Here is a 56518-nt window from a genome sequence, read left to right as displayed (position 1 = left end):
TATATATTTATATATGTGGTCCCTATATATATATATATGTACTTAATTATTAGAAGAATAGGAAGAAGAGTAGGGAGGTTAGACCTAATGTCATAAAATGTGGCATGGAAGTTTTAATGGAACCTTGCTGGCATTCTCCATGGACAGCCATAGAAGACAGCTTCAATTAATACACAAGAGTTACTCTTATTCCTAACTTATACATAAAGTTATAATTGTATACACTTATACATATATATATATATATATAACATGTGTACAAAGGCAATAACATTTATAAATTGTAGCTACTATATAGCTAGAGCCACACCCCTCACTTAATTACAAATTTAATGATTTTGATCTGCTTTGTCATGTGTAAAAAGCAAAACAATTATTGTCCACCCACTACTACTAACTAGTAAAAAAAGAAAAGAATAGCAAAAAATAAAACTGCTTTATATTCTTTTAACAAACAAGACATAATAACCTTTGCTCCTTATCTATAATTCCATCTCTATAACAATTGCATTTGCCTTTTGGGTTTGGGTTGGCCCCAATTCTTATTCACGAGTGTTACTCTTTGACACTTTAAGGTATCCAACGCTATATGAGGTGGTAAACTATGATTAGTTAGCGATACCCCATAATATTTATTAAATTCAAATGTGTGAGATCTGATATTGGATTGTATTAATAACGGTATGTCACTTTCTTATAATAATTGACACTAGTGATGCCTCTAGCAATTCTTACCGAGAAATGGTAATATTACTTGCACTATTTTTTTTAACTATTTGGTAAAATATATTAGACAATGGTAATTCTCTATAAATATATTTCTCGATTTTGTGGAGTTTGAGATTTTTTCGTTTTAACTTCACACTGTTGATGTATAAGGTAAGACTCGGATCTAGCTTTTTCTAGATTGATATATGGTATGGGAACTCAACGATACCCTGTTTACTATCGACAATATCTGAAATTTCTATTTGTCGAAGAAGATAAAATTGAGATTATCATCACATGATTTCTTATTTTCTAGCAAAAATAAAAATAAATAACTAGTAGAATTAGTTAAGTCACTATCAAGTGTTCTATTTTCTTCTACTTCTTGATATATAGTTATCTATGAATATTATATATAACCAATCTTTTTGTTATTTGGACTTACTTTGGAACACTCTTCTTTCAAAGTGGTCCTCTCCCTTAAAGCAATCCATGCTTAACACTCTCTACAACACATTTGGAGCCAAATTAGTACTGACTTTAAGGCTAGGGATGATGAGAATATAACTTAGTGGTATAGGATTGGATGAGTGAATAAGTTAGCTAAAATTAATGTTTTGATTCATACATAATATTTGAAAATTGGAAACTTTCACACATTAATAATCAAGGGCATCAACCTCTAATGCTAAAATTATTAGGAGAAAGTGGGTTGATGAATTTAAAGCCTAAAGACAAGTTGCTTGAAATACAAGGGAAATGGTAAAATAAAAATAGACTTTTATAATAGTAACTAAATGATGATTGGTTGGTGGGTTCTTTACCTTTACCTTTGGCCAATTCTTTCTCTTTGTTCTCTCTTTTATCATTGTGCTTTTTTAGGGCACCACGGGTACCCAACACCACAAGAAAATGGCATACCGTTATTTGTGCAATCTAATATCGGATCTCACTTATTTGAATTTAATAAGTATTATGGGATATCGCTAACCAAACTCACGTGGTATTGGACAGCTTAATGTGCGAAATAACAACTCTTTAGGTTAAGTATGAGACATGTCACCACACCACATGCTCTTTGACTTGAATCCCTATAGCACATAGCAATAGCCAATAAGGGAAGATAAGGCAAAGCAAAACACTACTTTATTGAATTATTCCAATATACCCACTTTCACAAACTCCATTTTTCATGAATCACAGAACAAAACATATATATATATATATGTTGTATATTTATACATTGCCATAATTGCAAAGGTGGAAAGCAAAGCTGGCCATGAGCTAAAGCACAAACAAAGTAACCTATAGGCAAAAGCAGCACATTTTCCATCAAATTTCATCAAAGGAGGGTCCCTCGTTACCGACAGTTCAATCAATCCAATTCTTTTGCTTAAATTAAATATATATATATATATATAGATATAGATATATAGATATTATAGTCCAAAAATAAAAGAATAAGAATACTTATAAATTTGTTGTTTTTAAACAAAAGAATGCAAATGGGTGACTCATGTGATATAATGTACCACTGTATCTATACTCAAATAAGAAAAGAAAATGCTATATTACAAGTAAGAACCTTCCCAACCCACCCCAAAGAATCTCTCTTTCCCTTGTACATGGTTCAATCTAACAACAAAGAACCAAAACAAAAACTACCCACAAAATGAAAAAATAAAATAAAATAAAAGAAAGGGTATCATATCATATCATATAATCTCATCTCATCTCATCCATTATTATCAATATAATCATTGTTACTATTGACGAGTCTTCTGTAATCTTGGTCCAATCATTTTTAGCTCAAACTTCTTGACAAAACCAGCAATGTCTCTCATGGTTGTGTCCAGTTTATAAGGGTTGTTTTCAAAGGTGATATCAGTCCAGTTGCCGAGGTTTCTACAGGGCTCTCGGCGCTGTGCTATGGTGCCGTGGTAATGGAAGTACATGATCCGGCCCTCGGTCTTGTGTGTGGACTTTCCGGCCATGTTCTGTGACATGTGAACCCCTGTTGCATACAAGCTACGCGGTTGCACCGCATACTTTCGGTCCCTCCTTATTCCTCTTTTCACATCTTTATACACAAGCTTCTCGAAACCCCATTTCCTGCAACACATTACAACTAATCAAACACTTTCACATGATACCATAATAAGACCAAACAAGTCAAAATGGGATATTTATTTATTTATTATTAGCTAGCATCTTGCTGATGAAGATTGGGATTTCTATGTGTTGTTATCGAACCTAATAGTCAAACCAACAGTGAATCAGGGCAACATTATCAATGATCACTTATAAAATAATTACAAGTCACTGTTGTTTTGGTCAAAATCAATCAAGTTTTCCACATCTTTCTCAATTTAAAGGGAAAAAAAAATGACTAGTTACCGTTAGTAACAATCTAATCCTATGCCATCTACATAATGAATGATGCAACGGTTAATGTCTATATTTACATCATTTCATTTTCCTCTCATTTTTTTTTTTTTTTACATATTTTCAAATATGTTTTCATTGTGGATCTAATCTAAATCACTACTCTTTAGCAATACCTAAAAAACAGCTCAACATTGTTGAATTTGGTCCATTTATTCTGATAACACATCCATGATTGAAGGTAAAGGTTAAAAACTATCAAGAAGAAGAAGTTAATACCAAAGTCCTAATCATGAACAAGGAAACGGTCACTTTAAAGGAAAAAGGTTCAAACCCACCCCCACTTCCAGCTGCCATTGGTAGACAATGAAGGAAAGAAGAATCTAATCATCTAAATTTAAGCATATGCATGTGTCCTAATACCTCCAAAAACACACACCAACCACTTGTGTCTAAACACATTTTCAACCTATCGAAATTTCCAACCACATGAAGAAGAAGAATAAGAATGTGACAAACATACCCAACTGGTTTAAACACAACAACAAGTTACTACAATTAAACATACACAGTTGGTGCTGCAAACAATCCCAAGTTAAAAAATATGCTAAAGTAAGATTAAAAATTGAAACTTTTTCATAGCCAAAAGAATGGTGAAACAGTTGTTCCATACCTGTAAGTTCTTCCAGCATCAGCAGAGAGGCATAGCTTACTGCTCATGGGCATCTGTTCAATGGTGAATTGGTTGTAATCAGAGAGAGAAGCCAGAACAGATTTAATGGTGTTCTTGGGTGGAATATATATATACTCATCCACATCAAAGAAGAACATCCACTTAGCCATGAACTTATACCGATGCAAACAATCATTCACCACCATGAACTGGTTATGGTAGTAACCATCAAACCTCTCCTGGTCTCTAATATCCTGCAACGTCACATAGCCAAGCTCAATCCATGGCTTCAACACCTCCATCACCTCCTCATGGACCCCACCCGCATCGTGTATCACAAAATGAGATCTGGGTCCGAACAGTCTCACATGGTAAGCCAACCACTCCCTAACTCTCTGGGGACTCAAGCTTCCGTACAACGAAGACCCACAATAGAAATAGTCGTACTTGGGCTGAGAACTGAAGATGGCAGTGTCCAAGCTCCCGGGAGCTTCGGTCAGAGTCTCAATCCTGTCAGTGAGGTTGAACTTCCGGTCTCCGGTGCCGGAGGAAGATGCGTAGAGAACCAACTTTCCGCCGGAATTATCTACATTCACATTCTCGGCGAAAGTACAGTTAACAACGACGACTGTGTAGACTCGGCCGTAACCCCAATCTGGGAGGATCTTGTATCCGACGGTGGAGATGACGTTGGAAGAGTTCTGATGAGGGAGCCATTGGCACTCGTAGGTTGGGCTTCCGTAGACGTGAAGTGGCTTGGAAGCTAGACCAACAATGGCGAAGGTGTTGAGTCCTCCTCTGTAAGTTCCCATGGTGATGAAGTTGTAAGCAGCGGCACCGTAAGGATTGAACGCCCTTTTGAGAACCCCATTTGAGAGGAGCTGATCTTGCTCGGTCGCAGGCGGTGGTGGAGGTGGGGGAGTCGGCGGAGGAGGAGAAGAAGGAGACGGGGTTGGAGTAGGCGAGGAAGAAACGACGTCGTTAAGTAGCAGACTAGAAGAAGTAGAAGTAGAAGAAGAAGAAACGACACCGTTTTGATCCTCCAAAGAAGTAGAGGTGGTGGCGACTCTGGAGATGCAGACACGGAGATCGGAAGTGGAGATGGTGAAACGAGAAGGAAGAAACTGGAGGAGAGTGGCAACGGTACAGAGAATGAGGAGAGCAGTGAGAATGAGCTTGAGCTCAGCGGCGTAACTCCATACCACCTTGACTAACACCTTCTTGTTCTCTCTACTATCTCTCTCTCTATCTTTGGCCATTGCTGATCAGTAAATGGAGTTTGTCCTGTAACGACGTGTTGTCTTGTCTTTCACTTCTCCTTCTTCTTCTTCGTCCGAATGGAAAAAGCTTCTGTCTTTTTTCTTTCTCGGAAGAGAGAGAGAAAGTTGCAGAGAAACCTCTCTCTCTCTCGCTCTCTTTCTTTCTCTCTTTTATGTCGTTTTTTCTCTCGTTGGGGTCCACTCCTTTTTCTATCTTCACCTTTTTTTTTTGGTTGATTTATTTATTTTCAATAAAATCCCATGTGAATGTATGATTACTATTCTTTTGGGTAAATAATAATAATAGTAAAAAAAAGTAATTTGTGAAAATATAATTTTTTATTTATTTACTTATTTATATTGTTAAATGTTTTTTATTCAACCATGGTTAAAAAAATTGGAGTATTTTATGGTATGGGCTAGTGTTCTTTTGTATTTTTTACCCGTAAATAATTTTTGCTGTTATTTTTTTATGATGATGTATATTATAGTTATTTAGAGTATTCTGTAAATTTTCAGAAAATTTCGAATAATTTACAGCGCCGAAAACTAGGCTTAAACATGTTATTTTCTACGGACATACAAAAATTAGTCAAACGTGTAACATTCTATTTTTAAACTTGTAAATTATTCGGAATTTTCTGAAAATTTGCATGATGCTCTAAATAATTATAATATACACGGTCATAAAAAAATCGCACCGAAAACTGTTTACAAGTTGAGAACACAAAAAACCTTACCAGTAAATTTTTTTTTTGAAACCCCTACCAAAGAAATTTCCAAAAAAAATTAATGTAAAAAGTAATTATAAAAAAATATTAGGTCAAAAATAACAAATAAAAAAAGGTTTTGGGGAAGTTTTCTCTTTTAAGAATTATGTATAAGAAATTAAATACAACAAGTGATTGTAAAATAAATTATTTTGGCAAATACAATAAATAAAAATTGAATCTTTATGAAAGTTCTCTTTTATTTTTTCTTAGTAATTTCCTTGACAATTTTCACTTTTTTTTTTCTTTCTTTTGGGTGTAAATTTAAGCATAATAAAAGGGTTATTTTAATATTTGTGAAATTATTTAATGTCAAAACTCAATAAAGCCAAATAATTGGAATGAAAAAAAGAAAAAGGTGAAGAGAAATAGCACAAAAAAAAAAAAACAAGAGACATTAGGTGGTATTATTATTATTGAAGCAAAAGTTGGATGGAACATCCTAATAATTAATAAAGACACTTTCATTTCATACTACTAATTAATAACGCATTTTTATTAGACTTTAAATAAATATAAAGTATAGAATATTAATAAAAAAAAAGTGATTTTTTTAACAATTATGTTTTTTTTTTATATATATAGTATTCTTTACTTTAAGCTCCAATAAAAGTGGTGCTTTCACAATTTTCAAAGAAAAAGATTCACATTCATTTATTGATGTTGTTATCTTATGACAAAAGCCACCTCTAAACAGGTGTCTTATGTTACTAATTTGATTATTTTTTTCCACTTAATTATTACTAATTACTCATTTTCACTATTATTTTAGATATATATATATATATTTGTCCCTTTTTCCTATGCAATAAATAAATTCATTATTCCAATTTATTTATCTTCACACCTTAATTAATCACTTCCCCATTTAATGCTTGTGTTTTTTTTTATTATTTATTTAAATGAAGCAAGAGACATTGTCGGAAAATTAAATTATTAATGACATAGAATAGTAAGATAAAATATGATAAAATTACCATGTTTGAATTAAATACTATTAGTTTGTTGTTTTCAATTTATTGTATTATTAAAATAAATAATAATAATAGTATAATAAGCTCAAGTCTCAATGGGACATTTGTTTTTGACATTTTTCATTTTCAATGCATATAATATAATTATTTTTAACATTATCTAGTAACAATTTTCATATGGGATTGTACAAAAGTATAGTAAAAAGTTATTTTTTTATTTTTATTTCTTTGCTATTTAATAATAACATAGAAGCTATTGTAATTAAATTATTAATGACATATTATAGTAAGATAAAATTACCATGTTTGTATTAAATACTATTAGTTTGTTGTTTTCAATTTATTGTAATTATTAAAATAAATAATAATAATATAATAAGCTCAAGTCTCAATGGGAAATTTGTTTTTGACATTTTTCATTTTCAATGCATATGATATAATTATTTTTAACATGATCTAGTAATAATTTTCATATGGGATTGTACAAAAGAATAATAAACAAGTTTTTTTATTATTTTTAATTTCTTTGCTATTTAACAAGAGAAATTTGTAAAAATGACATCTTTTTTTTAAGTAATTTTGCACTCTGGTCTACTTTTGATAATTTTTTACAAAATGACTTCTGTCTAAAATTCGACTAATTATCTAAATTTTTTGACCAATCGTCTAAAATTTTTGACTGTTTGTTTTAAATTTTCGACCACCTGTCTAAATTTTCGATTAGCTGTTAAAACTATAAGAGACTATTTTGCAAAGAATTATTAAAACTAAGCTAGAATGCAAAAATAACTTTAAAAAATAGATTATTTTGCCAAATAACCAATTTAATAATAACATAGAAGCTATTGTATTTTAAGAAATTGTATTCCACTAAATAAGATTCAATAATTTTCACATAAAAGATTTTGTTTTATATGCAAAAACATCAAACATCAACTACCATGAATATGTCCCTACTATCTCTTATTAATATTGTTATTATTAAAAAAACAATAATCTAAGATTCTTTTTTTAAAAAAACCAAACTTAAAATTAGATGCATGGGATGGGTACAAATAATAAATTTTAAATGTCAGATGAAGGTTTAAATATTTTTCTTAAATTTGTTTTTGAGTGAATAAAGTGTTGGAAGTAAGTGAGGAACCTTGTCCAATTGGACACAACTTCTAGAAAAATGTACATAAAATAAATTAACTATAAAAAAATGAAATAAAATATATGGGGTAAATAGTAAAAAATAAATTAAAAATAAATAAAACCAAGATAAGATAAAGGGTAGGGTATGTAAGTTATGATATGAGTTGTTAAAAGAAAACAAAGGAGGCATGGCCACGTGGAGGTGGACAAAAAATAATGAAAATTAATATCTATTTATTTTTTTATAAAATAAAAATAAAATTTTTATATATTTTTTTATAAGTGTTTTTTCGTATTACTTATTTAAATTCTGTATTTTGTAAAATTATTTAAATATATCTATAAATACTATTTTAATCAAAATATTTATGAACTAAAATTATAAATAATTTACTAAATTAAGAACTCATAATAAAAATGTAATAATTATGTTTGACAACTTCATTATTATATTTAATTGTCTGTTCAATAAAATCAGAGATTCAAAAAATAATTTATCAAAATATAGAGTCTAAACAAGTGCGATAAAATACATGAACGAGTTTGATTGATATTGTATCTAAATCTCATTTAATTATTTTTAAAACTTGAAAACAGTAAAACCTACAAAAATAATTGATTGGTAAGATAGTTTTGAAAATAAATTTTAAATCTTTATTGTAATTTTCAGAAACACATTTTTTAAAAATGTATTTTTTCAATCGCAAACTATTCATCCCCAGTAGAAACCTTGTCAAATTATTATTATCTTATTTTATATTTATGTTATTTTTTAAAAAATAAAATAATTAAATTTGTTGTAACGTGTGCTGTCCTAAACGACTGCCCGTTGCCGTCGCAGGGCTGAGCTGGAATATCACCGATTTTACTATTCTACCCTTCCTAATAGTTTTTCCTAATCACTTTTTTACGCAACACGTACTCTCCAGCTGCCACGTGGGTTCCTAATTCTCCACCACGTTTGCTGTCGGTGAGATTATTATTATTATTATTATTATTTTAATCTGGAATTTCATGCTTCACATAACATTATAAATATTTTATTTTTAATAATAATAATATATATATATATAAAAAAAAAGAATGATAGAGATTTGGGAGAGAAGTAGGGCCCACTTAGACAAACGCGTCAGCCCAAAATCCATGGACGACGGCTTTGAAAGGGGACCGCGTTGGGCCCATTCTTTGACCTGTGTATCGGCCCATCTGGACTTTCATATTTTTAGTAATGTATATTTACCTTTTTACCCTTTCTTGTCTCTCTACCTATATATATATATATATATATAATTACTCGTTTGTGATTAGGAAGGAACTTTCCAATTAGTTCCTACACCTAAAATCTAATTTTTGAATGTTCTTTCACTCAATAATATGTTTCCCATTTTTTTATATAAGATGAATGCACATGTATCTTTGAAACTTGTTAATCTTTTGACTTTCACATGGTTAATTTGGTCATTTATAGTTTCACACAATGAAACTCAACGTAACTTAATTGTGTTCGAATTCTTAAATTTTTAATATTTTATGATACTATCAATATATTATTTTTGGTCACATCTCTTTCTTATATTGTTCACGATCCATGAATTCATTTAGTATAGTATTTGAAAATATTATAGGTACTTATGAATATGATTTCGTTTTTGATCGTTTTGACATTTTTAATAAAGAGAAATGCTAAATATATTGTAAAAATATATATTATTTTAATAAATATTATTATTATTATTATTTATTTATGTATTTTGTGTTTTGACTAATTTATTATTCGACAATTTCTTATTTCCAAAGGAATCGTATAAGGAAAGAGGTGTAATTCATATTCTCTTTATTTATTCAAGTCTCTTTCATGTTAGTTTTTGACATTTCTAAATTTTGAAATCATTAATATAAATAGAGAGAGAGAGATTTCGTTTTCGTTTTCTTTTTGACATTTTAAAATTCACATTCAAAATTTTCGGTGGGTTAGTGTTACATCGGAAAGTTCTAATGGGAAAAAACGACGTTTATAACATTTTGTTGAATTAATGAAAGCTTATATACATATATATTTCAACAGCAATGCATCAATTTTCTATTTCGGCATCTGAATAAATATATTTCAAATTTTTTTTATATAACGGTGTACATTGTAAATATTTAGAATATCTTGCAAATTTTCAAAAAAATTTGAATAGTTTACGAAGCCGAAAACAGAGTTTAAACAGTCAAATTTTACACGCGTACACAAAAAATACAGGCACGCATGCAACAAATACTTTAGACCCTGTTTCAGTACCATAGTTTTTTCAGAATTTTTGAAAATTTGTAAGATGTTCTAGATGGCTATAATATACACCATCATATAAAAAAATTTAAGATTATAACTATTTAAGTGCCGAAATAAAAAAATGATGCACCGATGTTGCAAAAAAAAAAAAAAAAACGAATGCGTTGTAGTCGCTCCCTAAATATATATATATATATTGTAATTTTATTTAAAGTTAATTAAATCAAGTTTAAAAATGATAGATTTGCCTCACAATATTATAAACATTTGTATACGTACTTATATATAATATATGCTTAATAGTATATTATATTTTATATAGATTTAATAGACATCTCAAATATATATCATTTTGTAAAATTTTGACAATAATACAATTTCTATTAAACTATTCTCTACCATGGCAGCCCCTTCACACGACCACCACCTCCACGGCCAGAAAGCTCCTCTCTCTCTCTCAAGTCGTCTCTAATTCTCTCATTTTCTCTACTCATACTCATCTGAATACAATGATAAAAAAGAAACTCACAACCATTAAAACACACATGATTATTTTTGTGTTTTACATGAAATATTTAAGGCTTTAAATATTCTAAACGTGTAGATTTCGAAAAAATAAACTAATATCTAAGTAAAAAGTTATGCGTAATCAAAATTTTCATCAAATTTTAGTACAGAACATAAAAAATATACCATTTATAGTGTTTAAAAAAAAATCAAATTTTTATAATTACATTAAAAAAAAAAAAGCATCACATTTGGATATAAAATTTTAGTAGAAGCATCCCAATTGCATGAAAAAGTAGTACTATATAATTGATTGATCAACAAAGCATTGTTTTTGTTGTCCATCAAATTATATAACATGCCAATCAATGTTATATTGTTACATATATTTTCAGAGAGTGAGCAATAATAAAGAGTTGTTAAGAATATAAATTGATAATATACATATAATGATATATATATATAATATAAAATTGCAGTTAGAGACATGTGTATTAAATTGTTATGAAACCAAAATTATTGGAAAATACATGGTGGACTAATAAGGGAGCAAAACAAAAGAAAATAATTGCAAAGGGTCCAATGGATTGGAGACGTGGATGGCTAAGAAAATAGCTATGTGTTTTGTTTGATTGATTGATTGAAATGTCCCATTATTATTATTATTATGCAAATTTAATTGTTTTCTATAATTGTACTATATTTTTTTTCATATATAACAATTTATATGTATATATGAGAGAAGAGACACCATAACCATTCATTCATTTTCAATAAACTCAAACTTTGGACACATGGGTCCCTAATAACAACTTATTCAAATTACCCAAACTTTAATTACCATTTTACTCTTTTTCCAACTTTAAACCTTTCTCATTTACAATTACCAAGAGTGATAGATGAAAGTAGGTGCATAACTTCTCTTTTTGTTTGGAAATAGAGATGAATTATCAATCAAATTAAGATTTTATGGACACCGTGTCCGATAGAATCAAAATTGTACAGATCTCACAACGAAAATTATTACGAGATTGTAAACTAGGTTGTTTATACAAATGAAGCAAACAATTCTTTGTCTTAGATTATTGAGTTTATATAATTTTTGATTCTATGTTTTTTCTAATTACTTATTTGAATCCTGTGAAAAAAATTATTTTTGGACCCTATATTTTGTAAAGTAGTTCAAATAGGCTCCTAAACTCAATTTCGATAAAGAAAAAATTGAATATAACAACACAGTTTTTAAGCAGAACGATTTTATTTTTGTTTTGAATTGTTAGTTTGGTGAATTATTTGTGATTTTAGTTGAGAAAACTTTGACCAAAATCAGGTTTAGGGTTCTATTTGAACCATTTTACAAAACATAGGGTCCAAAAGATAATTTGTCAAAATACAAAGTCCAAACAGGTAATAAGACAAAACACATGGTCCAAAAAAGTATAAACCCTATATTATTTTACTTTAACTTAAATTGTTTGCAAACAATCTAAGTTGCCAATACTATAAGGCAATCTAAGTGAAATAATTATTTGATTGCCTATAAGTAAGTGAACTTAGATAGGTAAAGTTGAGTTGAGTCACCCAATCAAGTAACTCAACTTTGGTTTATACATTAGTAAGTTACCAAATTACCTAGTGGATTACGAAATTTGTAACCAAAAACATTGAATGAAGTACTTTAGTAAATTGGAATGAAAATCTGCCGACATACATCTCACTTTCTTTTAAATTTAGATTTTTTTTGTTATAGTATCAAAAGTCTTCTCTTTTTTTTTTGTATCAATCTTAACATGATAGATATAGTTTAGGAAATTTATCATTGAGATATGAACAAAATTGAAAATATCAAAACATTCTTTATTTCCTTTCTGTTGAAAAGATAACTTATCCAAAGAGCTAGGTAATTATTTACTTCTTTAAGAGCTCTTAAATAAAGTACATTAAAAAATTCATACAAACTTCCTCAAAAGTGACTTGGTAGACTTTTGAAGAATTTTGAAAGCTATGTAAATATGTCCTATGTCTACAATTATATAGATATTTTTAGTATGTTATTTTCATCCCACAAGTATCTAGATCTTTTTTTTTTCTTTCTAAGTGACAATTATTACTAATGGTAAGTTTACTTATACATAATCAGAATGATTAACAATCAAATTCACATTCAATCTGATTAATTGATCAAAATTAGAATAAGTTGTTTACTTCACTGTCAATAATCTAAATCAAAATCAGATTCAACAATATTTCCATTTATAAATTTTTTTAATAGGAAACTAACTTTTCAAAAAATAATTTTTTTTTACAAAATCACTACAGAAGTCACAAGAACAACCCAAAAATTACAATCCTAAACGACCTTTAGAGTCGCTCATGTAGTCTTAAATTTACACTTAGCGACCCTCGTAGTGGCATAGTATAAAATAAATGTGGCCATTTTACAAATTTCACCGTGTTTTATTGTTAGTTTAATAAATTCCAATCGATGAAATAAGATTGTAATAAAATTAATTTTACTTGAAATAAAAATAAATATTTGTGGCGAAAATACCAAAATTATTAACTTTATAGTACTTAAGTACCCAGGTTATTTTTTTGTTGGCAAAAGTACCTTCTGTCTATATTTAGTTACAGTTATTTATTTTGCCGCTAAGTCCACCACGTGATATGAAATTTTTTTATAACCTTGGTACTTTTGCCGCAAATATCTCATAACTTGAGTATTTTTGCCGCATATATCTATTAAATTATATACTTTCACTACAAATATTTATTTAATTTGGTATTTTCACTAACATGTCACAAATACAGTTAATTGTTGAAACTGACGGTTGCAACAAAACATGGACGAAAAGTACTTCCGCCCGGCAAAAAAATAATTTAGATACTTAAGTGCTACAAATGATGTAATAATGTATGTACTTTTGAGGCAAATAATAATTTGCTAGTTACTTGATAATTTGTAAAAATGACACAATACAGAATAGAAAATTGTGGCTGTGTGGGTGAGCGAGTACAGTTCTACTATTACTCACCACTCTAACTTCACCATCACCGTCGACGGCTTCGAGTGCGACGGCGCCCCTCGCCATCGACGGCTTATTAGCCCATCACCTCCGCCTCAGGAACTTCTTCTCACACAACCATAAGGCATTGCACTATTACTCTCGACTCTCACTTACCGATTTAGTCTTTGAAAACTGAAAAGTTTGAATCTTTAATTTCTGGGTATCTTTGGTGATGTTTCACTCTGAATGATATTTATATATACATACATACATGTGTGTGTGTGTCACTGTGTTATCTTGGATAGCAAAGTTAATCTTTGCGCTGTTTGCTTGGTGTGAATATTTTGGATTGCAAAGTTGATCTTTTTGTTGAGCTTGTGAGTTTGGCATCATCACTTAAAAACTTGTTTTCAGTAAAACTTCTGAGAGAGATCATCATTTATATTGTATCTTTCATTAATTTGAGTCTTGCTAAGTAGCCTACCATGTGTTTGTTATAATGTTGTAAAGATAAGATAGTTTTCCCTATGAAGACTGGCTTTCGCTAGATGTCCCAGCTAGCTTGAGTTAGTTGTTGATTTTCGGGTGCAATAAGAATGATAATTTGATGGTTTGTGCTTTATTTTTATGACAGTTTTGGTCAGTGCCCACCTTATGATTGTAAAGATGCTCTAATGAGAGTTTTGCTAGGCTGACTCTCCATTTGCTTGTTTCCATTTTTTTTTACTGAATTTGTAGTGAGTATTCTTGAGTTTGGAGTTTCGATTACATGTACATTTTATTACTTCACATATCAGATGGCTCAGATAGGTACTTGGCAACTTCAAAAGCTGATAGTTAGTTATTGTGACTGGGGAGGCAGTATCAGGGGCATCAGGTATTTTTGCCTTTAAATCATTATGAATTGAGTTGTTTATTAAGATTTACTATAAAATTTTCATATCTTTAAATTTTATAATAGGGTAAATTTCATATGATATTTATTATTTATGAGATGAAAAAGAGAGTTTATGAAGGTGGAAATGAGAGGCTCAACCAATCTTGTTTTGGGAAATATTATTATTAGAATAAGTCGGTTTATGAAAGAAACATTTTGTTGTGGATTCAGAATTCTTGATTAGAATCGTTAGTGATAAAAATTTAAATTACATTATGCCACTTGAAGCTAGCTCAAGTTGTTGACTGGTGGCTGAATGGTACGGGTTCAAGTTTCTTTTAAATGTTTGTTTAAGGAAATTACATTACCATTGCTGTCTTCTTGGACTTATTAATCACTGGACTAGAATTTGAGCATTTTGGGTACTTGCGGCATGTTGTTGTAGTGTGAGGACAACACTCTCTTGAATGTAGAGGGACTGTGAGCAGAGAGAGTGAGTGTATATAGACGACAGTAGATATAGAAAGCCAGTGGATATAGACGACAAAGAGAGGTGGCAACAGAAATATGTGACGGTGGAAGAGAGAGTGAGGCTAAGATATGATAGAGAGAGAAAGAGAGAGATGATATGCGGCAGAGAGCTGCTTTGAAAATTATATGCTATTTGAACTTAGCAGTTCTCTTAAGGAATTTTTTGAGGTAAAAGACCCAATATTTTTTTTATTAAATTTTTTTGTATATATATTTTAATTAAAAAAAAGACAATGGAGGAGGGGAAAGAAAAGAATTTCAAAACTTGATCACTACCAATATTCTATCTTCGTTCATGGCATACTGTCAATCTTCATTCATGGTGTTATGACAAACTTCACAACTTCATTTTCATCCCCTTTTGTAGATGCTTCAAACTCTTTGGTTCAAACTTCTTAACCCCTCGGAGTGTTGGAGTTGGACTCAATCGCTTCAACAGCTCAAACAAACCTCGTTTGCTTCGCCCTTTGCTCGCCTTATCCACAAAGGCAATGTTATACTAATTACTATATGTATTTTCTTATTTGGGTTTGAAATCATTCCCAGAAAGAGTTATATTCTTCTTTTTGGACACAACAACATCCATGATTTGTTTCAAAGCTCTTAGTTTGATTTTGCTTCTCACTTTCCAGAGTCAATGGTAGAAGAGGCTTGTCACAAGTTTATGGAATATCCTTTCTTATTCATCGACCCTTTTGCCTGTTTGACCTGATGTGCAACTTATTATAAATTTCCAGGGTTATTGTGTAAAATCCAGTGGTTTGGATTCAGATTTAGTTGGGGGTGTTCATGAGGAGAGGAGTGCAACCCTTTGTGCAAAAGGTACATTGCACCAAGGTGGACTAGTTTCTTCAGATGAAAAGGATGTAGACAATAATTCTTTGGACGGTAGATTGATGCTCATTGATGGCACGTCTATCATTTATAGAGCTTACTACAAGCTTTTAGGTAAACAGTATAGTTTTCTCTTCTCGACGTTATTTGTTTTGGTTACACTCCAAATCTTTCTCTGTGTTTTGAAATAGGTTCAATGTTATGCTAGATTAGATGAATTGCCTTTCTTATTGGCTTTATTTGTATACTATGCTGGCCTGGATAGATTGGAGAAATGTACTTTGTCTTTTACAGTTCTTGAGTATGTGACCCACTAACATGCTATCTACCTTTCCTTAAAATAGCGAAGTTGCACCATGGGCTCCTATCACATGCTGATGGTAATGGAGACTGGGTGCTGACTGTATTTACAGCACTTTCTCTTGTAAGTGATATTAAGAATTGTTGGCTTATGATAGTTTCTCCTTTCTTTTGTGAGTCTAAAAATTGTTAAATTATTTTACATTTTCGGGTGCACATGTGTATGCTTGCGAGAGTTGTGTTTCTTTTTGGATGATAATTTTCACTTATATGCACTATACAAATGGCAGATTAGGTCTAAGTAAATTCATCCCTTTTGAATTTTGCAGATTATTGATGTTTTGGAATTTGTCCCTTCCCATATTGCGGTATGTTTATTTTTCATCGCAATTTTACTTACCCATCCATTGAATCATATTATCTCTAATTTGCATTCCATGTTCTTGCTCCCATTATTTGCTGGATGGGCTTGTTTTCCTTTTGTTTGTGTTCTGAAACTCACCCCTCAATTGAATAGAGATCATTTGTAGATTGTAGAATTTCCACCTAAAATAGTTGTTTATCTCACTAGGACCTTGAGTATATGCCATGCATTTATCATGGGAGAATAAAGGGCCAATAGGCTCATTGAAACTTGACATCTGGGACTATAACAGTTATTAAACATCATTGAAAGTTGTAGAAATTTAGGAAGAACAGCATCAATATGTTGTATTGCTGGGTCATTCTGGCTTCTTGTTTAAATAAAACTTTGTGAGCAGCCTCTGTCACTTTTACTAGGTTCTGTCTGCATCTATACATTTCCTTCTTCTAATTGAAAATCCTTTTACCTTTTAGTTGGATAATGTTTCTCATGTTTCTTTTCTTCTTTCTTTACCCTTTTATGCAGGTGGTGTTTGACCATGATGGTGAGATATTAAATTGGGACATCTTCTACTTTCCACTTGTTTTTCTTTATTGTTGCCATGGTTTTTAGTTGTTATAATTTAAAGTTCCGCTACATATTTTTCCTTTGTCATTCTAAACTTCCTTATGTTTTGCAAAGCTGTTGATTTGACTATATTCTCTTTAGTAAGTTGCCTAAGGGCAATTCCTAAATATAATTGGGAAATTAAGTAGACCTGTGCGTTTAGTTATCTAGTTATGGCTGGATTTTTGAGTTTAGATTTTGAACGACAAAACTTAGTGGTCGCTTTGGGTAGCTAGAGTTCTCCCAGAGAATTTTATTATTGTTCAATTATTCTTTGATTTTAAAATTTTATCATAACACTATATCTATCTCAAAATTAAATTGTCAACAGATAATAATTGTCATTTAAGAATCATAATTGTCAACAGATACCAACACTTATGTTTATTTTAGGTTTCATTGTGAATCATAATGATCAAGAGTTGTGCATCTCTCTCTCTCTCTCTCTCTCTCTCTCTCTCTCTCTCTCTCTTATTGTTTTCTCGTCCAATAGGACACGAAGACGTATCACCAAATTGAGTAACTATGTGTCGGCATCTCATGGTAAAGAAGTTGAAACACTGTTGTATGCTACTACTGTTGATACTCCCTTGTTTCTCATGCAATAGGACATGAAGATGTATCCCCTAGTTGAGTCACATTTGGCTTGCATCTCATAGGAAAGATGTTGAGCTGTTATCGAATAACCCTCCTTCTCCCATTTTCACTAAATAATTTACGAGTTTTCACGTTTTTTCAAGAAAATTTGTTTTTGTGTACCACTGTTTCCTGTCAATTTTTGATAAGATAGATCTTCTCTTTTCAGGATTTCCATTTGGTCAAACATATAATTCATCCAAAGAAAGTTTTATGGCAAAAGGTATGTTTTTAGTCATAGTTTTAGTTTTGTTGCACATATCGATGTTGAGAAAGTTAGGCCAATTTTTTATAAAAATCTAAAAAATCATAGTTTGCAGGTGGGAAGTTATGGATGCATAGTGTTTTATAGGGTATGGTAGGGCTTTCTGACAAAATATGTCACAGTGATTCGTGAATATCTTTTGAAAGTGCAAGGAACTCTAGTTTTAAGCACTCAGGTAGAGCAAGCTATAAACACATTCCATGCTCTTCTCTATATAGCTGGCTTGCTCTACCCGATGAGGGATGGAATAGTGCTTATTTTTTGCTTTATGTTTTATGAAAGATAGCCACCATAAAAAAAAAAACCATCATTGCATTCTCTTCAATTTTCCGAAATCAGATGGTTCTTTAATTCATCTGCTCTTTTGGCAATTGGCACATGTACATTTCCACTTAGGAATAGAGCTGAGATCAACGCATAGATGAACACTTCTTACTAGTTTCTCCCTTGCTGTGCAAGAAGATGGTTTTTGAGCATCTTGGGAGATTTGAATGAGTTGAATCCAGGCTCTGGTTGACTAGTCAGAAGTGTGCCATCAAACTTGGTGCTATTTTTGTTTTTTGTTTTTAAAGGAACTTCATCCAAATCCATAAAATTTGTAATTTTTGAGTTCTAATGTGCTTTGCATTCTCCAAAGGGAAAAGTTCTTGTGAAACATTTTTCTTTTATAAATTTAGATTCTTTGGATAGACTTGAAGATTAATTTTTACACAGATGATTGTTGCTCTTGGCACTTTTTTGTGCATTGAATTTTTTGCCATTAAATTATATGCTGTGCTGGCAGTTTTTAAAACTTATGGCTTCTTATATGCAAATTATTTATTTTTAGGTAGGAATTTTCGTCATACGCTTTATCCCTCGTACAAGAGCAATCGGCCTCCAACTCCTGATACTATAGTTCAGGGACTTCAATACTTAAAAGCATCCATCAAGGCCATGTCCATTAAGGTTATTGAGGTAATAGCTGTGCATCAGAGATCTAGATGGCTTTCCTTGGCAGTTGATTACTCACTAATCTTATAACACAGGTGCCTGGTGTAGAAGCTGATGATGTGATTGGAACTTTGGCTCTTAGAAGTGTTGATGCTGGATACAAGGTAGGTATTTTTCTGAAAATTTAAATGCGAAAGGAAGGAGAATTTCCAAAAAATGAATATAATGATGTAGTTTCTTTGTATGAACTTTCAACACTTCATTTATTTTTTGTGCTTGAAATCTAAATAGTTTGATGTGTTTTCTTTAAAATTTAATTTTAAAATATGATTGCATTTTGAATAACTGCATATTCTTCTCAGAAATTAAGGTGATCAACGAGGTGCCATGGAAAAACATTTCTTGAAATTAATTAGGCTGTACGTTCTTGTTGTTTTTCCTTGTGCTTAGTGTCTCTTGATTGCCTTGTGTTTTTGTCAGGTACGAGTTGTGTCCCCAGATAAAGACTTCTTCCAGATCTTGTCTCCTTCATTGCGCCTTCTTCGAATTGCTCCACGTGGTGGTGAGTAAGTATCAAAAGTGACACAGCTCAAGTAGAAAGATTTAAATTTCTTTCTCTTTTATTAATGTCTTTTGCCATCCAGGGAATTTTGAAATTGACCCAAGTGTTTTTCACCCTTTCCAGAATGGTTTCATTTGGAGTAGAGGATTTTGCTAAAAGATATGGAGCCCTAGAACCTTCTCAGTTCGTTGACATTCTCGCACTTGTGGGTGACAGATCAGATAATATTCCAGGTGATAAGTACTTCTGATTGTGAGAAAGTTGAAAAGAAATCTTCATAGATCTTTTTATTTACATTTTTTTTTAAATTTCTTACCAGTTGTCCTTAAGAACTAATAGAATGGACTCCATCTGCCTGTCAGAATTGAAATCCTAATGCACTCAATATGTTATGCATTTTAGATAGGAAAATACATATTTGAAAGTATATGCTTGAATTATAAGCCCAAGCCCATGCCATAGAAATGCCTGTAACTGGATGTGGAGAGCTTAGTTTCAAAAAAAAAAAAAGTACTTATGATAGTTCAATGCAGGAGTTGAAGGAATTGGAGAAGTTAATGCGGTGCAACTAATCTCTAGATTCGGTATGCATATCATATGACTCTTACTATCTGCTGAAAATGGGTTTCTTTCTTATATTCCAAAGTGATTTTTGTTCAGTCTTTCCACTCGTTTTTTATTATGATATATAAGGTATCGAGCACGTAATTGCTATCAATATTTATTTGGCAGGCAATATAGAGACTTTGCTGCAACGAGTTGATGAGATTAAGGAGGATCGTATTAGAAAGGCAAGCAAGCACTATCAGTTATATGACTGGTTTGATATTGTAACTTATAAGATCCATTTATTGTAACGTTCATGTTCTTTCTCTATATTTCTTCTTTACTTTAAGAGACAATGCATGCTAACTGCCAAACAAATTTTGGTGAGTTTGTTATATATAGTATTGATACTAGAAATATATCGTGCCATTTGTTTTAACTTTTAGGTTTGTAAAGATTGCAAGTCAAGTATAAACTAACTCATGATCGATTCCATATTTCTTGTAGACCTTGATAACAAATGCTGATCAAGCTCTTTTAAGCAAGAACTTGGTAATTATATTAACATAGCTAACCCTTTGCCCTTTTGAGTTTTGTTTAGTTGCTTTCCCTTTGTTTCTTCAAGGTTTGGTTTCCTCTTGAAATGAATATTGTTCTGTTCTGGGATATAATTATTTGAGTGCATGACAATTATCACAGGTGCTTTTGCGTTCGGATCTTCCATTCTACATGGTACCATTTGTCACTGAAGATCTCATATTTAAGCATCCAGAGGTTTGTACTATCCTAGTTCTATCGTCATTTTATAGGGACATATTGATCAATGATCCTAACTGAATTGAGCTAGATATGATGGTATCAGCCACATTTGATTCTTTGAAAGGTTGGCTGTGTCATTGCTAATATTGATGGATGCAGGATAATGGGGAGAGGTTCAGTAGCCTCTTAACTGCAATGGGTGCCTATGCAGAAGGATTTTCAGTTGATCCAGTCATCAGGAGAGCATATTACTTGTGGAAGAAGCTTCAACACTAACAAAGCCAAAACTTGCTATGAAGAATAGGAACCAGAGATACTCTTCTGTACAAAAGCCATTGAGATGAGAATGTCCTTGAAAATGAGTATACAACATGCAATCTTTACCTTGTTTTATTAATTTTACCTCCTGAAATATGTAACTCTCTACAAGACTCTTTCAATTACCTGAAAAGAAAAGTTGGTGAAAAGTTGGGGCTACTACACAAACTGGTAGTTCTTGAGGTTACTATTGACTAACATGGAATGAATGAAAATCAGAAGATAAAAGTTGGACAAGTAATATACTGACAATGTTCCTTTCCTTCTTGTCAAATGACAATTTCTACCTCTTAAAATAAAGGGGATTCTTTAGTGCACCCCCCATTTTGGTTGTACTGGTCCACCTTTTATGTTTTTGGTATCTGGATGATTTTCGGTGTAATTTTTTCAATAACTTTGTATATTGTTGTTATTTAGAACATAAATTACTCATAATTTATAGTGCATAAAACAAAGTTTAAATATGTTACTTTTCACTCGCACAATAAAATTAGTCACGTGTGCAATAAACTAATAGTTGTAGAAAATTCTGGGTTTGTCATTGTGTTTTTTGTGTAATTTTTTTAGATGTGTTTATATTGATGAGAAGATTGTAACCAAATTCATTTTACTTATAATAAATAAACAAATAATAATTTGGAGTAACTGATTTGGTAGGATAGAAATTTCATAGTTTATTAATAATTTGCACATTATTGATAATTTGTGAAAATGACACAATAATTGACTAGAATAGAAATTTGTGGTTTGAGTGAGTGACTACTACTATTACTCACCGCTCTAACTGACTTCACTCGCCTTCTCAACTCACTACTACTCAGTCGCGATGCTGCCCTTCGCTATTGACTCTCCATCGACGGCGACCCCTCCTCCGCCTGAGTATCTTATTCTCCCTTGTGTTCGTTGCTTTCGAAATCAAGAGTGATGGGGATGACTCTTTTAATATTGGTGATGGTGGTGGCAGGATGGATGTTTGAGGCAACCATTAATATAGAGGTGAAAAAAATGACGAAAGAGAAGAGAAGAAGAAGAACCTAGGCTCTGATACCATAAAAGATATTGATCCCTGAATCAGAGGAATTTGTCAAAATGACCACGTAACAAATTGAAATTTGCAAAATAACATTTCATTTTATTTTTATTGTAAATTTATTTAATTTATTAAAAATTAATGAAGTGACACTCATTTAATTTTAAAAAATCACATTAACAACAAACCCTAAAATCCCTAAAGTCACGATATCCTTCTCTTCTCTTCTCCTCACCCTTTGCTTTCTTCCATTGCTAAGACCAAAAAGACCAGCCCTCCACTCCAAAAGTCCCTAAAGTCACGTACCTTTCTCTTTTCCTCTCCATTTGCTTTCTTCCATTGCTAAGACCAAAAAGACCAGCCCTCCACAAGACTTTCTCCCTAAAGTCCCGATACCCTTCTCTTCTCCTCTCCCTTTGCTTTCTTCCATTGCTAAGACCAAAAAGAATAGCCCTCCACTCCATTTCTTTCTTCCTCTGCTAAGACCAAAAAGACCAGCCACAGTCAATACCTTTCTCTTTTCCTTCTTCTTCTTCTTGTCTTCTTCATCAACGACCAATCCCCTATCTGAAGTAAGACTAAAAAAACTCTTATCTTCTTTTCATTCTCCATTAATATTTTTGGGATTTTGTTCTTCATTATCTTATTTGCAATAATTATTCTTCCATAATTGTAATGGAATCAACCAATGATGTATTAACTACAGTTCCCACACCATCAAATGAATGTGAACAAGTAAGTATTATGATTTTTTATTTTTTTCTACATGAAAATTATTGTTTGAATGTTATCTTTATCATATAGAAATGAACGAAAAAATAGATAAAATGCAACAATCAATTTTACACTTTGCATTTCGAAATTTTCATTATTCAATACTTGAAAATTAAAAAAAATGAAGTTGATTCATAGTAACAATTTGCAAAAAATATGAAAATATAGACTATACAGTGCGACTATGTGCGACCCTATGCGACCCACATGGTCGCACATGATTGCGAAATATACTGTACGACCGTGTGCGACCATGTGGGTCGCAAATGGTCGCACAAGGTCTTTTAGTTAAATTTTTGCATAAAGTCGCTTAGTTAATAAATTTGGGTTGTTTAGTTAAATTTGTAATTCATGTTATAGTTTTTATATTTATATTCTTATTATTTATATTAATTTATATATTTTTATTCATTTGGAAAATTATTATTATAGATGCCCAGAACTGTATTAGCGACAGAGCTTCCTTGTATACCCCATGTCATTACTACTAATACAGTTGCAAAATCTAAAGTTACCATCAAATCTCCGCTGAGTGTAATAGACCAAATAAAAGATTGGCTTTCAAATTCTAACAAGGTTGTTTTTAAACATTACACCCAGTTGGGTCGTTTGTTGGACCTCGACACTCGAAGCTCTTTCCCTGGCACCTTAGCAAACCAGATAGTTTTGAGGATGGTAGATTGCCAAAAGAGGCATGAGTTATGGTTTTTGATTAATGGAAAACCTATGAGGTTTTCTCTCCAAGAGTTTGCAATAGTATCTGGATTGTACACTAGTGGCGGACCAACACCTGAAGAAATGAAGGTTGTTTCTTCTGAGAAAAATTTAAAGAAAAAGTACTTCAATGACAAGATGTCTATTAAAATAGAGGACATAGCTAGTACTCTAGATACCATATCGAAAGAATGTAGGACTAAGGACAGAGTGAAGTTGTGCTTTATCTATTTTCTCAGCGCATTTCTAATAATGCCAAATCCTGGTTCGATAGTAGATCTTAAATGGCTACAACTAGTGGACAAGCTAGATATATTTGACAAATATTGTTGGGGGAAGCTGACATATGAGAAACTAATAGAGCAAATCACGAAAAAAGATATGAAGAATAATCCCACTGAGAAGGAGATTCCAAGTCCATTGTAATGCCAAATCCTGGTTCGATAGTAGATCTTAAATGGCTACAACTAGTGGACAAGCTAGATATATTCGACTAGGACATTTTTTCGAATTATGTCCCGATTGTCCACATGCTCCATAATTGTAGCCATATGTCAGCTTGTCCACTAGTTGTACCCATTTAAGATCTACTATCGAACCAGAATTTGGCATTATTAGAAATGCGCTGAGCAAATAGATAAAGCACAACTTCACTCTGTCCTTAGTCCTACATTCTTTCGATATGCTATCTAGAGCACTAGCTATGTCCTCTATTTTAATAGACATCTTGTCATTGAAGTGCTTTTTCTTTAAATTTTTCTCAGAAGAAACAACCTTCATTTCTTCAGGTGTTGGTCCGCCACTAGTGTACAATCCAGATACTATTGCAAACTCTTGGAGAGAAAACCTCATAGGTTTGCCATTAATCAAAAACCATAACTCATGTCTCTTTTGACAATCTACCATCCTCAAAACTATCTGGTTTGCTAAGGTGCCAGGGAAAGAGCCTCGAGTGTCGAGGTCCAACAAACGACCCAACTGGGTGTAATGTTTAAAAATAACCTTGTTAGAATTTGAAAGCCAATCTTTTATTTGGTCTATTACACTCAGCGGAGATTTGATGGTAACTTTAGATTTTGCAATTGTATTAGTAGTAATGACATGGGGTATACAAGGAAGCTCTGTCGCTAATACAGTTCTGGGCATCTACAATAATAATTTGTCAAATGAATAAAAATATATAAATTAATATAAATAATAAGAATATAAATAAAAAAACTATAACATGAATTACAAATTTAACTAAACAACCCAAATTTATTAACTAAGCGACTTTATGCAAAAATTTAACTAAAAGACATTGTGCGACCATGCGCGACCATTTGTGACCCACATGGTCGCATAGGGTCGCACACGGTCATACAATATATTTCATATATTTCGCAAATCATAGGGTCGTACATAGTCGCAATGTATAGTCTATATTTTCATATTTTTTGCAAATTGTTACTATGAATCAACTTCATTTTTTTAATTTTCAAGTATTGAATAATGAAAATTTCGAAATGCAAAGTGTAAAATTGATTGTTGCATTTTATCTATTTTTTTCGTTCATTTTTATATGATAAAGATAACATTCAAACACTAATTTTCATGTAGAAAAAAAATAAAAAATCATAATACTTACTTGTTCACATTCGTTTGATGGTGTGGGAACTGTAGTTAATACATCATTGGTTGATTCCATACAATTATGGAAGAATAATTATTGCAAATAAGAGAATGAAGAACAAAATCCCAAAAATATTAATGGAGAATGAAAAGAAGATAAGAGTTTTTTTAGTCTTACTACAAATAGGGGAAGGGGGGGATTGGTCGTTGATGAAGAAGACAAGAAGAAGAAGAAGGAAAAGAGAAAGGTATTGACTGTGGCTAAGAAAGAAATGGAGTGGAGGGCTAGTCTTTTTGGTCTTAGCAATGGAAGAAAGCAAATGGAGAGGAGAAGAGAAGGGTATCGTGACTTTAGGGAGAAAGACTTGTGGAGGGCTGGTCTTTTTGGTCTTAGCAATGGAAGAAAGTAAATGGAGAGGAAAAGAGAAGGGTACGTGACTTTAGGGACTTTTGGAGTGGAGGGCTGGTCTTTTTGGTCTTAGCAATGGAAGAAAGCAGATGGTGAGGAGAAGAGAAGAGAAGAATATCGTGACTTTAGAGATTTTAGGGTTTGTTGTTAATGTAATTTTTTTAAATTAAATGAGTACCACTTCATTAATTTTTAATAAATTTAAAATAAAAATAAAATGAAATGTTATTTTGCAAATTTGTGATTTTGACAAATTCCTCAGTATTAAACAAGACTATTGTGTGAGTGTGTATTAACCATAGAATCTTTTTGTGCTTCTTCTTTTCCTTGCTTGAACCGAGCAAGGTGCTTCAGATACTCTTCAAGCTCTTTCTCCAACTTTTCTATGAACTGACTTGTATGTTCAAGGGACTGTAAAAACTTGTACTCTTCCAAGGCCTGCAATTGTACAGCAGAATACCAACTAATGTGAAAAGAATTTCTCATGGAAAATTACAGGAGACAAGGAAGAGTAATACAACACAATCTTCTCTACCCGTATAAGCATATCACAAGTACTAAGTGCCAAAGCATAACTAAATATGGTTCTTTCAATGAATTGTTGTTGGAACTTTTCTATATAAGAGTAAATTATTAAAAAAAAATAGAAAATGTGCTTTAACGACTCCCTAGAGGAAGAGTCCCATATTGTTTTAGAATACTCCTTCGTAAGGGTATATAGATAGTAGACTTGAGCTTTGGGGTTGTGCCCCAAGGGGTACCCACTTTTGTGGAAGAGGGAGGAGTCACACAAATGCTCACCTGACCACCACACGCGCGCACCGACGTTAGGCTGGTTGGTGTGGTGTGCATTTTATTATTTTTTGGAAAAAATTTATCCGAGCAGTAACATTCATTGGGGTGTGGTAATCGACGGTTCTCTACGGTGCATTGGAGGTCCGATACAGTGTCTAGACTGGACTATTTTATCCTGAGGACGACGGGGCTGATAGTCTGCTTGTACATCTCTGGGCAGTGCCGCGAACGTCTTAAAGAGAGCGACCTAGTCTCTGACTCAACCCAGATTATTATTCGGTAATTTCGTTCCTTTTTATTTCTGCAGCAACTATCTCAAACACTTCTGAATAACATTCCTACGTTTTTACTAGCAATAGGATTGTGATTCTAGTGACCGACCAAAGTTTATCTTAGTGTAGAAGAGTAAAGTTTGAGTTTTTATTTGGTTTAGTTTGAGTAAGGGTATTTTAGTAAATGCAAATTGCTGGAGAATGTCATATTATATAAGTTAGGGGGTGTTTGATACGATGTTTGGATTTAGGGAGTAGAATTAGAGGAGAGTTTAGATTAAAGGAATGTGAAACTCAAATATTTAAATGAGTTATACAAACCTCTAAACCATTCAAAATAAATTTAGCAATGAGTTAGATTTTACCTTCCAATTCCACACCGTACCAAACACGCCCCCTTAGTAGTAAGTTACAGCCCCAAACCAAAACAAACAACGTAACGTTGGCTTCTTCTTCTTTTCTTTCCCGAAGAGAAGAGAAGAGAAGGTGAATGAATTTGAATTGGTTCTTCTTCAAGAACTACTTGGCTTCTTTCTGATCGTTGAGTCCCTTGAGCTAAACTCATCAAAATCCAAGCTTCAGCTTCACCTTCATTACTATTAGGTAAAGCCATTTCTTTTCTGTTCTTTTTTGGATCTTAAGTTGCACTTAGGCAGCCACTTCACCAGGTGCCTGGTGGTTTCAATTGGAAAACTGGGCCTGCATATACATACTAATCAAACACTTTAGAAGGTGTTTATCTCGCTCTTCCACCATATAGCTTCTGTTCTGTGCATGTGAGGTGTTTGTAAAAATGCTGCACTCTGTGCTTCTCTCTCACTCTCACTCTGCCTATGTTTATGTTTTCTTCACATCTTGCTTTCTTTGTTAGATTACTCTAAATTTATAAAACCATTTTGGCATAATAAAGTGTCTATTTCTAATTAAGAAACAAACAGAAGCAATGTGTTATTATTACTGTGATGTTCTTTTCTTTATTATGTAGATATGAGCTCATACATGGCATGATTGGAAATTAGTTTCTAGATATTAACGTAAACTAATTAAGAGTCTAAAGTTAAATAAGATTTTATATTATCTTTACTTTTCAACGTAAACTAATTGAGATGATCATTTGCGATCTATACTATCTTTTTAATCATTCACAAAAGACCGATTGTTTAAATATTGCCACTCATTATTTACTTTATTTATTTATTTCATAATTTCCTAAATATCTAAATTTTTGGTCAAAATATATTAACAACTTCAACACTGGTTATTGATGTCTTTTTGCTTAAAAGTTAGACTATATATAAAAATGAAGAAATAAAGCAAAATAGTATTATTGGCAAAGTTTTCTTAAGAAATATTATTGAGCTTGGGTAAGATTGTTATTTAGCTAATAATTAATTTATGAATCTTGTATACACGTACTCTAATTTTCAAATGTCCCCAAAATGGATTGGTATTCTAAATTATTGCAAGATAGCCTGTTGGGTGGGACAATGATGTTCACTTTGAAATATTGCATCTCAAACTATCTAGCTTCTCAGCTCTCAGGTGTTGTTCTTATTGTTTGTCTGCATTTCTCTAGGTGAATTAATCTTTGTTGATTCCTCATTATTATTGTACCTGTTTTCTATTAGCTTGTAAATAGACTAATGGTGTTGCTGTGAGAAATACAGGGAAAAAAAACTACTCTTTTTGAAGTTGTTGCTTATTTTTGGAACGAATCCCACAAGTTTTGTCTTTTTTTTTTCCTTTTGAAAAGATAATAATGAAGCCTTCAGTTGTTGTCTCAGTACATCTTCTCTCTATATATACTATTTATGTTCTCTTATAGGTAGTTAGAGAAATGAGTGTTTTCTTGGATGTAATCTTGCTATGTATAAATTAACACTCTTACTCAACTATCAAGTAATCTTGCTATGTATAAATTAACACTCATTTGATCATTTCATCTCTTTTCTCTCATTTCATTTTTTTCAGCTCTTGCTCACTCTGACACCTACTCTACAGGCGCTTGATGAGAACGTGAAGGTGAAGCTGTCTCAGTTTTGCCATGTACATCGACGGACTGGGCCAATACTCGTGAGTTACAATGTTTCGTATACGAGTTCAAAGCATTTCATACCTGCTTGAGCTAGTAACCCAAAACTCTGTTCAAACGTTGACCGGTTGTGCTGCACTCAAGCATTCTTATGGTTGGTACTCAGCTGGGGCTTCTCTTACTGAGCTACCCCAAAAGCTTAAGAGGACCGAGAGAAAGCCACTAGTTAAAACTTTTAACGAACTCAAACGTGAGGCTAGATTGAAGAGGAAAGAAAGAGATAGTGTGAACGAGATAAGCTTACATCCTCCTGATAATGGGCTGCTGGTTAAGGGATTAATCCCAGTTGCTCACAAAGTTTTGGCTGCTAGATCCGAACTATTGTCTTGTGTTTCGAGGGTAGCCAATAGCATTGCTATATATTCATGCAGGTATGAAACTAGACCTCATTTCTCCATCATCCAAGTTATTGCAATTGGTGTTTCTTTATGTGTAGTTAGAGATGCATAGCCCATATTTTTAGGGTTTTACTCTCTGTTGCGCTACTTTGTTCTTTAGTAAATTATGAATGCAAATAACCGGTGTTTGAGCAAGATAGATAACATAACTGCTGCTATATTAATTTAATTCTATGTGGGTGGATTGTTTATTTTTTGTTGGGTTGGGTTTGGATTTGGATATTACTCTTTTTAAGAATAAGGTTAGAGACATGTCTTAGTTTCCAACTTTTCAATCTTTTGGATAGGTTGTGTGAAGAAGTTCATGTTGGTCATCCTCCCCATAAAATTAGAACATGTGATGTTCCTGGTAGCCTAACAAGCAAAGAGCATACTTGGACAAGAGGGGGTGTAGAACATGTTTTACCCGTCATTGAATCTTTTCATTTGTATGACCGAATAGGAAGAGCCGTTTCACATAATGAGCGACTTGAAGTGGATAGGATCCCTGCAATTGTTGAATTGTGTGTTCAAGCTGGGGTGGACATGCTTGAGCACCCTACAAGGCGAAGAACCTGCCCTGTTTACAGCGTCTCTGGTAGAATTGTGGATTTTGAGAAGAAGTTTCCCAAAGAAGAATCCTTAGGCGAAGATATCCATGCATATGGGTTCTGGGAAAGGAAGTCTTTAGCACATCATAACAAGTCAATAGAGTTCAATTTTGACGACCTACATGGTATGCTTTCCTCTAATTCGTGAACTATTTTAAATTTTCATAAGATATTTGTGTTTTGTTAGAGAAGCATAGTACGATACACACATGTCCGCATAATTGGAATTGCCATATCTTGTTTTACTTCTCCTCTTTTTGAACTTGCGTCATTTTTAGTTTTATCCAGATTGTTTCTTGCTATCATTCTCCTAGTATCGTCTTTGGGATTTTGTGCAAAACTTTGAGTGTTTATTGCAAGTGAAAAATGAAGAAATGCCCTATTTACTATTCCTCTTTCCCTAGATGGGTATGCTCTCATATATGCTGTTATGGTGATTTTACAGCCATTGCTGCTCGAGGCATGGAGGCATGGGAGGCAATGCGATACGAAGGATCGAAACTCATGGAGAAGTATGTTGCCCACACTTGTGGGTATTGTTCAGAGGTTCAAGTTGGTCCTAAAGGCCATAGAGTAAGGAATTGCCAAGCTTTCAAGCACCAAATGAGGGACGGGCAACATGCATGGCAGGCGGCCACAATTGACGACATAGTTCCTCCAGTGTACGTATGGCATGTCAAAGACTTTAAAAGAGAAGAGCCACTAGAACATAGCTTGAGTAGGTACTATGGTAAATTACCAGCAGTGGTCGAACTATTTGCACGAGCCGGTGCACGTGTGGATGAGAAGTATACTTCTTTGATGAGGGAAGATGTTGCAGTGCCAGAATTAGACGAAGTGAAGTTGGTTGTTTAAGCCTTTAGGAGGAGGCTGCCTTTGTTGGTGAGATTAGACATATACCTTAAAAGACAGTAGTCCTTGGAACATACTTAGGTACTAAAGTAAATTTGCTGCGGTGGTGGAGTTATTGGTATGGATGGAGCAATGCTAGTTTGATGGAGACAACACTTGAGATTGACAACTGTTCCTCTAGTGGTACTTATGGCATGCTTGTTGTGAGGCCTTTTATTACAAAGTAATGCTACTTTGGTGCCCTGCAATGCAATCCAATCCAATCCAATCCATTTCAAATTTGTTATGCTCTAAAATGTGTCATATGGATCCACCCAACACTCCAAAGGCATAAGCAAGTGCAATAGGTTTACAAGAATGATATTTTTTTTCTTCTTTTTGGGTGTCAAAATAAGGAAATAAATAAATATCATTTGGTGTTGAAATTTAGTAATTTGCAAATTATGCAAGTATCAATATAAGAATATACATATGAATTTTTTTTAGGTAGGGTATCACTTTTGTCCCTATCATAATGGTGTTTTCTATTTTCGATATTTGGAGAAATTTTAATTTAATTTTTTTTTGCATAATGTTGTACATAATAGTTATGACATGCATCTCGTCAATTTTTGAGAAATTCTAAATAATTTACGGTACTGAAATCTGAGTTTATACCATTAGATGCACGAGTATCTAATTTTTTTTTATACGAGTTTTTGGCATAATATATTATTAAGAATTTCTTGAAAATTGGCGGGAAGCTTACCATAACTATCATATGCGCTATTAAATAAAATAAATTGAGTTATAATTTTTCGAAATAAAGAAAATAGAAAATGCCTCTTCAGTAGGGACAAAAGTAATGCGCCTACGTAAGAAGCTTCCTATATATATTTTATATTAGGCCTTCTAAGTAGTAAACTAGATATGAATAGAAAAATTAAATAATATAGAACTTTTATTATTTAATTACCAAAATATAGTTTATATATTACATATAGTAACGTGTTCACTGCTTTTTAAAATAGGAATTTCTGTTTTAATAAATGTAATTGGTTAGGTTAAACTGTCACATCAGTGCGTATAATGTTTGAGTAACAATGTACATTGTATTACATTTTAAGTGTTAAAAATAATATTTAAAAACTGCGTAGATGTGTTTTTACTTTAAATTCTCATTTTAACAACTTAAATTATCCTAAATTTTCTAAAAATTATGGTAATTATCTTGTAACTAATAGTTTTACAATTTTGATAATATTATTTGATATCAGTTTTATTAACAAAATATTAAAAATAAATAAATAAATGAATTTGGAGGAAAATCTCATTTGAGATTCCAGTGGGGGATTTGGTAACTGAGAAAGTGAGGAAATCAGTGAGAAAAGTTGCGAGAAAATGAGTGGACCAACGAAGAAGGTGGTTGATGTTGCCTTCAAGGCTTCCAGGAACATTGACTGGGACGCCATGGCCAAGCTTCTCGTCACCGAAGAGGCTCGCAAAGAGTTCTCCACCCTCCGCCGTGCCTTCAACGAGGTCAACACAACTCTTCAAACCAAGTTCAGCCAGGTTCTTAAACTTAATTCTACCCTTCTCCGGAGAGTTAGTTAGGTCATATATTGATGCTGAAATTTAGTGCCTTTAATCTTCAAAATTCATTTTTGGGCATGAAAAGATAATAATTTCTTCATTTTTGTGTGTGTGGATAAAATGTAATAGAAAACATTGGTTGAATTTGATACGAGTGATGATCAAATGTACTGTACAAGACAATACAATGTTTCTATGTAATGCGTTTTGTGGCATTGTTTTTGGGTTTATCAATGTTGAAAGTTTTGGTCTTTTGTTGTCATTTTTGGACATTGTTTTTCAGGAGCCCGAACCTATTGACTGGGAATATTATAGGAAAGGGATCGGATCTCGCCTGGTGGATATGTATAAGGAGGCTTATGACAGTATGTAACCATACTCATAACTCTATTATCTTCATCCTAAATCTTCTCAGTAGTCCGTGCATGACTATGTATGTAGTTTCATTATTTCATTTGGTTGCATTCTGCATTGATAGTCTAATTATAACGAGGTGGCTGTTTTCCAATACATTGAGGTTTGCATATTCTGCTCTTTACAATTACATTTGAAATGAGATTGAAGCTTTTCTTGGAAGGGGGCATTTTGATGGGATTGTTATTTATTTATTTTTATGACTATATGGCACCATCATGATCATGTCATAGCATCATTTATGCTTCCTTTGTCTTTGGACTGTAATTATTGGTGGATATGAGTAGTTTGTAGTGTTTTAGTTTAACATTTTAAGAGAACGTCAGGACTCAGCTTCAGAACAAGAACTTATTGTTTGTTGTGTTGAGTAAGAACGTGTCAACTCGTTCTCCATGGCATTCCTGCATTTTTATTTCGTATTGTGCAGAGGTAGCAATAAGATATGTTTGATCTCTTATTGTTTCTGGCTGTATTCAGTGAAGTTCTTAAGTTATGTATAGTGTCACCCATGCTATAAATTAGTACACGCATTATTAGTTATTAACATATATTTGATTGTTGGATCTGTAATTCTACCAAGTTACTTTTTGTTTCACTGCGCTAACCGATTTTTAACCCCTCTCCAAACCCTGTAGCTTGTTCATGGATTTATTTGGTTGGTTAGTTGTTTATTCTTTTCTCCCCAATAAAATACCAGATTAGGCTGCTAAAATCCCCACAAAAAAATTATGTATTGAGAATGTAGTTGCATTAATGATCAGAGTAGATTTTGCTTTATAATTTGTTATTTTAGTAATTGACCATTCAACAAACTAAGCTGTTTTTCTTTAACTGTCTTATTGTTAGTCTCCTTTTCATGTTTTCTTCAATGATTTTCATCTGCAGGCATCGAAATCCCAAAATATGTAGATACAGTCACTCCTCAATACAAGCCCAAATTTGACTCATTGGTGAGAATTTGAGCAGCACTATTTACCCTTTTTTTTTACTTTGATATTTTTTTCTTGCTTGGCATCTCCTTTTCCTAACAATTATCCTGTAATATATTGCTATGGACTATTACACTACTACAGTTGGTGGAATTGAAGGAAGCAGAGGAGAAGTCTTTTAAGGAATCAGAGCGTTTAGAGAAGGAGATTGCTGAAGTTCAAGAGTTGAAGGTAAGGAAAATAAAAAGAATTTATAACCCGAGAGGAGTTAGCTCAAATGGTCAGACATGTGGTGGCTTACTCCGCAATGTCTGAAGTTTGAGCTCCTCATGGTTACCTACATAGTTTGCCATAATATTCTTGTCTCCAAATATTATAGGGTTAGGAAGAGAGCCTAATATCAGAAAAAGAAAAAGAATTCATAAAACCACTCTTATCTTTTCTTATTGTGATCATTTAAGCTCTAACAACAGATTTTCTTGTCATTTTCTTGACAGAAAAAGATAAGCACCATGACTGCAAACGAATACTTTGAGAAGCATCCCGAGCTGAAGAAGAAATTCGATGATGAAATCCGGAATGACTATTGGGGTTACTAAGGAGGAACATACATTTTCTCGATCTCGATCATATTTCAACTATAATTTGGTCTCCTTTTCTGTCTCAACCTTTAAAACCAAATTGTTTTCTTTGTAATTTGGTGACCATATTCATCAGTTGGAAGATTGAGTTCATCTGCACCTCCAACAAAAGTTTATTTTCCATTTATTGAAATGAGTTTGATCATCCTAACTTGTTTAAACTCATATGGATTAGATATTTTGTATAAGACCCTTGCAACAAAGGATCATCAATAAGTATTACAGTTCTATCTATATATTCTTTTGTTATATTTAATGAGTGTGATCAACAAGATCTCTCCATCTCCAATTTCTTTACAAGTATATTTTAGTATGATATTGTATTGTGAAGCTTTTTGGACTTGCATGAAATTTCTTTCAAATTCAAAGTGAGGCTGCAACTTTACTCTTTTTCTTTTCCTTTTCCTTTGTCAGAGGAATTGAAAAAATAAATAAAAATAAAATATTAAAAGGTTACTTTCTAGTAGTATGGTTTGAAATTAGACCATATATGATGAGTCTCAAAAAATGCTAAGATATTCCATAACCCACTTTACACCCAATCTTGTATTAACTGTCATTTCATCATCCATTCATTATATTCTTCTTTGCTATGCCCATAAATAAATAAAGGGTTTATGTCTTTTTAAACTCTGTGTTTTGGCTCATTACCTGTTTGGACCTTGTGGTTTGATAAATTACTTTTTGGACCCTGTATTTTCTAAAAAGTTCAAATAGACCACTAAACTCGATTTTGATTAAAATTTTTTGAACTAAAATCACAAATAATTTCTCAAACTAATAATTCAGAAAAAAAAAAATATAGTCATTCTGCCTAAAAACTGTGTTGCTATATTCAATTTTTTGTTCATCAAAATCAGGTTTAGGGGCTTATTTGAACAATTTTACAAAACACAGGATTCAAAAATTAATTTATTAAAACACAGGGTCCTAACAGGTAATGAGGCAAAACACATGGTCTAAAAATATATAAGCTCATTCATAAATAAAGTTTCACAAAAGAAAGTTTCAGTAAATCACCAAAGTTTTAAACTTTATAAAGAAACAAAAAGTAAAACCCTGAGACCTGCTGCACATGCCTAAAGTAAAGATGCTCCACCACCAAGAAAAACTAAACGACATGTCGTAAGTAAAATCAATGAACAAGAACGTCACATCATTCATAATATATATTCAAACAAACTTTCAATTTTGTAATTTTTACTACAAGAGCTCAAACTTATACCAAGCTAATTTTATACAACAATACCACAAATTAAAGCCAACATGTTGAAGATTAGCAACAATGACAAACTTGGTTTAAACATAAACTAGTAACATTGATTGATGATTTTGTGACTTGGCCTGAAAATCAGAAAAGCACACAACTTTGGTGACTCTGAAGCTGAGAATTGACCACTCTTATCCACTGTCAACACTGTTTTGATTCTTTACTGACTATTTTTCTTTCACAATCTGTGTGAACCAAATAATGGAGTTTTTTTTTTTTTTTCCTTTGGTGTGGTGTGTGGTGTGTGGTGAGTGGTGAGTGGTGACCACCACATGTCATGATAGAGCCATTGCCTGCCATCTTCACATGCTGTCTGTCCCCAAATTCTTCTCTTTCCATCTTCACATACATTGCCCATAATTTGTCCTAAACTACTCTGACACTCTCTCTTCTGTTACACTAACCCAAATTGGCAATCAACCAACCTTTTTTTTCTTTTCTAGTTAGACAAACAAGCTCACCATGCTATATTATATTATACTACTTTTGGGTACATGTCAAATATACTTTCTTTAATATATATATATATTGGTTTGTTAAGTTGGAGCCCTTTTTTTTTTTTTTTTATGATTGTTATGGGAAATTGGTTTCAATAATGTGTTTTGGGAAACTCATTGAGCAGTGGGGGCTAGTGATGGAGTCTTGGAGGCCAAGGCAATGCATTGAAGGTGCCTTGGGCAAGTGACTAAGTGGTTATTTGTGAGGCCAGCTGCTTCCATGAGTGAGTGGATCACTGTTGGCCCCACAAACCTAAAACCCCTTCTCACCATGTCCTTGCTTATGCTCTCTGATTTTGAGGTCTTCACTGGTATCTTCTGGCACAGTTTGTATTGGGTGGAGATTGGTTTGTGATTCACAAATCCCCATAAGTACTTCTCCAAAGACCCCATTTCCTTCTTAATCTGCAAAATCACTCAAAACACTTAGCAAATTTTGTATGACTACTCATGTATCAATTCAATTTTAGTAAGTGTACTATTATTGTACATAGTGTTTTCTAAAGGGTGTACCTCTAGAATTCTGCCAGCATTATCAACAACTCCTCTAATGAGGCTCAGCTCAATGTTGTATTCTGTGTTGATTGATTTGATTTTCTTTTCACTGTATTTAGCAACTACTTCTGCATCAAACCCTGAAAATGCTTCCCTGCACAAACATAATCCAAGAACAAGAGACATAACATGAGTACTCTCATTACTAGAGCCAAACAAACAGATTACTTATGTGATCAAATGGAATTAAATGAAACTTACCTGAATGTTTGCCTTTTCTTCAAGACTGAAGTCCAGTCTGATCCAACTTGAGCTCCAGTCAGTAATAGCAACTCAAATAAAAGCCTGCATATACACAAACATATATAAATACACAGCATAATGAGAAGAAGAAAAAAAAACAAAAAGTTGGGAGCGTGACATGTTCTGTTTATAGAGAGAAAAGAAAAAGCTTATTTACTTGTCATCATGGACAGGGACACCCCATTCTTCATCATGGTAAGCAACATAAATAGGATCTGCAAAAGACAATACAGACGATTTTGTTTAATCATATCAACTAGAACTCATCATAAGAAGATGTTATCAATTATGTTTGAGGTGGAATATATACCTGAGTTTGGTGTTATATAACTGCATCTCTTTTGTTCTCTAGTACTACCAACAACAACACCAGCAGCATCCAAAGGAGAATCAAACTTAGCAGACTTTGTTCTTCCATAATGGGCAATTTTCATCTTTCTTTGTTCTTGCATAGTGGCAACTTGTTCCCTCCTAGCAGCTGCTATGCTTCCTGGAGTCTCAACTAACAAAGAAGTCTCAACAGGAACAACAGCACTAGACTTCTTTGACTTCTTCACTTCATTGATAGCTTTGGTCATGAAAAGTGGTGTAATAGTATTAAGAGCCTTCTCAGTGTCATTAACATCTTTTCCTCTCTTGATAGCTGGTGGCCTTGGAGATGGCAACTTGGGAGAGACAGGAGGTGAATTAGCAGGAGATTTTGTTGAACTCTTTTTAAGCGAATTTCGCCTCTCCAAGCTCGAAACTCGGTTACATGTTGGCTGAAGAACAGGGCGGCCATTGATCTTAGGCATAGTGAGCTGCTGAGATTTTGGCTTAGCTGAACACATTTTTGAGAGTGTTGGAGAAGAGTATTGATGAGATGAGGAGGAGGGATGAGTAGTTGAGAAGTTAAGGAGAAAAGGGTATTTATAGAAAGTAGAAGAGTGGGGACATGAGAGACAAGTTTGAGAAGTTGGAACATGGGGGTGTTGGGGGTATGCAGCCATACACATAATAATCCTCTAGTGAAGGGTATTACTTTTTGGCTATATAGTGACAGTGACACCCTCCTAAATGCTTAACTAATTCTCTTCAATTCTAGTTTTAAACCCCATCCAAATCTAATCACTCATAATAATAATAATATAAAGTAATAAAGAGTAATTGGTAAAAATTGACCATCAAAACGTCACTTTGCAAAATGACCTTCATTCTTGGTACCGATTTTGTTAGACAGAGTGTCAAGTAAATCGGGAGGTTATTTTGCAAAAAAATTATCAAAAAAATACTATTGTGCAAAGTGAGTAATTTTCTTTTGCCAAATAGTACTCCTAACAATAGATATATCTTCTAGTAGATAACGGAAATTCTTAGTTTTAACAGTTTTTTTTTTCCGTTAACTTTAACGGAATATTTTTATATTTAACCGAATATTCTTGTATTTAACAGTAGATTGTAAATATGACTTCAACTTAAATAAATGAATAGTTAAACAAATTAAAATATGATATTTTTGAGAGATTTTACAATAATAATTATTTTAAAATAATAAAACCATATATTTTATAACTTAAATAAAATTTAATTAAACTTAATATTATATTAAACATATAATATATAATCTTTTGTTGTCACTGCCAAATTAAAAAACTAAAACAAACATAAACTTAAACAAAAAAATTAATTAAAATATGATATTTTTAAGATATTTTATGATAATTTAAATAATTAAATCATATTTATTTAAAAATAATAAAGACATACATATTATTTTTTTATCTTATAAATTTGTGTGATAGTTTATTTTTTTATTAAGTGATTGGAGCTCTTTTTCTTCATCAAAGGACATTGTAAGATATATTAGAAACTAAAAATAATTGATGCATGTATACTACTATCTACACTGACTTTTTCTATTCTTATTTTATTTATATTATTAATTTCTTTTTATATATGTATTTTATATATATGTCATGCATCTATGTAAATATATATTTATGTCAGCGTTGTCTTTAGATGTCATATATGTAGAGATTATTGATATAAATATTTATAGAGTTTATACATTTTTAGACCCTGTGTTTTGCCTTATCACCTGTTTGGACCCTGTGTTTTGACAACTTATTTTTTGGACCCTGTGTTTTGTAAAATGGTTCAAATAGGTCCCTAAACCTGATTTTAATGAACAAAAAATTGAGTATAACAACACAGTTCTTAGGCAGAATGACTGTATTTTTGTTCTGAGTTGTTAATTTGATGAATTATTTGTGATTTTAGTTCAAAAAACTTTGATCAAAATCGAGTTTAGGGGTCTATTTGAACTATTTTAGAAAACACAGGGTCCAAAAAGTAATTTGTCAAAATCTAGAGTCCAAACAGGTAATGAGACAAAACACAGGGTTTAAAAATGTATAAACCCATATTTATATATACTATAGAACTATAATTAATTCTATTATATATATATATATTTTCTTTAAAAAAACTGTGAACTAATTTTTATTAAAATTATAGACAATGTTTACAACTTTAAACTAAGAAAACGTATATTGCACGTTGGTTCTACCTAGTATAATAAGATAAAACAAGAAAGCTCTCTTGTGAAGTTGTGAATGTGAACCCCAAGAAAGAAGGGTTAAAGGGCAGTGGTGCCAACTGCCAGCCCTTTCATAGGGACCTCTACTTCCCTATAGTTTGTGCTTTTACTGCTCAATGAATTCATATGTCATATTTCCCAAGCTGGAGTAGGGTCAAGGAAAGTGAACAATCAATGATTCTCTTATGAGCTGGCCAAAAACTCTTTGCTCATCTTTGATTCCTAATCAAACACAAAGTGATTTATTATTCTATTCTCTCATTTCAGAGTAGACATTGAACTAAAAAAATAATACTTAATCCAAAGTTCCCATGACTTGTAATTTTCCAAGTCTTTATCAGTGGACCATTGTGTTTGCTGATCAGTTCACCATTTATGCTCCAATTGTCAAATGGCCCTTGGAAACTCAATAAAAAACTTATCTTATTAATCCCCATATGTTACCATTAAATGGGAATATCACATTCATTCATATGATATGTGACATATTTTTTGGAAGAGACTAAGGTCACCTGTCTAATGTCCATGAGTGACATGACATCTTGGTCTCAAATTAATTAAAGCTCTCACTTATGGCGGAGGTGGCGGAGGAAAATGGTGGTAACAACCCAAATATCAAAATTTAGGAGGCGATGGATTAAAATCAACAAAAGTGTTAGTAATTATAGCTATTGTATATTTTCATTCACGAAACTTATGATTAATGGCAATGTTTAAAATACCGCTTTTATGCCTCAAGACGTTTTGTTTTTGTGAGGCGAGGCGAGGTGTAAGCCTTAAATATTTAATTAAAAAAATATTTTTAGAACACCTAATGATATAAAGTAAGATGAATGTGTCTTATATAACTCAAGCATAGAATAAGAAATGTCATAAAATTCAAACATACCATAAAATGTATCATAAAACTCAAATATAAATATCTCATAATTTATTTAAATTTCTAAAATAAAGGTAACTTTTGTTTCTAGAACTAGAATCCTAGATTCTACTATCCCAGAACAAACTTTGATCAGTTTTTTGGGCCTATTTAGATCAGTTGTGTTTTAATTTGATTTTGGGCATTTTAGGGCATAAAAAAACCCATTACGAAAATACACCCTTGAGGGCATTTTAGGGCATTTTGGGCATGTTACTTCTACTAAACAAGACGCACGCCTTGGTGCGTTATTTTTCCACCTCAAAACCGCCCTTTTAAACATTGATTAATGGAGAACTACACATCTCTTCAAGAAAGTGTTACATGGCACTTGTCTTGGTAAATATTGAAGGTAAAAAAAAAGAGTTAAGTGAGTAGTAGTAATAATAATAATAATGCAAAGTGTTATCATATTTCAAAACATAGAAAGTGACATGTTATAGCAGAGAGATGGCTGCAACAACCGGCAGAGAAAGACAAGTACTATTATGTGGTATAGGGTAGTAATTAAGAGAAAAACTTAATAATCATGCATCAATGTATGAATGTATGAGATGAGGTCCTACTTATTTTGAGCTGTTTTATTAGCTAGCAATGAACAATATGGTGACCACCAATCACTGTTATAACATCAGCTGTGTCCAACTTACATGTTGAAAATACAAGGCCACTAATCATAAAAGAAAAGCACATGACTCTTTTAATAGTATGGTTAGCTTAGGTTAGCTTAGGTTATTATTATATGGCCAAAAAACAAAGCTTGATTGAATTAGATAAGTGGGTTTTGTTCTTATTCTAAAAAACATTGTGTGTGTGTGTATGTCATCTACAGTTGAAGTTGTAGGATAAGCCCCAAACAAACTTTCCTATCAAAGGTCAATTATCTCTTTGAAATCCACAAACATTGATATATAATATGCACTTTTATGTTCTTATGAGTTGAGAAATCCACACATTATTATATTATTCACAATAAACTTGGTACCAAATTTGATCCAATATTCACAATATGATTATTAAGAGAGTTTCATTAATTATTATAAAATAAAAGAATAACAAGCCATGTGGTGGGAAAGTGAGGTTTCATTTATAAGAATAGAGGCATTAGAAGGACAAATGAAAACATTTATGGCATTTGCTATTGGAACTTCCACCTTGTCTTATTGGTATGACAAAGCCTAATTATTATAATTATTATTAGAGTAATGATATGTGCACCCAAAATATGTACACAAACATTACACACAGTGATGTATCACTGCTTTTTAAAACAGTGGGTCTCAGTTTTAATAAATGTGATTGACTAGACTAAACTGTCATATTACTATGTGTAATGTTTAGGTGTATTTTGGGTGCACGTATCATTACTATCATTATTATTATAAACATTAATCATCTACCATTCATGGTTGTATTCTTATTTTAAACCATCAAGTTAGTTAAGTTTTCATATTGTTATTGAACCATATGTCAATTCTTGCCCATAAATGATTATAAAGTAACTATTGAGAATGAGTAGTTAATAGTCAATTATTTAGGTGGTGATCATGACTCAGCTCAAAGTTGGTATAAGCATCACATGTTGTGTGTTCTAGATTAGATTACTCCTTTTCTAGATAGGTATATACATAATTCAATTAATTTAGAGGTCCATTGTATGGATGATAGACATTAGACTATATAGATATTGATAAATACAAAATATAGGATCCAAAAAATAATTTGTAAAAATTCAAGGTCCAAACAGATAATGAGACAAAACACATGATCCAAAACTGTATAAATCCTTCAATTAATTTAGAGATTCATTGTATGGGTGATAGAATCTTATATATTAGACTTTTACAATTCAAATATATAAATATGGATAAATACAAAAAATAGAGAGAATTGAGGAGGAGCTGTTTAGACCCTTGTCACATGCAATATAATCAATTGCTGAGCTTGTCTTATGCATACACTTGCTTCATCTCTATATCATTCAAATTTGTAATATAGATCATCACATGTATGTACTTTTCATTTTTTGCTTTATGATAATGATAGGTTTGATTAAAAAACAAGCAATTTACTTTGGCTAATTAAGCAAAGCAATCTTACAAACAAAGCTCTTGAGGATTTTATTTTGTTTTATATAGATTTTTCTAGTATAATATCACACTTCTTTTCCTTTCTAGAATTTTTAATTGAATAGTATAATACATGGCCTTTAATTTAATCATAAAAGAGAGTTATAGTGGGTCTCATTACAAGTAACATCAAAAGGTAGATTTCATTAAATTATTAAAGTATTATTAAATCATTGTTGTAATTTACATCTCAAGTGTTGAGAGACAACAAATAACACACTTTAATATTATTATTATTATTATTATTATTATTATTATTATTATTATTATTATTATTATTATCATTGTTTTTAAAATGAGTATTTAAATAATGTAAACCATAAGTAGTGGTGATCATGAAGCAACAAATATCAAGGGGCAGTAATTATATAAAAAAATAGAATAATATGTGTAGTATGAGGATTTGGCCCAATTGATTGAAAAATAGATGGCTTTAGTTATACAGTTTGTAGTTGATTAATTTGATCATATTTAAAACCTATTAAATTCCAAATTAAATGAAATTGTGTGAATATGGTTCCCACCTAGCTACTCACATCCAAAGCATTAACTAACTATACATATATGTACATATATAGGAATAGGTATCTCTTTTCTAAAACATTGTGAGGATTTTGTACAAAATTGGAGTTAGTTGCATGTTATTTCAACGGGCAATATTGAGAAATGATATGAATGCACCTAAATATTACACACAGTGACATAACAGTTTAGTTTGACCAATTATATTTATCAAAACTGAGATTCATTATTTCAAAAAGCAATGTCACAGTAAATAATATTTGGATATATATTTTGAGTGAACCTATCATTACTCGTATTGTTATATATGTTATAAGTAACATGGAGAATAACAGGAAAATCATTATTGGAAAATAAGAAAGTCTCTTTTTCCCTTGTCACATTTTTTTGTCAAATAGATGAAATAACAATTTGATAATATAATATTAGCTTTCCAATACAAAATATAAGAATGTATAATACAAATATGAATGCATCCATATAATCTATATTTACAGACCAAGAACATCATAACATGGATGAAGCAAACAATATGTTTCCAATGTTAGTAACGTGGAATGCACGTTTCTATAGTTTTATTTATAAAATTTATTAATTATTTTTATTAAATTTATATTAATTTCATGTAAATTTTAAATAAATATCCTGTTTTAATTAAATAATTTTTTTTAAGTTTATGTTTGTTATAGTTTTTGAATTTGAGAGTGACAACAAGAGATTATATATTATATGTTTAATGTAATATTAAATATTATACGTAGATTTTAAATTTAAGTTTCTTGCTAGTTTTTTTTTTTTAAATAATTTGTTGCTAATTGACAATAGATTATATTATAGATTTAATATGATATTATTCTAAAAAGTGAGTTTAAGTTTAATTAAATTTTATTTAAGTTATAAAATGATTTTATTATTTTTAAATAACTATCATTAAAAAAATATCCTATTTTAATTTGTTAATTATTTCTTATTTTTAAATAATTATCATTGTAAACTATCTAAAAAATATCATATTTTAGTTTGTTTAATTATTTATTATTATAAATAATTATAATGGTAAAATATCTCAAAAATATCATATTTTAATTTTTTTAATTATTTATTTTATTTTATTTAAGTATAAGTGATGTTTACAAATTACTGTTAAATATAAGAATATTCTGTTAAATATAAGAATATTTTGTTAAAACTAATATTAAAAAAATAAAATGAATTTACGTTATCTGCACACTTATTATATAGAAGATATATATATATATATATGGAAGACTTCTCAATATTTATTACCTATGCATGGATGATTACCATAAATCATTAAACAAGATTTTTATGTGGAGTGATTATAATGATGGTGAAAATAAATAAATAAAAAATATAAAATCAATAATTTCAATTTTTTTTAGATTAATTAGGCAATAAACATTAGTTAGAATGATAATGATCACATTAATTCTAAAAAAAAAATTCTCATGGAATTGATAAAAAGAACGATTCAAGAATGAAGAATGAATGAATAACGAATATTAAATAAATATTTTTTATTTTTTATTTAATAAATATGTAACCGTCACTTCATCAAGTAGTTTTTCCAAAAATTTAAAAAAGTCAAAATTTATTTTTAGAAATATTAATTAACAATTATAAATATAAATAATTGATCTTAATCCAATGATAATATTAGGTCACCATCCATAGGTAGTAACTAATAACTATTAAAAGTGCCTCGTATATATATATATATATATAATAATGATATACAGGGAGACCCTATAATCCAATTCCAAAGTCAGTTCCGAAACATAAAATTAAAACACAAAACATTAATGTTATTATAAATTTCAGTTTATATACAAATTTTTTCCGATATCTATAAAATTTTCATTCTATGTATGAAATTTTATAGATATGATGGGCTAAAAAAGCCTTGGACTTTGGACCTTAATATATATACATATATTTATATGAATAGGAAGTTATGCTACTTTAACAGAGTACTAGCTGAAAAGTGGAATTAGTCTCTGTTCAGAAGGAAGAAGAAAAGGAAAAACACAACACAACAGTTAGAAGGGTCAGCAATGCTTTTAAAGCTTCTATAGTTTGTTAAAAAGCATTTTACTTGGTTAAGAATTTACATACTTGTATTACTGGTCACCCTCACTGGAGTAAAATGAGACTAAAAGCTCATGTGGGGTGGACATGATACACTATTTTCAGGCAGAGATTGCTTTATACCATGTTACTGGTAAAATGTCTTTTGGAGCCATATTGCTGCAACAGTTAGTAATTGTTTTCTTATAACCAAGCATAGGACTGTATAGCCCAAGTAGTTGCAGACTTAACTAAAATCTTCATTTGCAGCCATCATTTATTGAGTTCATATCAGAAAAAGAATGAACAGAATATAGAGATGGAAAAGAAAGAGGAAAGAAAAATCTTTGATTTACCAGTAATCTCTACAAGAGCACATTCCATTTTTGAAATGGTGGAACTGATTTCGATCTCTAACAGTAATCTCTCGTTCATAGATCACTGAAATGAGTTTAGTGTAAGTGTGACAGTCACTGCACATTCTGAGATTTCTAACTATTCTTATAGGAGATCCTTGAGAAGTATGTATAAGAGAAAAAGCTATAGCTAACTTCTGACTGTGATACTTTAGTCTCTCTATCTTCTCTTCTTCATCTACATCAAGCAAAACAAGTGAAGTGTCTGGAGCATACTCTTCAAATCTGAGTTGCCATTCCATTTGGTGTATCATCTCATGTACACCTTCACACTGGGGGTATGACATGTCCTGTGAGACAAACTTGAAAACCTTTCTCTTCACCTCAACCATGCTGAACCCAAGATTTGGCATCAATCCCTTTGAAGCCATTTCGGTTCGAATCCTAGCAACATTGTCCCACTTCTGAGATTTTGCATACATGTTTGAAAGCACCACATAGTCACCAGGGTTCTGAGAATTCATCTTGACTAAATTTTCTGCTGCAGTCTCTCCTATTTCCAAGTTACCATGAACTCTACAAGCACTAAGAAGGCTCCTCCATATAATGTCATTCGGCTTGATGGGCATGCTCTTAATGAACTCGAATGCTTCATTCAACATCCCTGCTCTTCCAAAAAGATCTACAATACAGCCATAATGTTCAACTGTTGGTTCAACTCCATGCTCGGATTTCATCCTCTTAAACCATTGCAGACCCTCATCAACCATGCCAGCATCACTACAAGCACTCAGAACACTCATATACACAATCTCGTCCGGTGTCAATCCTTCTTCAAGCATTTCAGAGAAGACCTCCAGAGCCTTCCTACCATGTCCATGCATAGCCAGCCCTGAGATCATCACTGAGTAGGACAGCTGGTTCTTCTTCTTCTTGGCCATCTGGTTGAACAAACACAACGCTTTCTCCAGACACCCACATTTCACATACATATCTATTAAGGAAGTCTCTACTATCACATTGTGTCCACTAATGTTCCTCAACAAGTACCCATGTGTGCACCTTCCCAAATCAAGAGCACCCAGATGGGTGCAAGCAGAAAGCACACTAACTAATACACTCTCCTCAGCCCTCAACCTTCCCTCCTCACCCATCATATCCCCAAAAAGCATGAGACACTCCCACCACTTGCCTAAACTAGCATGAACAGAAATAATAGCACTCCACGAAGCAACACTCCTTTCAAGCATTTGATCAAACACGTCACAGCTAAGTTCAATTCTCCCACTTTTTCCATACATGTTGATTAAACTATTTTGCACAAATAAATCACCTTGAAACCCAAGCTTAAAGGTATGCCCATGAATCAGTACTCCTTCCTCAAGTGCAGATAACCTAGCACAGGCCTTGAGCAGAGGTGGGTAAGTGAAATTATCAGGCTCAACTCCACTCTCCAACATTTCACAGTAGAGTATCAAGGCTTGACCCCAGTTCATATCCTTGACGTGTCCTCTGATCATGGTGTTGAACAAGAAAGCTTCTGGTTCATCAATACGCCGGAAAATCTTGCAGGCATAGTCCATGCTTCCCCAGTCAGAAAGAGCAGCAGTGGCCACAAGGTTTCCTGCACAAAAGGGGTCACAGAAAAGTCCAAACTTCAGAATTCGGGCATGAATTTGGTTGATTTCTTTGATGGTTCTGCATGTTTTGAGCAAGGAGATGCATTCTTGGACCTTGGAACTGAAATTGAATTCTGGGGTTTCTTTGGTGGGAAATAAAAGATGGGTTTGGTTCAGGACTGATGTCCCACAAGTCATCCTGCTGGTGGTGATGATGATGATGATGATGATGATGATGATGTTATCCACACCATTGTTGCTAAGCTTCCATTATCATTTTCCAATGAAACATCTTGTGTGGAGTAGCAAAGTGAGTGAGTGAGTGAGTTAGTAAGTGGAGATGTTGAGTAGAAGAGTGAAAATGGTTATTGGAATCTCATCCTCATCATCATCTGAGTCTGAGTTTGGAAGAGATTATGGGACAAGCAGATTCTGTGGATAGGATAATGTCTCATGCAAAACATTAAGGTGGGGTCACATGAAATAATTCATATGCACACATTAAATAACCATTTTCACTTTTGTTAGAATTATACATTTGCCCTTTATTTTTGATATTGTCTTTAAATACCCCTAATTAACAAAATTAGTATTTTTTTACCCCTAACAACTTCTCTTAATGTGAATTTACCCCATAATTTTTTTGTCCATCTTTAAATATCACATACATGATAAAATAATTTCAATTTTACCTAAGTTTGTTTTAATTATAAATTTGACCATACAATTGATTTTATTTTTATTTAACTATTACATAAATTAAAATAAAAAAAAGATTTATTCAGATTTTACCAATAATTTATAGGAGTTGATTATGTAATTTTTTATTACAACTAGTTTTCCACTATAAAAATTACAATTAGATTACTCCACTTTCTTTACTTACTATTATTACCAACTTCATATGTATGATCATCTCTTCCCAAGTCAATAATATTTATATAGATTCTTATGGTTGCACAAAGTAAAAATAACAAAAAAATAAATTTAAAAAAAAAATACTTTGTTGACTCTTTGAAGTAATCTTCTACTCATCTTCGGTCACAATAAGCTTGCTTTCTACAAACTCACAAGCAGGAATAGGCACCCCTAGCTGCTTTTGCATCTTCTTCACAACAAAAACTTCTCGTTCTTCACACAGTGATACAACTGTGCCTGGCCTACCTAATCGTCCGGTGCGACCAGCTCGGTGAGCGTAGTGAATTGTGTCTGTGGGCAAGTCTAGATTGACCACAAGATCACATTCTGCCACATCCAAACCTCTAGCCGAGAGTTCGTTCGTTACAAGAATTCTGATCTCTCCTTTCTTGAATTTTTTCAAAGTGGTTGATCGAGCAAGCTTGCCTAGATCGCCGTGTAGCTCTGCTGCTATCATTCCACGAGCCTCGAGCTTGAAGACTGCATCTTTTAGCTGCCTTGTGTGGTTCATGAAGGCTATAACAGACTTGGCATCAAGTGCGTGAACGCATCTCCTCAATGTGTCAACCTTGTGCTGTACTCTTGTGACGCAATGGAAGTGTTTCAATGAGGGAGGTAGCTCCACTGTTGGCTGTGTCTGAGGATTCGAGGTTGAATTGGCCGAGGACTTCGACAGGACAGGCCCAGATTGTGGGATGGATTCAAGTGGTACGACTTTTTTGGCTTGGACAAGAAGTGGATCATTCCCCCAACTCCTGGCTGCTCTTGTGACTGCAAATGGAACTGTTGCTGAAACCAAAATGGTTTGCCGCTCGATTCTCTTGGCAGCCGAGTTTTTGGGGTCTGCACTTGGTTTTCGACCAACATGTTCTAATATCCTATGCATGTCCTCGCGGAAGTTAAAAGAAAGGAGTTCATCAACTTCGTCTAATACCAAGTAACGACAGTCATGAGTGTGAAGCTTCCCAGCAGCACTGATCTCAGCAATCCGGCCAGGCGTCCCAACAACAATGACAGGTTTGTTTTTCTTAAGAGCTTCTTCCTGCCTAGAACGATTTGCACCCCCCACCAGCTGCTGAACCGCTCTTTTGTCTGTTGGACCTAATAGTTTCTCAACCTCCCTAACAATTTGCATACCCAGCTCCCTAGAAGGAGCCACTATGACAGCTTCTATGTCCGTTTTCTTCCCAGATTCTCTATATCCATCAGAAGGGCGGTCCTCCTTTAGTGGACCTACATTAGTGAGAATTGGAAGCAAATAAGCAAGAGTCTTCCCTGAACCCGTGTAAGACTGAATAACAACATCTTGACCATTGAGAATCACAGGAATAGCCGAAGACTGAACATCGGTAGGAGTTGTGAAGCCCTCACTCTCTAACCTCTCAATCAAAGTGGAAGGCAGGCCAAGCTCGGAAAATGACTTGGCTGCAAATGGTGCTGCCTCAATTTCAAGCTTCTTTGGCATCCCAGTTGGCTTAATCACATTGCTTCTTATGGCCTTCTTAGCTTTGGGGACTTCATTACGAGTATTCAACCTTTTCATTTTACTTGCTTCCCTTGGTTCTGTGGTTTCAATCTTACTCTTAATACCAAGGCTTTCAACAGTGAGAGGTCCATTGGCACGATCAACCTGATGCTGAACCGCTACACTGCTGTGGAACCAAGTCGTCCTAGAAACATGGGTAAACTTTTGGAAGCGAAGCGACCCTCCAAAAAGGAAAAAGCGTGGCGAGATTAATGCAGGCATATTTTTTCAGTTCTAGCTAGTAATTCATGCAACAAAATCTCAGTTTTTTAATCCGGTAACATCATCCGTAGCTTGAGAAGGGTTGAAGCTGCAAAGTGAACGTGGCAAAAACTAAGCACAAAACAAAACCATATTCCTCATCGTATGAGGCATTTTGTCAAACACCAGCAGAGCATGATCACTGAACAATAATATCTCAACCATAACTACTTTAAAACTGAACCAATAGAAGTTAAATTACTTCTTAATGCATCCAAACCAATAAGTGCACATACATATGATATATATATATATATATATTATAATGCTCAATTTATTTTAACACATACATTATTATATAAATAAATGGCATTATAACAATATATAAGAGCTTAATTTTGTGAGTATTGAACAGATTACATAAAGTTATAAACCGAAATCAATGAGTAAATAAAACTATATATAAAGTATACAAGATTGAGCACCTTGGGAGATAGTGGCCGTGACTGAGCTGAACAGAGAAGAGAACCACCGCACCGCGAGTCAGGAGTGGAGAAGACGAGCGCGAACGACAGAGAGAGAGAGAAAGGCTGGGCCGTGCGTGGCTGACCGTGAGCGAAGGGGCTGCGCCGTGCGTGGCTGAAGGACTGAGCGAGTGAGAGGCTGAGAGGTTTGGGTTAGTCTTTTCTTTAGGTCTCATCTCAATTCTCAACTATGATATGAAGAAGAACGATACAAAATGGGGACCCCACCTGCACTTTTTTTTTATAAAAAAATTTATTTAATCTTTCTAAATAATTTATAATATAATACTTACATCATCATAAATTATAATAACAACTTATTTTTTTCAGTTTTAAAAAATAAAGTTCAACTAGTGTTTAGATATTGTAATAAATATACTATATTTATGAATTATTTATAATAATAGTGAAACATATATATATATATATATATTTTAATAAATTTAAAGTTGTTTTTGTTTAAAAACAAAGCTTAAGTCTTATTATTAATTTATTAAAAGAATGAAAATAGACAAAATATATAGGTCTTTTAAAAAAAAAAATTTAGGTACCATTTTGGTATGAACAATAAAACAAAGGGTATTATTTGGTATTTATAAAACTAGGAGGCATATTTTGTATTTTGTATAAACTTAGGGGGTTAAAATGATATATTCCCCATAAAAATTAATGAAATTCTTAATGTTTATTATGCCTCATATGAGAATTAAATTAAGATGCATGGAGATTTGGAATATAAGTCTTTGCATCTCAGCTAGGGATGCACACGGGTCGAATTTTCGGGTTTCACGTGCATTGGGTTCGGGTTTTGCGGGTTTCGGATGGAGAAAAATGGTACCAAAACCGATCCGAAAAATTCAGGTTTTTGTGAGGTTTCGAGTTTCGGGTTTGTTCGGGTTGAATTTTGGGTTGAGGGCCTATTGGGTTTTGGGCTGAAAAGTGCAATTTTGCAAAAATACTATTTTTTTTACACATTTTTTCAAAAATACCATCACTTTTGGGCTTCGGGTCTAAACCCAAACCTGAGTTCAACAAATTTCAAACTCGAACCCGACTCGACTCTTGTCGGGTTCGGGTCAGATTTAACCCGAATTCGACAGGTTTTCCCAAATAATAGGTTTTCGAATTGTGAGTTAGGTGGGTTTTACGGATTTTTCGGATCAAATGTTCACCCCTAATCTCAACTAGTAAAATATTGAAGCATTCAATTTCTTGTAATTTACACGAAAATAAAAAAAATAAGCATTGCAAAAGATTTGACCCTCTTCGGTAACTATTAAAAAATCAATTTTTTATTTATTTAATAAAAATTTTGAAAATAAAATAAAAAATTGTGTTCGGTAACCGATTTTTACTTTTTATTTTTTAAAACTTTAATTAAAATGTATTAAAATTTGAAAACAGAAATTTCTTACTTCTAAAAATTTTTAAAACAGATTTCTCAAAAAAAAAAATTAACCAGAATTTTTTCTCCACATTACTCTTCACATCTATGGCTCTCTTTCTCTTCTTCCTCTCTCTCCCATGATGTCTCTTTTATTTTTTTTGAACAAAAATAAAAGTTTCCAAATGCATTTTTTGTTTTCAAAAAAAAAAAAATTACCAAACACATTTTAATTTTTTTTAAAATCAAATAACAAAACAAAAAAAATATTTTTATTTTTGTGTTTAAAAAATTAAAAAACACAAATTTTACCAACACAACACCATTTTCAGATTTTTAATTAAAAACTAAAAACTATTTCTTTAATAGTTACCGAACGGCCCCTTTGTTTGTACTTTTTATTTATTTATAGTTTTTATATTCTTTTAAAAAAGTTATATAAACAAAAAAAAAATTAAATAATAATTTCCAAAACACATGTTTAGTTTAGGTTGGTCTTAACACCACTAGTCTATTAACGATAGATTAATTAGTACAAATAGAGATAATTTATATGAATACCGAAATCAAAGCTCAGAACTCAAAATTCTTATCATGAATTTATGTCGACGTTGACTTTGACTTGTGCAGACTTGTCTTCCTCTCTCTCTCGAATCGATCCCAGCTCAGTTTTAGAGTGATGAGGGAAATCGGCGATTCATCATCGGCAGGCAGCACTCCTCCTCCTCCGGCGAGCTTCGATCACTTCTCGCCGACTAACTTCTTCGCCGATTATCCAGTGACTGACGATCCGATTGATCCGAAGCCAGGTTCTGATCACCACGATGACTTGTTGTGGAAACACCTTGCCGATGACGGCTGGTGCTTCTTCTCCGACAATAATAATACTATGCACGACTCCCACCACCAGACATTCACCAATGGCCGCCCTACTGCCTCGGAGCCACTTTTTCACAACAACGCCGCCACTCGTCGGCCCCCTATTCCGTCCTCCGACAGAGCCAAGCGCAAACAGAATTTAATTGGCATGGACCGAAGGGACCACCTGGCCATGGCATATACATATAGTAGTCCTATTCCTGCTTCTCCACCTCGATTACTGGTAACCCTTCACTAATATATATATATATTTATGTATATGCTCAATTTTTGTATATCTCTGGCTGGCTCTGGTTGATTAGTTTTCTTTTTGGTCTCATATTTTAAAGAGTTCATAATTACCAAGTTGCTCTATCCGATTCATTAGGAGAATAAAATGTTAGGCTTATTAATTGTTAGCTTACTAGGTAAGGGTATTACATTTCAAAAGAAAATTATAATCTAATTTTTCTTATATCAATAAGTAGACGATAATTATAGTAGTCATTTAACTAATTTTTAAAATGGGTGTTGAAATAGTTTTTTTTTTTCCACGGGAGTAAAAAGGATTAGGCATGCGTGTACTTAATTGTTTGAACTCTGACTTTGATATTATAAATTATTCAAAATTTCTTGAAAATTAGTCAATCATAAACTATGATGTACACTATCATAAAAAGAAAAATAGATTATAATTTCTTTAAGTACCAAAAAATATAAAAAAACCCTACTATAGGAGCAAAAGTGATGCCCCTAATTACTCTATATATATGCAATTATATAGTATCCCTTGTGGTAGGGGATGGGTGTCTCGGTTTTTGGCATTTAAAAAATTTATAAATCAATTGACAATGTACATTGTGTTTATAACAAGCATTCTAATTTTCAAAAATTTCAAATAATTTATTGTGCTGAAAATATAATTCAAAATAGGGAGTTGCACAGAAATAAGGCACAAAAGTCAGGCACAACTATAATTGACTCTTTGAAACCTATTTTCTGCATGTATTTTTAGAATACTAATGAGATGCTTGCTATAACTACAATGTACACCGCCGTATAAAAAAATTTGAGTACCGAAAACAGAAATAGTAGCGTCCCATTATATAATTCATGTAAATTTTAGTTACTTTGATGTCACATCATTTATTTTTTTTGGCCTCTCTTTAATGCTTTGTCTTACCAACTAGCTAGGGGTGGGATAATTCAAACGGAAACCCTTCACTGATTCAGTCATTGGCATCAGAAAATGACAGACACGAGATCTCATCAAACGAGAGTGGCAGTGAAGATGAAATACAGTCTGACCTGCCTGAAAATGAGAAGATGAAGCTCCCAGAAGTAGGAATGGAGTTCTTTTCCGAGGAAGAGGCTTACAACTTCTACAAGAAGTATGCTGGAGAGATTGGTTTCGCTGTCAGGAAAGGAAAGGTGGTCAGACTCACTAATCGAGCCATTCGAAAACGAAATTTTTTGTGTTCAAGAGAAGGTTTCAAGTCAAGGAAGATGTCTTCTGATAAGACAACTAAGTATGAAAGAAAAGAAACAAGAACAGGCTGCGAAGCAAGCATCCAACTGACTGTCCAAGATGGCAAATGGGTTATCTCAAATGTTGTTCTTGAGCACAATCATGAACTTGACAGGCCAAGGCCGAGCCATGACACTGAGGCTCCATCTTGGAGTGCGAAAACCGCTCTTGATGATGGTTATGGCAGAGTGAGGCAAGAAGATGGAACTGTCCAGTATGTCAAGCTTGATAGAACATCCAATGATGTTCAAAATTTGATGAACTTGTTCTCATACTTGCAGGCGAACGATCCATCGTTTTTCTACGCAATAAAAGTTGACAGTCAGATTCGCTCGAAGAATTTCTTTTGGAGGGATTGTAGGTCAAGGATGGACTACAGTTATTTTGGAGATGTTCTTGTTTTGGACACCACATGTAGAGTTGACAATATGGTTTATGCTCTTTTCTGGGGACTTAATCATCATCAACACTGTGTCTTATTTGGCTGTGCACTCTTGCTCGAAGAGACTTTGGACTCGTTTGTTTGGTTGTTGGAGAGTTTCATGGTGTCTATGGATATGTGTCAACCAAGAACACTTTACAGCACTGAAGAGTCTGAAGAAATATCTGCTGCAATAGACAAGGTGTTTACAAAAGCAGAACATCGTATGAGTGTGAACTCTATCAGAAAAAATGCTAAAAAGCAACTCCCAACATACTTTGAACAACCTGGTTTTGAGGTACTTTTCAACAAATGCATTTCTGATTGTCGAACAAGGAAAGAATTCGAGATGCATTGGAACTCCTTGCTTGAACAATACAATCTTCGCGAAAATCCATGGCTTGCTGGTTTGGACAAACTGTGGAAAAGATGGTCTCACTTGTTCTGTAAAAAGACCTTTTCAGCTGGGATTGAATTGATGCTCGATAGCAGTGTTAGTAACATGGATTTCATCCTCTTGAACTCTTCAAGTGAGATCCTTACACTGCCTGATTTTGTTCTGCAGTATGTTAACGAGTCAAAGCGAAGGCGTTCAGAAGAACAGCACGAAGATCTGCGCTGCAAGAAAACAGTCAATCTCAGATCAAGAAAAGGGATGGAGAAACATGCAGAGGACTTGTACACTTGCACAATGTTTGGAAAATTTCAAGAGGAACTGCTTGATAGCTTGTCACTGGCGATCGAAGAAGTTACGAGTTCTGCAAACATTTCGACCTTCAAATTGACAGAAGAAGGCCACAAGAAAGAAGACATTGTCACATTTGATTGCTCAAGCTCCTCAGTCACATGTAGCTGTGGAAAATTCGAGTCTGCTGGAATTTTATGCAGTCATTCTATAAAAGTTCTCAATGCAAAAAACATCTTCCAAATACCATCTCAGTACATAATGAAGAGGTGGACAAAATCTGCAAAGGAAGGAGATGATTCTGAAGATCCTTTGACCGGGAACAGCCAAGGGAAACTGAGTATAGTTTCAAGAAACCTAATGCACAAAGCTTTAAATGTCATATCAAAGAGTTTGGCATCTGAAGATAGTAGAAAAGTAGTTGAAACTCATCTTGATTTAGCTTCCAGAGAGGCTGACGATATTTTGAAAGAACAAGGTTCAATAGAGCAGATCAATTCAATGTCAAATCTTGATGAAGTTAACTATGTAAGAAGCCAGAACATTGCATCTAATTCCTCATGCATCAATCAAGATCGACAAGGATCAAAGTATAGACTGAAGAAAAGTATGAATAAGCAGAGGACTTGGAAGACTAATGCAAGAGAGAATGAGAGCCAGTCTCATGGTAATCACCCTTCCTAACAACCAGATATATATATATATATACTAGATACAAGCAAAGCAACGTACACGTTTGCTTAGTTTTATTTATAGAATTTATTAATTATTTTTATTAAATTTATATGTGTTTATACTTTTTTGGACTCTATGTTTTGTCCCATTACCTGTTTAGATTCTGTGTTTTGACAAATTATTTTTTGGACCCTATGCTTTGTAAAATGATTAAAACAGAACCCTAAAAAATTGAATATAACACTACAGTTTTTAAGCAGAATTATTTTATTTTTGTTCTGAATTGTTAGTTTGGTAAATTATTTGCGATTTTAGTTGAGAAAACATTGACCAAAATCGGTTTTAGGGTTCTATTTTAACAATTTTATAAAACATAGGGTCCAAAAAGTAATTTGTCAAAACACAGGGTCCAAACAGGTAATGGGAAAAAACACAGGTCCAAAAAAAGTATAAACCCAATTTATATTAATGTTATATAAATTTCAAATAAATATCATATTTTAATTAAATAATTTATTTATTTTTGTTTAAGTTTATGTTTGTTGTAGTTTTTGAATTTGGGAGGGACAACAAGAGATCATATATTATATGTTTAATGTAATATTAAATATTATGTGTGGAACTTAAATTTAAGTTTCTTGCTAGTTTTTTTAAAAAAGTAATTTGTTGCTAATTCACAGTAAGTTATATTATATATTTAATA

The 56518-nt window shown here is 32.7% G+C and overlaps 9 protein-coding genes across 11 annotated transcripts; 5 read left to right on the top strand and 4 right to left on the bottom strand.

Annotated features, from left to right (window-relative positions):
- Positions 1-2161: 2161 nt before the first annotated feature.
- On the bottom strand, positions 2162-5170 carry LOC133802251 (galactan beta-1,4-galactosyltransferase GALS3). The gene is made up of 2 exons (XM_062240523.1): positions 3767-5170; positions 2162-2820 (listed from the first exon to the last, which is right to left on the bottom strand). Exons 1-2 carry the CDS (start codon positions 5023-5025, stop codon positions 2475-2477), a joined length of 1605 nt encoding a protein of 534 aa, XP_062096507.1. The 5' UTR covers positions 5026-5170; the 3' UTR covers positions 2162-2474.
- Positions 5171-13652: 8482 nt separating this feature from the next.
- LOC133802250 (uncharacterized) lies at positions 13653-21872 on the top strand. 2 transcript variants are annotated; one of them, XM_062240521.1, is made up of 17 exons: positions 13653-13838; positions 14494-14573; positions 15472-15592; positions 15842-16052; positions 16283-16362; positions 16568-16606; positions 17128-17146; positions 18014-18067; positions 18939-19066; positions 19138-19206; positions 19523-19608; positions 19728-19837; positions 20138-20188; positions 20337-20395; positions 20658-20702; positions 20850-20924; positions 21069-21872. In XM_062240521.1, exons 2-17 carry the CDS (start codon positions 14494-14496, stop codon positions 21183-21185), a joined length of 1344 nt encoding a protein of 447 aa, XP_062096505.1. In that variant the 5' UTR covers positions 13653-13838; the 3' UTR covers positions 21186-21872. The 2 variants fall into 2 exon arrangements, with proteins under 2 accessions (XP_062096505.1, XP_062096506.1); XM_062240522.1 differs by lacking the exon at positions 20658-20702.
- Positions 21873-23463: 1591 nt separating this feature from the next.
- Positions 23464-24171, top strand: LOC133802019 (uncharacterized). Its single transcript, XM_062240251.1, has one exon. The coding sequence runs from the start codon at positions 23464-23466 to the stop codon at positions 24169-24171; it is 708 nt and encodes a 235-aa protein (XP_062096235.1).
- Positions 24172-27187: 3016 nt separating this feature from the next.
- LOC133802249 (APO protein 3, mitochondrial-like) lies at positions 27188-31125 on the top strand. Of its 2 annotated transcripts, none has more exons than XM_062240520.1 (4): positions 27188-27435; positions 28834-29295; positions 29610-30037; positions 30358-31125. In XM_062240520.1, the coding sequence occupies exons 2-4, from the start codon at positions 28916-28918 to the stop codon at positions 30765-30767; spliced, it is 1218 nt and encodes a 405-aa protein (XP_062096504.1). In that variant the 5' UTR covers positions 27188-27435; positions 28834-28915; the 3' UTR covers positions 30768-31125. The 2 variants fall into 2 exon arrangements, with proteins under 2 accessions (XP_062096504.1, XP_062096503.1); XM_062240519.1 differs by having other exon boundaries at positions 28804-29295.
- Positions 31126-32067: 942 nt separating this feature from the next.
- Positions 32068-34579, top strand: LOC133802248 (ATP synthase subunit d, mitochondrial-like). Its single transcript, XM_062240518.1, has 5 exons — positions 32068-32315; positions 32620-32701; positions 33636-33700; positions 33824-33910; positions 34177-34579. Exons 1-5 carry the CDS (start codon positions 32145-32147, stop codon positions 34276-34278), a joined length of 507 nt encoding a protein of 168 aa, XP_062096502.1. The 5' UTR covers positions 32068-32144; the 3' UTR covers positions 34279-34579.
- An 871-nt stretch (positions 34580-35450) lies between these two features.
- Positions 35451-37778, bottom strand: LOC133800695 (uncharacterized). Its single transcript, XM_062238722.1, has 5 exons — positions 37196-37778; positions 37043-37100; positions 36844-36927; positions 36601-36736; positions 35451-36492 (listed from the first exon to the last, which is right to left on the bottom strand). Exons 1-5 carry the CDS (start codon positions 37713-37715, stop codon positions 36202-36204), a joined length of 1089 nt encoding a protein of 362 aa, XP_062094706.1. The 5' UTR covers positions 37716-37778; the 3' UTR covers positions 35451-36201.
- A 7665-nt stretch (positions 37779-45443) lies between these two features.
- Positions 45444-47520, bottom strand: LOC133802071 (pentatricopeptide repeat-containing protein At1g31920). Its single transcript, XM_062240307.1, has one exon. It carries the CDS (start codon positions 47292-47294, stop codon positions 45474-45476), a length of 1821 nt encoding a protein of 606 aa, XP_062096291.1. The 5' UTR covers positions 47295-47520; the 3' UTR covers positions 45444-45473.
- Positions 47521-47855: 335 nt separating this feature from the next.
- Positions 47856-50446, bottom strand: LOC133802072 (DEAD-box ATP-dependent RNA helicase 47, mitochondrial). Its single transcript, XM_062240308.1, has 2 exons — positions 50226-50446; positions 47856-49849 (listed from the first exon to the last, which is right to left on the bottom strand). Exon 2 carries the CDS (start codon positions 49759-49761, stop codon positions 48124-48126), a length of 1638 nt encoding a protein of 545 aa, XP_062096292.1. The 5' UTR covers positions 49762-49849; positions 50226-50446; the 3' UTR covers positions 47856-48123.
- A 1719-nt stretch (positions 50447-52165) lies between these two features.
- On the top strand, positions 52166-56071 carry LOC133802546 (protein FAR1-RELATED SEQUENCE 7-like). Its single transcript, XM_062240883.1, has 2 exons — positions 52166-52750; positions 53701-56071. Exons 1-2 carry the CDS (start codon positions 52328-52330, stop codon positions 55822-55824), a joined length of 2547 nt encoding a protein of 848 aa, XP_062096867.1. The 5' UTR covers positions 52166-52327; the 3' UTR covers positions 55825-56071.
- The last annotated feature ends 447 nt before the right edge of the window (positions 56072-56518 follow it).

The sequence above is a fragment of the Humulus lupulus genome, chromosome 9 (assembly GCF_963169125.1).
Source record: "Humulus lupulus chromosome 9, drHumLupu1.1, whole genome shotgun sequence".
Lineage (NCBI taxonomy): Eukaryota > Viridiplantae > Streptophyta > Magnoliopsida > Rosales > Cannabaceae > Humulus > Humulus lupulus.
The sequence above is the reverse complement of the archived record's forward strand: the minus strand, read 5'-3'. Positions and strand labels throughout refer to the sequence as shown.

Excerpts from the sequence above, each read along its gene's own strand:
- LOC133802546 (XM_062240883.1), top strand. The coding sequence starts at position 52,328 with ATGAGGGAAATCGGCGATTCATCATCGGCAGGCAGCACTCCTCCTCCT. Across the intron at positions 52,751-53,700 it reads CTTCTCCACCTCGATTACTG|GGGTGGGATAATTCAAACGG; the intron begins GTAACCCTTCAC and ends CCAACTAGCTAG.
- LOC133802071 (XM_062240307.1), bottom strand. The coding sequence starts at position 47,294 with ATGACTTGTGGGACATCAGTCCTGAACCAAACCCATCTTTTATTTCCC.
- LOC133802250 (XM_062240521.1), top strand. The coding sequence starts at position 14,494 with ATGGCTCAGATAGGTACTTGGCAACTTCAAAAGCTGATAGTTAGTTAT. Across the intron at positions 16,363-16,567 it reads TATTTACAGCACTTTCTCTT|ATTATTGATGTTTTGGAATT; the intron begins GTAAGTGATATT and ends TGAATTTTGCAG. Across the intron at positions 19,067-19,137 it reads TGTCCATTAAGGTTATTGAG|GTGCCTGGTGTAGAAGCTGA; the intron begins GTAATAGCTGTG and ends CTTATAACACAG.
- LOC133802072 (XM_062240308.1), bottom strand. The coding sequence starts at position 49,761 with ATGCCTGCATTAATCTCGCCACGCTTTTTCCTTTTTGGAGGGTCGCTT.
- LOC133802249 (XM_062240520.1), top strand. The coding sequence starts at position 28,916 with ATGTTTCGTATACGAGTTCAAAGCATTTCATACCTGCTTGAGCTAGTA. Across the intron at positions 29,296-29,609 it reads ATTGCTATATATTCATGCAG|GTTGTGTGAAGAAGTTCATG; the intron begins GTATGAAACTAG and ends TCTTTTGGATAG. Across the intron at positions 30,038-30,357 it reads CAATTTTGACGACCTACATG|CCATTGCTGCTCGAGGCATG; the intron begins GTATGCTTTCCT and ends GTGATTTTACAG.
- LOC133800695 (XM_062238722.1), bottom strand. The coding sequence starts at position 37,715 with ATGTGTTCAGCTAAGCCAAAATCTCAGCAGCTCACTATGCCTAAGATC. Across the intron at positions 37,101-37,195 it reads TTATATAACACCAAACTCAG|ATCCTATTTATGTTGCTTAC; the intron begins GTATATATTCCA and ends TGTCTTTTGCAG. Across the intron at positions 36,493-36,600 it reads ATGCTGGCAGAATTCTAGAG|ATTAAGAAGGAAATGGGGTC; the intron begins GTACACCCTTTA and ends GTGATTTTGCAG.
- LOC133802251 (XM_062240523.1), bottom strand. The coding sequence starts at position 5,025 with ATGGCCAAAGATAGAGAGAGAGATAGTAGAGAGAACAAGAAGGTGTTA. Across the intron at positions 2,821-3,766 it reads GATGCTGGAAGAACTTACAG|GAAATGGGGTTTCGAGAAGC; the intron begins GTATGGAACAAC and ends AATGTGTTGCAG.
- LOC133802248 (XM_062240518.1), top strand. The coding sequence starts at position 32,145 with ATGAGTGGACCAACGAAGAAGGTGGTTGATGTTGCCTTCAAGGCTTCC. Across the intron at positions 32,702-33,635 it reads GTATAAGGAGGCTTATGACA|GCATCGAAATCCCAAAATAT; the intron begins GTATGTAACCAT and ends TTTCATCTGCAG. Across the intron at positions 33,911-34,176 it reads CTGAAGTTCAAGAGTTGAAG|AAAAAGATAAGCACCATGAC; the intron begins GTAAGGAAAATA and ends TTTTCTTGACAG.
- LOC133802019 (XM_062240251.1), top strand. The coding sequence starts at position 23,464 with ATGCCCAGAACTGTATTAGCGACAGAGCTTCCTTGTATACCCCATGTC.